Source organism: Apium graveolens, chromosome 3 (assembly GCF_009905375.1).
Source record: "Apium graveolens cultivar Ventura chromosome 3, ASM990537v1, whole genome shotgun sequence".
NCBI classification, from domain to species: domain Eukaryota; kingdom Viridiplantae; phylum Streptophyta; class Magnoliopsida; order Apiales; family Apiaceae; genus Apium; species Apium graveolens.
Genome location: NC_133649.1, coordinates 73284505 through 73356593, shown reverse-complemented (window position 1 = coordinate 73356593; position 72089 = coordinate 73284505). Strand labels below are relative to the sequence as shown.

Below are 72089 nucleotides of genomic sequence, written 5' to 3'. Positions count from 1 at the left end.
GATAATCAAACTTACTTTTGATTATTCAAATAAAGACAATACTTTCGTATAAGTATATCTTTGGTTATTTAATATTCATTTCAAGTATAAGTTTTAAAACTTCTACTTCGATTATATTTAAAAAGATCATCCTTGTGGGAATATTATTTAATTAATAATATTCGAATATTTTCTAATATATCGGGACTGATTTATTTCATTAAATCAGCATTACTCCAAACATTCTTAAAAATATTTTCGAGTCTTCAAAATGATTTTAAAAGTTAGGGCGGATCCCAAAACCCATTTTTATATTTAAGATATTCCTTTCGAATGGGATTTAAATACTCGTTCAAAACCTGAGGGATCCGGCTCTGTGGTGTGTTTTATATTCGCAACAAAGTTGTTGTGTTGACAAAAGAGTTTTTGATTACTTACCCAACACTCGGGAAGTAAAATTCTGGGAACAAGTTAATCCATTAACAGGCATCGCCTGGGAAATATCGGTGAGTTTTCCTTTCCAACTAGATACGACTTATTAGTGGAGCCGTATCAACAAGTTTCTACTTGGGGAAAGGGAGAACGAGCTTTACGTTTCAGGGTCATGGATTTCATCTGAACTAGGAGTGGCGTAAGTGGTCGAGTGGCACCGTCCCAGCCTTATTATATTGGCCCAAATGGCCTGGAAGTTCCGCTAAGACGGTCCATTCCTTAGAAGTCCAGTGTTCGGTTGACAAGTAAATCCGACAGGTTCTCCTCTACATGTAGAAAATGGTGGGGTTGCACTACTACGACTGATCATCGTAAGTGGTCTTCCTGGCGCGGAAAACTCCCGTAATGAGTTCATCATCCAGTTGGATATTTCTGCAACGCTACCCGGAGTATTTCGGTCGAAAGGCTACGAATTGGTGGTTGCCGAAGCATTGACAGGGTTAAGCAATTATAATGGTGTTTCCATCAAATGAAGTATCTCGTTACTTCATTTCATTCAATAATATTTCAAAGATGGGATCTATTCGAGTCTTAACTTGTGGTCTCATCTATGAGATGACCTTTTGAAACCTATAATACTTTGAACAGTGGTAGTTCAAGTAGTTTTATAAAATGGTATAAGTATAGTGAAGTAATTGGTAACTTCATCTTCCTTTAAGCTTATATCCAGTAAGTAATTACCTTACACTCGATAAAGGTTTCCAGTAAGTTATCCATTTAGATACTTGCATTATTGTTTACACTATATATTATCTTGCGAGTTGTAATGCTCACTCTTGCTTCATTTCTTCATCACACAATAACAGTTAGGAAAGATGGCCAGACTCAAGCAGACCCAGCGCAAGCGCGTGGGAAGCGTCCCGCGTCTTTCCGTTGATATCATACCTGCTATAGCTGTAGAGGTAGATCTATTTGTAGATCAGGCATTCTACTTTTGGGAATCAATTATGTATAATTATAACTTGTGGCAGATAATGGCAATTAACTGTAAACTTATCAAGTAATCATTTTGGGTTGTAATAACTTTTAAATTGTGGATTCAAGGACTTGTACTTATTTCAATTTCATCTCTGAGACTATAACGGGTTGTGGTGTGTGTTAGTGTGGGGTCACAGCATGAGGTTATTTATTATTAATTAAGTTAAGTAATATTGTGGAAAGAAAGACCGTGACGACCCGGATCCCCGACCCCGAATCTGGGGGTGTTACAACTATTGATACAGAATTCGTTACCTTTGATGGTTAGAGTGATGGTTTTGTCAGTAGAGTTGTAGATTGCAGTGGTCCACATCTCTTCAGCAACTTCACAGAAAATTGTGGGTGATTCCAGCATGGCGTAATTTAACTTGCAGTTCTTCACAAAGTCCATCATCTTGTGATAGTCTTCTGATTGCTGAATACCCTTATTGACCAAAGCAGTGAAGTTGTTCTTCTCATAAATGAACCCAGTTTGAGACATAATCTTTACTACAGGTGCCATTGTTAGAGAAAGAAAGCTTGAAGAGAGAAAGAGAAGATTTGCTTGAGAGAGAAAGAAATAGAAGCAGTTGAATTAGAGAGTGATAAAAGAAAATAATTGGAATGAAATAAGCTTTTATACTATCTCAAAAACAACGGATAAAAATAATAAAGAAGAATAAATTAACCAATAGAAATTGCCTAAAATAGCCGTTTAAAAAATAAACTGTAAAACTTCCACCCATTATCCGTCGTGTAATGCTTACAAACTGTAAGTATACTCGATGGATAATGTTCAGGGAATTAACGGCTTAGATTTAGACAATTCGACGGATGAGGATAAACTGTTATCCGTCGAGTTTTAAAAGATTCCAGAAAGGTAATTGATTTTTATTGGCAAATAGTATATCGACGGATGACTAAACTCGATGGATAAGGGTCATCCGTCGAGATGCAAATTTTGACTTAGCCAAAATTTCATCCGACTTAAAAATCAGCTAAATTTCTGGCTACTTTTCAACTTGCAAAATAACTCAGATAAATTAAGAGTAATTAAGCATACCTAACTCACATACCAACCTAGAAAAGGTGGATTCATCCAGTGGCTTGGTAAATATATCTGCAAATTGCTTCTCACTTGGAACAAAATATAATTCCACAGTACCATTCATCACATGTTCCCTTATGAAATGGTACTTGATGTCTATGTGCTTTGTTCTTGAGTGTTGTACTGGATTTTCAGTGATGGCAATTACACTTGTGTTATCACAGAAAATAGGAATCCTCTCAACTTGCAAACCATAGTCTAGCAATTGATTTTTCATCCATAAAATCTGTGCACAGCAACTGCCAACAGCAATATATTCAGCTTCAGCTGTAGAAGTAGAAACTGAATTTTGCTTTTTACTGAACCAGGACACAAGCTTGTTTCCTAGAAATTGACAGGTTCCTGTTGTGCACTTTCTATCAATTCTACAACCTGCATAATCTGTATCTGAATAACCAGTTAGATCAAAGTCAGAATCTCTAGGGTACCAAATGCCAAGTTTTGGTGTTCCCTTGAGATATCTGAAAATTCTTTTAATAGCTATCAAGTGAGATTCTCTAGGATCAGCCTGAAATCTAGCACATAAACAAGTAGCAAACATTATATCTGGCCTACTAGCTGTTAAGTACAGAAGTGAGCCAACCATGCCCCTATAACTTGAAATATCCACAGACTTTTCAGTAGTGTTTAATTCAAGCTTAGTTGCTGTGGCCATGGGAGTTTTTGCAGATGTGCAATCCATTAGATCAAACTTTTTAAGAGATCAAAAATATATTTAGTTTGACTAATGAATATTCCATCACTAACTTGCTTAACTTGTAAACCAAGAAAGTAAGTCAGTTCTCCCATCATGCTCATTTCATACTTACTTTGCATCAATTTGGCAAACTTTTTGCAAAGTTTCTCATCTGTAGACCAAAAATAATATCATCTACATAAATTTGAACAAGTATGCTAGAGTCATTAACATTTCTGAAAAATAAAGTTTTATCTACAGTAACTCTTGTGAAGTGATTTTCCAAAAGGAACTTTGATAAAGTGTCATACCAAGCTCTAGGTGCTTGCTTCAGTCCATAAAGTGCTTTCAGAAGATAATAGACATATTCTGGAAAATTTGGATCTTCAAAGCCAGGAGGTTGACTGACATATACTTCTTCTTCCAAATCTCCATTCAGAAAGGCACTTTTGATATCCATTTGATAGACCTTGATATTGGCATGGGCTGCATAGGCTAAGAAGATTCTGATGGCTTCAAGTCTTGCAATAGGAGCAAAAGTTTCATCAAAGTCTATTCCTTCTTGCTGACAATAGCCCTTAGCAACCAATCTAGCTTTATTCCTGATTACTATGCCATTTTCATCCATCTTGTTTCTGAATACCCACTTGGTGTCTATTGGATTCTTTCCTTTAGGCTTGGGTACCAGCTTCCATACTTTATTCCTTTCAAATTGGTTTAGCTCCTCCTGCATAGCTAAAATCCAATCAGGGTCTAACAAAGCTTCTTCTACCTTCTTTGGTTCTTCCTTTGACAGAAAGCTGATGTATAGACATTCTTCCTGAGTTGCTCTTCTTGTTTGAACTCTAGAAGACACATCACCAATAATAAGCTCAAAAGGGTGATCTTTTGTCCATTTCCTTTGTTGGGGTAGATTAGCTCAAGATGAAGAGGCCTCATGATTGTCTTGATGTGTGATTGAGTTTTGATTGCTAGAAACTCCCCCTGAGTTTGTGGATCTTTGATTTGAGAAAGGAGAATTTTCTGTAGGTAACCTGTCTTGACTTCCTGCTCCTTTTGATAACCCGACGGATGGTGAATTTTGAGTACCGACGGATGAGGCAGGTTGTCTTCCGACGGCTAACACAGATTGCCTTCCGACGGATGAAGCATTATGTCACTCAACGGATGTTGAGTTTTGTGCTTCATTGGTGGTAGATTTATCTGCATTATCCTTAGACACTGTTTCTTGATCACTCTCATCATCACTTTCATCACTAACCATCTCAATATTGTCGAATTTGAGGCTCTCATGGTAATCTTCATCTTCCAGTCCTTCAATCTTTTTATCATCAAACACAACATGTATAGATTCCACAACAATGTTGGTTCTTAGATTGTAGACTCTATATGCTTAACCAACAGCATATCCAACAAAAATTCCTTCATCTGCTTTAGCATCAAACTTCCCATTTTGATCAGTTTGATTTCTCAGGATATAGCATTTGCAGCCAAAGACATGAAGAAAGTTTAGAGTTGGTTTCTTGTTCTTGAACAATTGATAGGGAGTCATGCATCTTGCTTGATTAATCAGAGAAATGTTCTGAGTGTAGCATGCAGTATTTACAGCTTCAGCCCAAAAATATATTGGTAATTTTGATTCTTCAAGCATTGTCCTTGCAGCTTCAATGAGTGATCTGTTCTTCCTTTCCACTACTCCATTCTGTTGTGGAGTCCTTGCTGCTGAGAACTCATGCAGAATCCCATTTTCCTCACAAAATACTCTCATGACAGAATTCTTGAACTCAGTTCCATTGTCACTCCTGATTCTTCTAACTTTGAAATCAGGATGATTGTTGACTTGTCTTATGTGATTGATGATGATTTCACTAGCCTCATCTTTAGACTTTGAGAAATATGTCCAGGAGAACTTTGAGAAATCATCTACAATTACTAGGAAAAATCTTTTCCTTGAGATTGACAATACATTGACTGGTCCAAACAGATCCATGTGAAGCAGTTGTAAAGGCTCTTCAATTGCTGAATCAAGTTTCTTCCTGAATGATGCTTTGATCTGCTTCCCTTTTTGGCAGGCATCACATAGTCCATCCTTTGTAAACTCCACTAGAGGAATGCCTCTTACTAGTTCTTTCTTTATCAGCTCATTCATGGTCTTGAAGTTTAAATGGGATAGCTTCTCGTGCCATAGCCAACTTTTATCTTGACTTGCTTTATTGAGAAGATAAGTTACAGATTCAGCTTTAGTTGAGTTGAAGTCAGCTAGGTACACATTTCCTCTTCTCACACCAGTGAGAACCACTTTGTTGCTTTGATTATTAGTCATAACACAGGCTTCTCTGTTGAAGGTTACTGAATTGTCTTTATCACAAAGCTGGCTGATACTCAACAGATTGTGTTTGAGACCATCCACTAAGGCAACCTCTTCAATGATGACATTATCCTTTGAAATCAATCCATGTCCCACAGTATAACCCTTGCTGTCATCTCCAAAAGTAATACTTGGGCCAACTCTCTCCTTAAACTCTGTGAGCAGGGTAGAATCACCAGTCATGTGTCTTGAACAACCACTATCCAAGTACCAAAGATTCTTTCTGTTTCCCTGCACACATCAAAATCAAATCAAGTTAATTTTAGTACCCAAGTTTCCTTGGGTCCTGCCTTGTTAGCTTTCTTCTTCTATTTCTTAGGTCTTATCTCATTTGACTTAGGAATTTCAGATTCTTCCTTAGTCAATTGGGTTGTACCTTTGAAACCACTTAATGCAACAGAATTGTCATGCATATTATGGCTAACATGAAATGGCATGCTTGGTGCAAACATGTTATTCCAGTAAGGCATGCTAAATGGCATTTGAGGCATACTGTATGCAGCATAATATGGATTAGGTGCAAATAGCATATTAGCAAACTGTGCATTCATATTCTGTGTAGGCATAGCATTAACAGGCATGGGAGGCATGACATTCATGTTTAGAAATTGAGACTGAACAGACATGGGAGTAGGCATGGCAGATTTGCAATTAACAGAAAAATGATTTACACTACCACACTTGACATAGATTTTTCTAGGAGCATATTTATCAGGTGTGTAGTTATTGTGTTTGTTAATCCCTACTTTACCATTCCTATTATTTTTCTTTTTAGTCTCTGTTTTTACCTCAATTTTCTCAAGTCTGTCACTTAACTGTTTGACAGTCATGTGACCAACATTAGCCTTTTTCCCTTTCTTAGCTTGACTTGACTCTCCTGAAACAAAGTTCTTCGAAACAGACCCATACTTCTCATTTAGCTTAGATAGTTTGGCTTTGCTAATGGGCTTGCTTACAGCCGACGGATGAGGATTTTCATCATTCGACGGATAACACTTTTTGTTATCCGACGGATAGTCCTCATCATCCGTCGAGTCTACATCTGTTAGCAGACCATCTACCAAATTGGGTTCTAGTTTCTCTTTGTTCTTTTTCCAGGCTTCATCACAAAAAGACTCAATTCCTTGAACTTTGGTGATTTGAGCATGGACATCCCTGGATGTTTTCCATGCTTTAATCACCTCTTGTTCACGCTCGAGCTGCTTCTTTAAAATCTCTTCCTTTTTCAAGGACTCAGTTAATTCCTCCTTAGCAATCTTACACTCAATTCTTAATTTCTCAAAATCAATGAACTGAGACTCAAGCACATTATTCCTCTCACTTAAAACAAGTTGTATTCTTTGATTTTAGCATTTTCTTTAGTAAGAGACTTAAGTGTAACACACAAATGATATAATTCTGTAGACATGTCATTTATGACATCATTACACTCAGCTTTAGATAAATGTGCAAGGTTTGTAGTAATTACCTGCTTGCTTGAGGAACTTGTCTCTGTTTCATCAGACTTGGCCATTAGGGCTAGATTGACATAGCTGACATCCTCATCTTCATCCAAACCATCTGCTGCCCAGTCATTCTCTTGTGTAATAAAAGCCCATTCCTTTTGTTTGAGTAGATCAAAGTATTTTTGCTTATAATCCACAGACTCAAACCTTTTCTTACTGGAATCTGACTTTCTACACTCATTTGCAAAATGCCCTGCCAAGCCACATTTGAAACATTTGAATTTTGACTTATCCACCATGTTTCTATTTGGCTTGGCTGCTCCAAAGTTCTTTTTGAACTTGAGCTTGGCAAATCTCCTGGAAAGAAATGCTAGGTGCTCATCAATGTCCTCCATGTCATCTTGGCTCAATGAATCTTCACTTTCTGTTGCAAGCCCCTTGCCCTTATTCTCACAGACCTTTGAAGTTGATTCTACAGCTTCCATCTTTACTTCCTTCTCCTTTCCAAATCAGCAACTAGTGCAATGGATCCTCCTTTCTTCTTTCCTCTCTCCATCCTTTCATCCTGCTCTATCTCAAGCTCATAGGTCTTCAGGATGCCATACAGTCTCTCCAAAGTAAACTCCTTATAATCTTGTGAGTTTCTCAATGAGACTGTCATTGGTTTCCATTCATTTGGAAGAGATCTGAGAAATTTCAGATTAGAGTCTTTAGTCTGATAGACTCTTCCATGCAACTTAAGAGCATTTAGTAGTTTTTGAAATCTACTAAAAATGTCAGTGAGTGACTCACTTTCCTCATTGTGAAAATGCTCATATTGCTGAATCAAGAGCTGCATTTTATTTTCTCTAACTTGCTCAGTGTCATCACAGATTATCTGTATAGTATCCCAGACTTCCTTGGCAGTTTTGCAGTTTATAATATTGTCAAACATGTCTGCATCAACTCCATTGAACAGAATGTTCATGGCCTTTTTATCCTTCCTGACTTGTTCAATGTCAGGATTAGACCATTCATGCCTTGGCTTGGGAACAGATGGCTCGTTTCCTGTTGCAGCTCTCATTGGAACATGAGGACTTCTTTCTATGCAGTCCATATAGGCCTCATCTTGAGAAAACATATGAAGATGTATCTTTACCTTCCAATGATGGTAATTATCTTTATCTAGAAAAGGAATCTTGACTCCAACGTCTTTCTTGTTCATCTTACTGAATTGTTTTGATCTTTAAACTCTTTGTAGATTAAGAGCTTGCTCTGATACCAATTGTTAGTCCCTTAACAATATAGAAAGAATTATAGAAGGGGGGTTGAATGGAATTCTTGAACCTTTTTCTCGAAAATAAGAATGTTCAACTCGAATATAGATATAATGTTTTGATTAGCACAATGCGGAATAGAAACTTAATTGAATCAAAACATAATTAAAAATAAGAGTCTTTAAAAACTTTCTGGTGGATTTAAACAATTCCACCAGAGATATATATTATATATCGAGAGGACTCTGTGTGCAAGAATGCTCACAGCTGCTTACAAATTGAACTACTGAGAATACAGGGAAATGCTAATAATTCTGCTTACAAAGATTTCTCTATTTTGTGTATCTCAGCTCACTTTTTCTATTTGCTACATTCTTTGTTTATATATCACCAAGATTACAAAGTCAAAAAGACTGAACAAATATAAAAACTATCAGTCTTAAGCTTTGCTGCTTTTCGTCCTCTATTACCCGGTTAATGGGCTTCCACAGTAGATTTGTATACATCTCGACGGCTGTGCTCAGCTTTCACTGTTCAACTGCTGTTTGAATTCTTTATTAGTTGAGTACATGATCATACGTCGGGTTGTTGATCATCCGTCGGGTTGTTGATCATCCGTCGGTTGCTTTGTAGGTTATCCTTCGGGTAGCAATCAAGCATATGACTTCATTTCACTTATACAGAATTACAAGACATTATTTATGTACAATTAATCAACCTATTCTGCATATCTACTTAAGGTCAACATGACTTATATGCTACTACAGATTCTATACAAAGGTGCATACATAACTGTGCTACAGACTTATTATTACATAAGCTACTCACTCGATGGATAATAAGTTAACATCCGTCGGGACTATAATGAGTTATCCGTCGGGACTATAATTCTTATCTGTCGCGTGCTACATTATTTCACTAAGTAAAATCCATTTAGATGTTTTATTTATGAAATCATCAAGTACACAACATATACACAACAGATAGTGCTCCTGAACATACATAGACGAGTTGGACTCCAGTGACAAGTCCGGTCGTTATCGTGTGCCAAACAAACTCTCATCCTGGGAGGGAAGCTGTATGTTTGCTTGATATGCCTGAATTCCTTCTTCTTGAGTTTACTAGAGTGGCTAAAAGCATCAAGGTGCACTAGACGGGAATTTCTCGACCAATTTTTGGAACATATTTGACGAACTAAAACCTGCCGAATAAGGTTTCAAAGACATAGAGAAGTTGAGAAGCAGAAAGGGTGACCTGCTAAAGCGGGTCACAACTCAGGTTGGTTCGCATTTGTAGGTTATTTACAGGTTAAATGCCAACAGATGACTAAAACTACTCAAGGAAAGTTGAAAAAGCGTCTAAATAATGAGTAAAAGCTCTGTCAGAGCAGAAAGCCGGAGAGAAATAGTTGAATTCACGGAGACAGTCCCGAGTACGCTTAATTAAAGCCAAAATCAAGGGTTAAACTCTTATTAGAATTAACAACGCTAATATCCCTAATTAAGAAAATGAATTAGGAAACTTGGAAATGAACTTCCAAGAAAACTGATTTATAATAATTGATGGCTTTCCGGCCGTGATCGCCTAGACGACGACCGCTCGTCGAAGAATGGACTCGGCAGAGTAAGCTAATATTTGAGGGTTTTTCAGTCGTGATCGCCTAGACGGCGACCACTCGTGGAAGAGTGAATTCGGCATAGTAAGCTTATATTTGAATGCTTTTTAGCCGTGATCGCCTAGACGACGACCACTCGTGGAAGAGTGAACTCGGAAGAGTGAACTCGGAAGAGTAAGATTATATTTGAAAGCTTTTCAACTGTGATCTCCTGGACGGAGACCGCTCGTCGAAGAGTGAACTCAGAAGAGTAAGATTATATTTGAAGGCTTTTCAGTCGTGATCGCCTAGACGGCGACCACTCGTGGAAGAGTAAACTCGGAAGAGTAAGATTATATTTGAAGGTTTTTCAGCCGTGATCGCCTAGACGGTGACCACTCGTGGAAGAGTGGACTCGGAAGAGTGAAATTACATTTGAAGGCTTTTAAGCCGAAGAAGGGACAACCACCCAACAAAAACATAGGGAGTTTTTGAAAAAATTTAGCCGAGAAAGCCACGATCACACCCCCAGCCGAGTTGGGGGGCATAAAGAACCCCCTATGCCCGAGTGGAAGTGGCTGAGTGGCCTCCAGGGGAGGCCCTCGACCACTGTCGCCTAGACGGTGACGAAAAAAGAAAAGAAAACGGGGGGGGGGGGTTCAAAAATTTCAACCAAGGGGACATGATGACCACCTCTTGGCCGAGTGAAGGTGGCCGAGCTCGACCACCGTCGCCTAGACGGAGACCAAAAATTTTAAAAAAAATCCAAAAATTTAACTTTTTTAAACTTTTTCAGATTCGCTAATTAAGCTCCGATTAGGGCATTTTAGCCCCTGTTAGGGCCAATTAGTGTATATTACACGTAATTAATCTGAATTAAGGGGAATTGGTGACTCGTGTAATTGAATTAGCCCCGATTAGGGCAGATTAACCTAGTCACTTACATGATTAATATGAATTAAGGTTGATTAGTGTCTTATGCATACTAATTGGGGTACTAATTAGTCCTGATTAAGACAAATTAGCCCCAATTAGGGCAGAATAGCCACAATTAAGGTCAATTAATGCATCCTAGCTTAATATGAGGCTCTTTTTAGCCTAATTAACGACTTATACATAAAAATTAGCCCTGATTAGGGTCGATTAGCCCCAATTAGGGCATGTTAACAGCTTTCACCCTGTAATTAACCTTGACGAAGGTTAAGGGGTGATAAACGCTCGCTTTTTAGTCTCGACTAGGACCGTTCAGTGTTAAACACTATCCAATTAGCCCGTGTAAAGGCCTTAAGTGTGTATACCCGCACTATATAAGTCGTTGTAAATGTGTAGGTCGCTCCACACTTTACGATAAAACGGCGATACCCATGAATGGCCGATACCCATGAATGGCCGATGCCCATGAAGGGATGATACCCGAGTTGGGCCGAAAGTACCCGAGTCGCGAATAGACCATTATAACTTCCCGAAAACTCGCGAAGTTTTCCCGGAAGTTGGGGGAAAATTATATGGATTAAAAGTATTCGTAAAGACACAATTAATGCTAAATTAATTATGTCCTAAAGATAACTGGTCAAGCCCGGGACGCCACTGCCCAAAGTAGGTCGTCATGGTCACGACCCAATATGAGTTTTAATAGTCCCAGCAGACTATGACGGCCACGACCCATAGTGGGCTGTGTAGCCCACGGCCCGAAATTGGCTACGCGATAAGCCCGCCGAGCAGGCATGAGAATGAGGTCCACGAGAACACCTACATCAAATCGAACATGGAAATGAACTCTCCTAGGAAGGATCCAGAATCCACCGTCTAAGAGAGTCCTACTTACCATCTAAGTATGAGACTTGTCCACAAAGTCTATGTTATTCCTAGAGGACTAACAATGAGATTTACAGAAGGGGGGTTGAATGTAAATCTCAAAACTTTTTCAGGTTTTGAGAAGTTTATTAAAGCAGTGTGTTCTAGATGAACAAGTGTATGAATTGCTTTGAGCTAATGCAGACAGATATATATTCAAACACAAAATGTAAAGAACACAACAAACTTTAAAAACTTTTCTGGTGGATTTGTTGTTCCACCAGAGATGGTATATTAGAAAATCTGTGTTCAACAATGTTGATCACAGCTGCATCCTAGTACAAACTAGATGAATTTTCTCTCAAGATATTTCTTAACAGCTCTGGAAAATCTCTCTCTAATTACTAGCTTCTTCTTGGTTTATATATTACCAAGTGTACAAGTGAAAAACAATATAAAATTACAATAGTAAAATAAGTTCTTCACTTGCTTCTTTTCCTGTTCAATCAAGTACTTTGTTGACTATTGCATCTTTGTACTAAAGAAGAACGGCTGCTTTTTCTGTTGATCCTGAAATTCGGCTACCACATCTCAGTTTTCTCTGACAACCCATGTGCCTCTGTTTGTAGGTACAACTACCACTTATCAACGGCTAATTAGCAGAACATCCGTTGAAGCTTTCATCCGTTGATGACTTCATCCGTTGAAGGATGTTATCCGTTGAAGCTTTTAGAGACATTCGTTGAAGCTTAGCTTCTCATCCATTGAAGGTCTTTAAGTCATCCGTTGATACCACTTCATTTATACAAAATTACAAGGCATGAAATATTTACAATTGGCCTTCCTATCTGCATATCATCTAGTAGTCAACATGACTCATAGTTTCTCTCAACTTCTAAGAATTACATTTTAAATACAGAGACTGAAATATGCTACAATACTAGACTTATTTCTAAGTAAAGCTACACCATCAACGGATAGCCAAAGTGGTCTTATCCGTTGAGGCTACAGACACTAAATTTCTACTTAAGTGTTTTGTTAAACATATCATCAAACTAATGCACATATATTCCTAACAATCTCCCCCTATTTATGTCTATAAGAATTGTAGGCATAAATTCAGGGTTAACTTGATGATAACAAAACACTTAACAAATATTTGAATTGAAACTAAGTAGAAATATAAAAGTGCTGCAAAAGTGTATGTACTAGGAGGTAATTGAAGATTTACAGTATTTCCAAGGGTGCTCCTCTAGCCTGAGCAAATCATCATTTTCTTCTTTGTTCCCTGGTTTTCTTTCCTAGCCCTTTGTCATTTTCCTCAATTTGGAGTTGGAGTTGTCTGAAGAATTCAGCTTCATCTTCATCACTGATATCCAACTTAGATTGCATTTCCTTGAGAGTTTCATTGCTGGCAATCTTGAGTTGGTCTTCAAGTCTGAAAAATCTTCTGACTCCTTTGTCATCTCTAAATTCCATCAACCAATGAGGTGATTTATGAATTTTAGTTCCCCTTTATTGTATGAGTAAGGTTCTGGGCAAAGCATTTGGTTCCCTCCAAGTCTTCCTTATGTTGGCAATCTTGTTGAGAATTTCAGTCTTGGCTGTTCTGGTAAAGACAGAATCCTTTTTGATGGCTGAAAAGACTCTGATCAAGGTAGAGTAGCCTTCATTTAGAATCCTGTAGAGAGGCCATGTTCTTTCCCCAGCTCCCTTATATCTGAACACCAATCTCTCTGGTAGCTGTCTGTAGGCAGCTATTCCCCTTACTTCCTCCAGCTCATCCAGATAGAGATTAATGTCTGAAGCTTCTTTTATGTCACAGATGTGAACATAATCATCTTTAGAAATGGGTGGCTTAGGGTTAGGTTTTTGTTTTTGAGTGAATTTCTTAGAGGTTAGGGGAGGTGTAGATTTAGATTTTCTTTTCTGTTTCTTTGGTAGTGGTAGAGTGGTTAAAAAGGTAGGCAATGTGATGTTGTCCCAATCAATAGGTTCCTCTTTTGGAATGATTGGTTCACCATGGATATTTATAGAGGGATCAGCAACAAAAGGTTCAGGTATGGAAGGTAGTGGTTTAGATATAGATTTGGTATCTTCAGGGTTATCTTCACTCCTTCTGTGTGCCTTGGCCTTTCTTCTGTTTCCCTTCTGCCATTCCTCTCTTTCTTCCATATTTTCACCAAATATGCTCCCAAGAACCTCATCTAAGTTAGCAATCTTTTCTTCACCCCTGACTTCAATTCCTTTCATTTCTTCAACTTGGCTTGACTTTAGCTGTTTTTCAAGCTTTGCTTGTGCTCTTTTGTCAGCCTTGAGTTTTATAGCTTCTTTCTTCAACCTTCTGGTTTCTTCCCTTTTAGCCTTTAGAAATTTTGGATGTCCTTGCATCACACAGATACTCTTTCCCTCTCTATAGATAAAGGCCATGTTCATTCTCTCACCCTTGTCCTTGGTCTCCTTCTTCTTTATGATGCTTGCACTTAGTACTTTGTCTCCATCAGGTTTTGGAAGAGGAAAGTCTACTTCCTTTATCTGAGCAAAGTCTAGGGGATTCTTTGTGGAGTCCATACTGGATCTAGTGTTAGGCTTTAGAACCATAGGTTTTAAATTCTTGAAAGAAGTCTCTCCAACCTTATTTCTCCCTACTGGCTTGAGCTCCATGTTGATTGGTTCAATCTTTGTGCTAAATTTCACAGATGTTGATTTATTTTGTGTAGAACCAAACACCAATTGCAACCTTTCATCAATTCTCCTCCATTGTTCTTTCATTTGTATTTCAGCTGCTGCTAGCTGAATCAAATCAATTCCATCAGGTTTTCCCTTGATTTGAATGATTGGAGAGGTAGTGATGGCAGGAACTAGCACTTTAGATATCTGAATCTTTGTAGAGGGCTCTCCTTCCCCTTCCCTTTTATTCTCCCCCTTTTTGTTATCATCAAGGAGAGGGGTCAAGCCTTGTGCTTTTGCCAGCTGCATTAGGAGATTGGTTTGAGATTGTTGGTTGAGAAGAAGGGTGGCCACAGAATCTTCAATTCCTTGAACTCTGTCTTCCAACTTGACCAGCCTTTGTTCAGTAACTGATTCCTTTTTCAATCTCGAAACCAAGTCCTGCAAAGTACCATAGGGCATGACTGAATCCAATTTTTCTGAAGTGAAGGATTTCAAGTCAGCAATATCTTTCCTGAGATCATCCATACTCAAATTTTGCTTTACTTGCTGCAACTTTATGAGATGCAGTGAGTCCAGGTGAGCTTGGAGGATAGCCTTGATATTTGCATTTGAAGTGTTCTGAATGGCCTTTTGAATAGTGATGATTTGTTTGACCAAGTGGACATTGAATTCACCTGTTCTATGCTCCTTAGTCAAGGCCCATTCAGGTAGATTAGGAATGGAACTAGGGTCTACATCTCCCCCTATGTTCATGCTTCCATCAGAAGAAATAGAGTCATCATCATCAGAATTTACTCCAAATTCTTCAGATGGCTCACCAGCTGTAGAAGGCATCCTGTTAATAGCAGCTTTATCCCTTTGAAGAGATTCTGTTGAGTGCACTAGATGTAGTGTCCTTTCTGCCTCCTCATTGCCCTGAGCAGCCAACATTTGATAGGCTGTCACAGGATGAGTAAAAGTGTCAGCATCCAAGGAAATGTTATCAATTACAGCTTTGTAATGTTGCTGAAATTGTCTTTCCTTTTCAGCATCATCCACAATCATTGACTCATGAGCAATGGCTGGTTCCACCCTTGTATCAACTGTACCTGCTTTTCTCTCTTTTTCTCTATGTTCTTGCATCAGGGGCTCCCCCTGGCTCACACATCTCACTCCCTCACCTTCACCTTCTAAGGTGGTACTCCACTCACTGACTTTTGCCATGCTGGAAGAAATAGCATGCATTTTTGTGCTCTCAATCTCTCCTTTTGCCTGGGAGCAACCCAGCCTCTCACTCAAATTTTCAGTCCCTGCCCTCAATCCTAAAAGTGATTGCACAGTATTCATGTCTTCTACACTTGGAATCATTTCAGTTATTTGTGTAGAGACTATCAACGGATGTGGAATATCCGTTGAAGGTGAAACTGTTGTTATCAACGGATAACTGCTGTTAAGCTTATCCGTTGAAGAGCAACCACTTGTCAACGGATGAGTGATATCCGTTGAAGAAGGAAAAGAAGATGAAATTGAAAGTGATATAACTGTTGAATCTGTATAGATTGATTTGATATGTGTTGATACAGATCCTTCAATTATATCTGAAAGAATTTGCGGGTGATCCAACAAATCATCTAAAAGATGATGATCACCTGTATTTGAGTGGGGCTCCTCCCTGAGTTGTAAAGAGGGAGAATCAGGAATTGATGGGAATAACATATCCACATCCAGAGATGGTGAAGAAGTATTTGGTGATTATGTGTAGTTATTGTGAGAGAATGGGGCTGTGACTCCACATTTATTGGAGTCACATCAAACTGAGTTTGAGAAGGCACAGAGACAGATGGATGTATCTGTGCAGTGTGTGCACCCTGTATAGAAGATTGGGTTCTAGCCTTCTTTCTTCTAATAAAAGCTTTTGTAGGTGAGTGTTTGGCTTTAGTGTCCCTCCCTCTTTTGTTCTGTGTTCCTGGTTGGGAACTCTTTTCAATAGTAACATCCTTTTGGGAGGATGCTACTAGGGATGTGCTAGAAACCTTTTCAACCACCACAGCTTTTTGAGAAACTGGGGCTTGGCTAGCTTGGGAAGCACTCAACTCTCCTTCCTTATCCTGGGGGTTTCTTTGATGTTCACCCCTCCCCTCACCACTCACACCCTGTTCACTTCCCTCAGGGTTAATGGTTGTTGTTACAACTGTTGTCTTTTGAGAAACAACAGAGGTGGTTTTCTTTGTCTTGGATTTTGAAAGTTTAGATTTGGTGACCTTGGTAGAAATCTGTTGGGGCATTGACACAGATTTCATGGCCACACTAGAAGATAAAGAAATAGAGGGGTTGGAAGAAGTAGGAGTTGTAGAAGCAATTACCTCACCTACCTGGGGTGCATTCATGATTGGTAAATATACCAATTGCACACTGCTGTTGAGATCCATTCTCAATAAGTCTGCAAGAACTCTTTTCTCTTGTGCCCAGCACTTGAGTTTATTATTCTCATTGATAATGACTAAATTTTCAGCAACATGGTTAGCCAATAACATAAAGAATCTAGCATAATAGATGTTATTAGGTCTATTAGCTTTGTTACCTAATCTAGTACCTAATTCTAGCATCACATAGTTGCTAAAGTTAAAGTACCTATCAGAAACAAGCATATAGAACATATTAACAAGAGATGAAGTTATGGCATCAAAATTACTAATTTTCCCAGAGAAAACCTTTATGAAGGCATCCCCAAGAAAACTCCATTCTTTCCTAAGGCCTTTTCGTCTAATACCCCCTAAATTAGCAGAGTTAAGAGAGTAACCTATGGAATCTAACATGCTGGATACATCACTATCAGTGTGTGGTGTCATGGCATTGTTCTCAGGTAATTTAAAACATGCTTGTAAGTCATCACAGTTAATACAGTGATTTTTACCTTTGAGAGTGAAGGAGATAGTCATATCCATGGAGTTGAACTCAGCAGTTGTCCAAATCTCCTCAACTACTTCACAGAAAATCGTTGGGGCTTCCAGCATTGCATAGCTAAGTTTACATTTTTTGATGAAGTCCATCATTTTGTGATAATCTGAGTGGGCTTCATTCTTTTCTACCAGAGCTATGAAATTGTTCTTCTCGTAGATGAACCCAGATTGAGACATAATCTTCACGACTGGTGCCATTGTTGTGAGTAGAAATTGCAGAGAATAACTTGAAGGTTTTACAGAGAGAAAATGGTAAATGCTTGAAATTATAAGAAAGCGTAAAGTAATAATGAACAATCAGAAGGGCTTATATGCTTTCAAAGAAAAAGTAATAAATAAAGGATTAATCAATAAATAGGTGTTAGTGAATTTCAGCCGTTTAAGAATAAACTGTAAGTATTCTAATAACTACCTTTAAAACCAATACATACAGATGTATGTATGGTATCAACGGTTAAGAAAATAGAATCAACGGCTGTGGAACACCTCAAACGTCTGATGTGACATTTCAACGGATAATGTAAATTGTCATCCGTTGAAAGGTACTTCAGCTTTATCCGTTGACGGATAAAAGTTCCAGAGATATACTTGTCTTTCAACGGATAATGAATATCCGTTGATAGAGCAATTTTGACTTTCAACGGATAGGGAACATCCGTTGATGGAATAAACTTTGTTAAAAGTCAAATTTGTTCTAGCAACTAATATATTTCAGGCTTCACATCAAATTGCAAAGAAGACATGAATTTTAAGAGTAATTAAGCATACCTAGCTCACTTACCAATCTTGTGAATGTTGATTCATCAAGTGGCTTGGTAAATATGTCAGCAATTTGTTGTTCACTTGGAACAAAATGTAGTTCCACTGTACCATTCATGACATGCTCCCTGATGAAGTGGTACTTAATATCAATGTGCTTGGTCCTTGAGTGCTGCACAGGATTCTCTGTTATGGCTATGGCACTTGTGTTGTCACAAAAGATAGGTATTCTATCAACATGAAGTCCATAATCAAGGAGTTGATTCCTCATCCATAACATTTGAGAACAGCAACTTCCAGCAGCAATGTATTCAGCCTCAGCTGTAGAAGTAGAGACTGAATTTTGCTTTTTGCTAAACCATGATACAAGCTTATTTCCCAGGAATTGGCAGGAGCCTGTTGTACTTTTCCTGTCTATTTTGCAACCTGCATAGTCTGCATCTGAATAACCAATTAGATCAAAGCCAGATTCTCTAGGATACCAAATTCCTAAATTTGGTGTACCCTTGAGATATCTGAAAATTCTCTTGATAGCAATTAAGTGAGACTCCCTAGGATCAGCTTGAAATCTAGCACACAGACATGTAGCAAACATTATATCTGGTCTGCTAGCAGTTAAATATAAAAGTGAACCAACCATGCCTCTATAACTTGTAATGTCCACAGACCTTTCAGTCTTATTTAATTCAAGTTTGGTGGCAGTGGCCATGGGAGTTTTTGCAGATGAACATTCCATTAAGTCAAACTTCTTTAAAAGATCATGAATATATTTAGTTTGACTAATGAAAATTCCATTACTAACTTGTTTAATTTGTAAACCAAGAAAATAGGTTAGTTCTCCCATTAGGCTCATTTCATAATTACTTTGCATTAGCTTAGCAAACTTTTTACAAAGTTTATTATCTTTAGAACCAAATATTATGTCATCTACATAAATTTGAACAAGTATACTAGAGCCATTAACATTTCTAAAGAAGAGAGTTTTATCAACAGTACCTCTAGTGAAGTGATTCTCCAAAAGAAATTTTGATAATGTTTCATACCAGGCTCTAGGTGCTTGCTTCAGTCCATAGAGTGCTTTCAACAGATAATACACATAGTCTGGAAAATTTGGATCTTCAAATCCTGGAGGTTGACTTACATAGACTTCTTCCTCTAATTTCCCATTTAGAAATGCACTCTTGACATCCATTTGATAGACTTTGAAATTGGCATGGGCTGCATAGGCTAGAAAGATTCTGATAGCTTCAAGTCTTGCAACAGGAGCATATGTCTCATCAAAATCTATTCCCTCTTGCTGAGAATAGCCTTTAGCAACCAATCTGGCTTTATTCCTTATGATAATGCCATTTTCATCCATCTTATTTCTGAATACCCATTTTGTATCAATAGGACTCTTGTTCTTTGGTTTGGGTACCAGCTTCCAAACTTGGTTTCTCTCAAATTGGTTTAGCTCTTCCTGCATAGCTAATATCCAATCTGGATCCAATAAGGCTTCTTCCACTTTCTTAGGTTCCTCCTGAGATAGAAAACTACTATACTGACATTCATCTTGAGTAGCTCTTCTTGTTTGCACTTTAGATGATGCATCACCAATGATCAGTTCAAAGGGATGATTCTTGGTCCATTTCCTTTGAGGTGGAAGATGAGCTCTAGATGAGGTGATCTCAGTATTGTCATGATGTGAGATAGAGTTTTGATTAGTTGAAACTCCCCCTGAGTTGTTGGTCCTTTGCAGGGAACTTGGAGTTCCATCAATTAATGATGTAAATTGATTATCAGTTGATGAGCTATGATCAACGGATGCTTCATTAAGTACTTCAACGGATGATGCACAATGTCTTTCAACGGATGCTGAATTTTGTGCATTATCCAGGAGCAAATTTTGTATTCCTTTTGAAGTGTCGTCTCCATCAATCTCTTCTTCACTATCATCACAATATATTTCAATATTGTCAAATTTGAGTCTCTCATAATGTTCCTCATCTGTTAGTCCATCAATCTTTTTATCATCAAACACAACATGCACAGATTCCATAACAATGTTGGTTCTTAGATTGTAGACCCTATAAGATTTTCCAGCTGAATAACCAACAAATATTCCTTCATCAGCCTTTGCATCAAACTTCCCTTTATGGTCAGATTGATTCCTCAGTATAAAACATTTACATCCAAAGACATGAAGAAAGTTTAGAGTTGGTTTTCTTTTCTTGAACAACTGATAAGGAGTCATGCCTTTAGCTTGATTGATCAAAGAAATATTTTGAGTGAAACAGGCACAATTAACAGCTTCAGCCCAAAAATATGTTGGTAACTTTGATTCTTCAAGCATTGTTCTGGCAGCCTCAATTAAAGATCTGTTCTTTCTTTCAACTACCCCATTTTGCTGAGGTGTTCTTGGAGCTGAGAACTCATGCATGATTCCATTTTCTTCACAGAACAGCCTTAATGTCAAATTCTTGAACTCAGTTCCATTGTCACTCCTGATGTTTCTTACCTTCAAGTCAGGATGATTATTGACTTGCCTGATGTGATTGATAATGATTTCACTTGCTTCATCCTTTGATCCAAGAAAACAGACCCATGAGAACTTTGAGAAATCATCTACAATCACTAAGCAATATCTTTTTCTTGCTATTGACAATACATTGACTGGTCCAAACAAATCCATATGTAGCAGCTGTAATGGTTCATCAATTGTTGTTTCAAGCTTCTTCTGAAATGATGCTTTCCTTTGTTTGCCTTTCTGACAAGCATCACACAGACCATCCCTTGAGAATTCAACAAGAGGAATTCCTCTTACTAAGTCCTTTTTGACTAGATCATTCATTGTCTTGAAATTCAAATGGGATAGCTTCTTGTGCCATAGCCAACTCTCAACTGAACTTGCTTTGCTGAAGAGACAAGTAATAGATTCTGCATCTGTAGAGTTGAAGTCAGCTAAGTACACATTTCCTTTTCTAACTCCAGTTAGAACCACTTTGTTGTCTTTCTTACTAGTGACAACACAGGCTTCAGAATTGAAGGAAACTGTATTCCCTCTATCACATAGTTGACTGATACTCAGTAAGTTGTGCTTGAGACCATCAACTAATGCAACTTCTTCAATGATGACATTCCTTATTGAAATCAAGCCATATCCCATAGTAAACCCTTTGCTGTCATCTCCAAAGGTTATGCTGGGGCCAGCTCTCTCTTTAAACTCTGTGAGCAGGGAGAAATCTCCAGTCATGTGTCTTGAACAGCCACTGTCCAAGTACCATAGATTTCTTCTATTTTCCTGCACACCACAAAATCAATCAATTTGATTTTGGTACCCAAGTTTCCTTGGGTCCATTCTTGTTAGCCTTTCTCCTAGACTTCATTCCTCCTGCATCTTTAGACTTAGGTGAGTTTGAGTCAACCTTGGTCTTAGATGTGGTTGGTTGAGGTGTAGGGTTAGTCACAACATTATCCAGCACATTTATAGAATTATTAGGCATGGATTGTGCATACATGTTATTCCACATTGGCATATTGTATGGCAATTGAGGCATACTGAATGCAGCAAGATAAGGATTGTTAAAATATGGCATGTTTGCAAAATGTGCATAAGGATTTTGTTGAGACATAACAGGCATAGCATGTAGAGGTGATACAGACATGTTAGGCATGGAAGAGGGTACAGTTATGGGAGATTTCTTAATAGATTTACAATTAGCAGATAGATGATTAACACTACTACAATACACACAGCTTTTTCTAGGAGCATACTTATCAGGTGTGTAATTGTTATGTTTGTTAACTCCTACCTTCCCATTTCTGTTGGATTTCCTTTTGGATTCCTTTTTATCCTCAACCATCTTGAGCCTATTGTTTAACTGTTCTAAGGTCATGTGCCCTACATTCACCTTTCTGACATCTTTGGATGTGCTTGCTTCTTCTTTGACAAAGTTCTTTGAAGTTGAACCAAACTTTTTGTTGAGTTTCTTTAGATTTTCTCTTTTAGAAACATCTGCCTGTTTTAATTGAGGAACCTTCAACGGATGTTCCTTTTCTTCCTTCAACGGATAACTTTCATCATCCGTTGATTCCACATCCGTTGACAGTCCATCAATTAATTCCAGTTTCTTTTTATTTTTATCCCAGGCAGTTTCACAGAATGATTCAATTCCTTGGACTTTGGCAATTTGAGCACTTACATCCCTAGATATTTTCCAGGCTTTAATCACCTCTTGCTCTTTCTCTAATTGATTGGAAAGTATTTCTACTTTCTTAACAGATTCAGCTAGTTCATTCTCAACAGATATACAATGCAATTTGGTTTTCTCTAGGTCAATCAACTTATTTTCTAACACAGTATTTCTATTGCTTAAAAACAGATTGTTCTCTTTGATCCTACTATTTTCTTTAGCAAGAGATTTAAGAGACACACGCAAATGATACAATTCAGTAGACATGTCATTGAAAGCATCATTGCACTCTTCTTTAGTAAGCTGTGTTAAATCAGTAGTGATTACCTGATTGCTTGATGAACTAACTTCGTTTTCTTCAGAATCAGCCATGAGAGCAAGGTTGACATAATCCACATCTTCATCCTCTTCATCTCCATCAGCTGCCCAGTCCTTTTCTTGAGTAATGAAAGCCCTTTCCTTCTGTTTGAGCAGATCAAAATATTTCTTTTTGTAATCTACTTGTTCAAATTTCTTCTTTTCAGAGGTTGGCTTTCTGCACTCACTTGCAAAGTGTCCACTTATACCACAATTAAAACACTTGAACTTGGATTTGTCCACCATGTTCTTATAGGGTTTAGTGGCTCTAGTGTTTTTCCTGAACTTCATCTTTGCAAATCTCCTGGACAGAAATGCAAGATGCTCATCAATACCATCAGAGTCATCTTGACTGGAGTTGTCTTCATTTTCAGCAACTTGCCCTTTACCCTTGTCTGATTCTGGATTTCTTACACCATCTTTGGAGCTTGATGTAGATCTCACAGTTTCTTTTCTGCATTCTTTCTCATTTTCAGCTACCAATGCAACTGAACCTCCTTTCTTTCTCCCCCTCTCCAATACCTCATCCTGTTCCAACTCTAGTTCATAAGTCTTCAAGATTCCATATAATCTTTCAAGAGTAAAGTCCTTATAATCCTGAGAGTTTCTTAAGGAAACAGTCATGGGTTTCCATTCCTTTGGTAAGGATCTCAAAAATTTAAGATTTGAATCCTTCACCTGGTACACTCTACCATACAGCTTCAGTCCATTCAACAGCTTTTGGAATCTATTGAATGTGTCATTTAAAGATTCATTCTCTTCAAAATGAAAGTACTCATACTGTTGAATGAGAAGCTGCATTTTGTTCTCTTTTACTTGTTCTGTACCTTCACACAGCAGCTGAACTGTGTCCCAAACCTCTTTGGCAGTTGAACAATTTATCACATTATCAAACATATCCTTGTCAAGACCATTAAACAAAATGTTCATAGCCTTCTTATCCTTGTGGACTTCTTCTGTGTCTTCCATTGTCCATTCTGCTCTAGGTTTTGGAATGGATTGACCAACAGCAATTGTGGCCGTAGCAACTGTGGCTACTTTGTGGGGAATGTGAGGACCATTCTCAATGCAGTTTACATAACCTTCATCTTGGGAGAGTAGATGAAGGTGCATTTTCACCTTCCAGTGGTGATAACTGTCTTTGTCAAGAACTGGGATCTTTACTCCAATATCCTTCTTACTCATCTTTGTTAGATTCCAAGATCTTTAAACTCTTTGTGTGTCAAGAGCTTGCTCTGATACCAATTGTTATTCCTAGAGGACTAACAATGAGATTTACAGAAGGGGGGTTGAATGTAAATCTCAAAACTTTTTCAGGTTTTGAGAAGTTTATTAAAGCAGTGTGTTCTAGATGAACAAGTATATGAATTGCTTTGAGCTAATGCAGACAGATATATATTCAAACACAAAATGTAAAGAACACAACAAACTTTAAAAACTTTTCTGGTGGATTTGTTGTTCCACCAGAGATGGTATATTAGAAAATCTGTGTTCAACAATGTTGATCACAGCTGCATCCTAGTACAAACTAGATGAATTTTCTCTCAAGATATTTCTTAACAGCTCTGGAAAATCTCTCTCTAATTACTAGCTTCTTCTTGGTTTATATATTACCAAGTGTACAAGTGAAAAACAATATAAAATTACAATAGTAAAATAAGTTCTTCACTTGCTTCTTTTCCTGTTCAATCAAGTACTTTGTTGACTATTGCATCTTTGTACTAAAGAAGAACGGCTGCTTTTTCTGTTGATCCTGAAATTCGGCTACCACATCTCAGTTTTCTCTGACAACCCATGTGCCTCTGTTTGTAGGTACAACTACCACTTATCAACGGCTAATTAGCAGAACATCCGTTGAAGCTTTCATCCGTTGATGACTTCATCCGTTGAAGGATGTTATCCGTTGAAGCTTTTAGAGACATCCGTTGAAGCTTAGCTTCTCATCCATTGAAGGTCTTTAAGTCATCCGTTGATACCACTTCATTTATACAAAATTACAAGGCATGAAATATTTACAATTGGCCTTCCTATCTGCATATCATCTAGTAGTCAACATGACTCATAGTTTCTCTCAACTTCTAAGAATTACATTTTAAATACAGAGACTGAAATATGCTACAATACTAGACTTATTTCTAAGTAAAGCTACACCATCAACGGATAGCCAAAGTGGTCTTATCCGTTGAGGCTACAAACACTAAATTTCTACTTAAGTGTTTTGTTAAACATATCATCAAACTAATGCACATATATTCCTAACAGTCTACCTACCCTAGTCTAACCCTAGACTCAACATCTATATAAAGGGGCTCTACCCCTCAACCTAGAACTATATTTTTGGCTTGATTCTATACTACACAGAGATACGTAGGTATCTTACAAGGACCGATAGTCCCGAACGCGAGAGCAACCATTAAAATTTAAAGCTCACAAACCCTAGCGTTAATTACTAATGCACTCTAGTTTTTATTCCACAATATTTTTAGTTTTTGGCACATAATTTCAGGTACTTCGTTTTTTCTTTTTGAAAAAAATATATAAATGAAATTTTAATTTATGAAAAAAAATCACAACTTAAAACATCTTTATATTAAAGATGAATATTAAAAGTTTTGTTGGTAATCGCTTGACACTTAATCCACAATAGTTAGATAATTCATATTAAATTAATGTTAGTTGTTAGAGATAATCCTAAAAATTATTAAAAATGAAACATTAAAAATTTTGTTGGTATATTGATCACCGAATCCACAATCATTAGATATTTAATATCAAATTGACGTTAACCGTCAGATATTTAAAAATATATTATTACAAAGACGTAATATTTAAATTCTACCACCAATGTACTAAAAAAACAGGTTTTTTCATAATTTACTCATACGCACGAAATAAGTATAAACTTTAATGAGTTGAACTTTTTTTTTTATCATAGGGAACCCGCAGCTGCTACCCTTCGGGTGCGCACTGGGTAAACCCCACGGGCTCACGCAATAACCTGCAAACCACGTGAACCAAGGTAAACCGCATTTCAATAACCTGCAAACCACGTGAATCAAGGTAAACCGCATTTAAGCGACAAGTTCTGGCCCATGAGGCATAATCATAAATTCTCCTCCCGGGGGATTTGAACCTGTGACCAAAAGAATAGTTATCCCCTCTTTAACCAACTAAGTCAACCCTTGCGGGCAAGTTGAACTTATTTTTTCATTGATAAAATTAGTTTTAATGTTAATCACACCAACTTCATCAATAAAAATAAATTAAATTAATAAAAGTTTGTATTTATTGTGTGCTAACAGACACAACTAAAAATTATTGTGTTGTTAAAAAAATGTACTGTTAGGTAAAATAAGTATTGGGAAAATCGGATCATTGTTTGGTAGTATCTTTAGTATACATATATTTTGATGTGAAAAATTATAAAAAAAAATGTTTTTGGTGAGTTTCGATAGGGAAATTAGTATCTGATTCCTATAAAACTGAAAAGAAGTTTTTTCAAAAAAACATGAGGACCTTATTTTCTATAATAACAACTTTTACATCAAAACACTTTTTAAAAATGCTACTTGTGAATTTTAAAACAGTTGTTTAACATTTCACCGAAAAGCTGACCAACCGGACCGCCCCTTAGTTATGTTACAAAAGTGAAGGGTGAAAAGGAGTAAATTTTAAAAATAGATCAGGAAAATAAAATAAAAGAAAATGAAATCTATAAATCCTCACTATATTTCATCAACTATCTTCTTCAATCTTCGTCAGTTGTCGAAACCCTAGAAATGTACATGTAAATTCACTCCCAATTGCACAGATTCAGTGAATTCACAACTATACATACTCACCTATACACACATATGATTGTATGTATATATGCATATAGATCATCTCTACAAACAATGTAGAAATGGCTCAGCACAGACAATCTGGATTCGATAGGGCTTCGGCTCGCAACGGCGGATTCGATCAGGTCTCCATCGGAATTCGTTCCGGAAACCAACAGCACAAGCAATCGCGGCTACATCACCGGCGATTTAGAGGTCGGAAGATCTCAATTGGTGCCCTAGCTTTGACTCTTGTTCTTGCTTTCGTTGTTACTGTTTTGGCTTTTCTTTATCTCTCTGCTGATAGAGGTTTGTTCATTTTCTCGGTTTCTCGATTTTTCGGATTCGTTGATTTAGATTTGTTTGATTAGATTTGGTTGATTTTGTGTATAGTAAGCTTGTTATGTATGTCTGTTTAGTTATGAATACTTGTTTGTGAACTTGGCGGGTTTTTAGTTAATAATTAGAAACTGAAGAGGGATAATTGGATGACTCGAGTAGTTCCGTTTTATAGTTGCTGCTTTTTGATGTTGTGTTTCGTTAGTAATTAAAGTGACTGGAAGAAGGCGTTGCATTCATTATAACCGAACAAAGCATTAGTATCTAAATTTTCTGCTTAGTTAGCTTTTTATTATAGAAATTAAGTGTTATAGCTGCAAGTATTAACTGTTGTGGGGAGTTAATTGTGTTTTCTGAAAATTTTTAAATTACTCGTACTTCTAAGTAGAGATCTGAAGAAATGATGTGAGAAATCATTTAGTTAGTGATTGTGTTAGGCCACGTCCGTGAGTTGTAATTGTTATGGGAACTTGTTGTTGAACTTGTCTTGAGTAACTTGAACAAAAGGAACAACTAGAAAAACTGTTATTAAACTTGTACCTTAATTCCTTACTATTTTGCAGTATTTGAAAGTAGTCGATGCTTTTTGGAATACTAGAAATAGAAAGTGATAATTGATTTTATCAAAGAGAGGTTATGCCTTCAAAAAAAAACTTGTTGGTTTTATATCTGGCTCAAGCTTCTGCACTAGGTATATAGCTTCATATTCTAGCCAAGTCACTAGATAAGAGTTTCTAATTGATTGTGCCCTTCTCTATGAGTTTCTAATTGATATTTTTGTGTAGCAGTGTGTGAATTATGTGTGCAGCTCGTATATTTGCTTAAGAGTATCTAAATGCTATATTGTATTGTTATGACGAGGAACTCAAACCACAATTAAGGAAGATATCTATCATCATAAATTTTAATGTATTTATATGGAAAGATTTGATTTTGGGTTATTGTATGAATGTAAGAAAATAAGGATGTGTGTGATAGTGTTTTAGCTAAAAAAATGTAATTGGTTAATGGTTAGTTACTAATAGTTATAGTATTATTATTTTTATTTTATTAAATAGACTTGCCCTTGATATTTGATAATTTTGGAAAGAGGTGTCAGTTGTCGAAACTAAAAAAGTTAACATGTTTCAGTTGAAAAAGGTAGTTGATGTTTAAGTTGTTAAAGGTAATATATTAATAAATGATTGAAAACCAAAACGAAAACCAAAACTTTTAATGTTTTGGTTATTATATAAGTGTATATAGATATAAGAGAATAAAGTATTGTTGTTCCCCGGAAATCAAGAAAGTTGATGGAATTGAATTCTATAATAATGAATTTCTTTTTATAATTATGGATTGCTATACTTTATATCTTCTTCCTTCCGCAGATAGGAAACATAGGGGCAACCAATTTTATGCTGTTCAAATAGCCTAGTTTCATCTTTTTAAATTGTATTAATTGCATGATTCTTCTTTATCCTGTCCTGTATCATGTTACTTAAGAGTGTGTGTCATCTAAATATAAGAATGACCTAATATACCATCAGTAAACATGAAATTGTTGTTGCTAAAATTTTATGGACTGACCCAGCTATTTACTTGCTGGCGCAGGAATAAATGATTATACTGTTCCAGATGATGGTCTGGTAAATGATACAGATTTCCTTACAAATGTGACACGGACGGACAGGCTGAAGGTTCTAAAATTTGGTCAGGGTTCAGTAGCTCATGGCCGGGATTCACGGTATTGGGACAAAGACGATAGAAGAAGGGATGAAGACTATAATGAGGAGGCAGTGGAGCATTCTACTGTAGGTGCTCAGGATAGGTCCACAGGTAATGTTCGTAAAGAGATGAACAGTGACAAGAAGTCTTCATTTGCTGAACTGCACAAGGTTACTGATCATAAAGGCATTGGTTTATATAATGAAGCTGGGCGTAATGAACTAAAAATGTACGAAGCTGAATATGAAGCTTCTTTGAAGAGTGTCAAGGGATCAAAAACTGAAGGCAAGAATACAAATCAGCTATCAGATGATGCAGCTAATGGTATCCACACTGAGGAAGTGGATGCTGATGATGAGTATGATGACGGTATTGATCTACATGATTCAAGATCTGATGATTATGAATATAATGATCATGGACAGGGGGATAATATTAAAGTACCAATATCTCATGGCGTCAATCTTAGAGGGTCTTCCAGTTCTGTAGATTCTGAAAACAAAAGGCAGATGATAGAAAAGGATGTCGAGGAGTCTTCATCCGAAGTATCGGAAGAAGATTCTTCCTTAAGCTCTCTACAGTCGGATAAACTTAAGGTTAGTTCTAGGCATGTCAGTGTTGTTGGCAGTCAATATTCAAAAAAATCTAGTTCTGAAAAGCGGTCAGCTTCCAAGAAGAAGACAAAGCGGCACAAATTTTCAGGTACGTTTCTGCCCCATCTTTGCGAGTCATCTGGAACAATCTTTAATTTTTTAGTTGTACAATTATGCCATGATAATTACCAAAATAATATTTTTTAGAATAAATCAGATTCTTCCTGTTTCAGATGTCAAACTCTCTTGACCTCATTAATAAGAGAGGAAATAAATAAAGTCTGGAAGAAATTAATGTAAATACCTGTGATAATATTTTTATCAGGTTCGTGTGAGATGAAGATTTCAAATTCTACTTCACAACTGGTAGAGCCATTAGAAAGTAGAAAATTCTCCCGATTTGCATTGCAATATCGAGAAACTGAAGAGAATATTAGCGGAGAACAGTCATGGGAACCCAGATTTGCTGGGCACCAGAGTTTAGAAGAAAGGGAGGAATCTTATCTCGCACATGATCAGAAGATAAATTGTGGATTTGTGAGAGGTCCAATGGGATCTCCAAGTACTGGATTTGATTTGGGAGAAGATGATTCAAAATACCTCAGTAGTTGCCATATTGCAGTCTCCTCGTGCATCTTTGGAAATTCAGATCGTTTGAGAGTACCAACAGGCAGAACGGTAAGGACACTAGTCTTACTGAATTTTGTTTGTCTTTTTTTGGTCCATGTTCCCTTTGTTCCCTTTTATCTCCCTTTTTTCCCCAAAGTGGACTGGCCTATATGTAGACTACATGCGCAGAGTCCTTCGCAATGCTTGATGTATGCGGTTATCATAATAGATATTTTTATATGAAATTGATCATTGAGATGGTTAGTACCTTATAGCCTTTGTTCGCTTTTCATTATTTGTAATTTTACCACTACAAGTTTGTCCTCTCAACTATTCACTTGAGGATAAATTAATAAGAGCTGGTAATATAATATATAGTTGTACATTCAGTTGGCCGAGTTCATATGTAGTAAATAGTAATACATTTGCCACGCTTTATGCATTCTGTTACTTTGCTTCCAGGAATGTTATCTTCTTTCTGGTTTTTTATACTTGGATTTAAAAGTTCATTTTTCTGCTTACAAACTATTTAATTTCCATCAATACAGGTCTCTACTTTGTCAAGGAAAAATGTTTGCTTTGTTATGTTTATGGATGAAATTACTCTGCGCACACTTTCTTCAGAAGGGCACAGGCCAGACACCATGGGGTTTATTGGTTTATGGAAGATTGTAATGGTGAAGAATCTACCTTACAGTGATATGCGTAGAGTTGGAAAGATACCAAAATTTCTGTCACATCGTCTTTTTCCGTCTGCAAGGTAAGAAACAACTAGTAAAATGATTAATTTGTTGCATGATCTCCTTTGTTTACACCTTGTTAATTGATTCCACTCTATGATGAAAACAATATATTACATAGATTGAGAAGCAGACTAAATCAGTGTTATCCTCAACAATCATCTTGCCATCTCTCAGTATTAATAAGCATCACGAGTTGGACCTATTCTGAGCAATTCTAACATCTAGACTCCAGAATTTACATGTTGTAGTTAAGTTGCATTCAAGGTTATCACGGCGCCAAGTCGACCCTCGACACCCGAGTACCTTCGTGAAGACTAGTCGATAAGTCGCCCGACTAGTCGTAAAAAGTCGACAAAATGTTCATTATACATAAAATTACTTGATTTAATATAATATAATAGAACATGTTAATTTTATAATTTAAATCAAAAGTAATAGAATAGTTAGTTCAAAATATGCACGGTGCACCGCAATTATTGTTATGAAGACCCCAAGTCGGGTTATGAGACTCTTGGGCGACCTTCACGTCAACTAGTCGACAACAAGCCGGGCTTCGAGACTCTCGGCGCCTGAGTACCTTCGCATTGACTAGTCGTCTTGTTGATAACAATGTTTGCATTTGTTCACTAGTTTAAACCTTACATTAGCCCTTTGTGGATGAAATGTCATCACAAATTTATGATGGGACAATGTTGTGCTTACTCTAGTAGGTTCAGTTGCGTTAAATATGACTGGTGAATAATTTTTTAATATTTATTCATAGTAACATGTGGAGATGAGGATATCTCTCATACTTATGGTGGAGAAGAAAGAAAAGAAATGAACAAGAAAATACTGTGCGAGAGTGGGTGTGGAATGCCCAGACTAAAATTTACAAGAATCCATCGACCAGACCTCAAAATCCACGGGATATCCTTTCACTAGAAACTTCAGTAAACTAGGCCTGAAATTAAAGTAAGAGTATAACAACTGAGCAACTGAACGTGATGAAAAAAATGCTTCGTGGTACTGGTCTGTGCCGGCAGATTGCAGGTTTACTGTATAGAAAGGTTTCTCCGACATTATAGCTTAGCCCTATAGACTTCATTAATTCTTAATTTTTGTATTCCAGTTCCATCACATAGGCACATTAGTCAAATTGATGATAGTGTAGACTGTATTATTTATATATAATGATTGAATTGATTATGTTCTGAACCAATATTCGGGAGTTTAAAACTCTGTTCAATAAATTTTAGTTTCTGATAACATAACCTATTCAGCAGTCAGCACTGCCGTTAATAGATCTAGTAACCGGCCATCGCATCACTCGGGTTGAAAGGGGGGGGGACATAGCTGGTATCTTTACAATGGTAATTATATATTATTGTAATGAATTACTACGATTCTATTGATTAACAGCAATGATAACACATAAGCTGCAAAATATAGTTAACTCCTCTGAATTACAGTAGTCAACTCTCTCGATCAAGCAACAACAATGAAAGGAAAAACGAGGATAAATAATGGACTTTCGAGAGGCCCAATTCTCTCCCAATAAAAATAAAGACAGTACTAACTTCTTCATGCCCTAATATTCCCCTATGTGCTGTATATATTCTCCCCTTTGCTCCCTCTCCGTTATTACGTATATATTCTTAAATATTTGCTGCAATGCCTTTCTTACCCCTTGACACGTGCCTGTAATAAACGTGCTTAACACTAGACTCTACTGGGTGCATAACAATACCCCGCTCCCAGAGACTCACCTTGTCCTCAAGGTGAAACCATGGAAAACGATGGTCAATGAAACTCATATCCTCCCAAGTAGTTTTAAGAGGGGGCAATCCTTTCCGGTGCATTAGAACCTTTATGTGATCTTGACCATTGTGCTGAGTACGACAGAAACTTAACAATGTTGCTGGTTCCATTGGTAGCTCCATCTCTGAAGTGAGTTGGGGGAGGGGAATTGTACAAGAAACTGGAACCCGACCCACATGTTGTTTGAGTTGTGACACGTGAAAAATCGGACGTATTTTACTCTCAGGTAGCAATTCTAGTTTGTAAGTAACGGTTCCAATTATCTGGATAATCTGAAATAATGATAAGCCATGCCACTTAATTGAAACCTCCGAGTCAGCCTCCAAACCTTGTTGTACTTGATGTACATCCACCAACGCTTCTACTCTTGCAACTAATTCCAACCGAGGTGCTACTTGGTCTGGCATCATAACATGGGCTGCACTTTTCAGCTCAGAAATGTGGAACACGTGATATATCTTACTCTCCGCCAGAAGTAGCATACAATACGCCACCTGTCCAATGCGCTGAGGTATCTCGAATGGCATATAAAACTTGGCTGATAACTTGTCACATGGCCTATATGCCACCGACCATAGACGATACTGTTGGAACTTTACATACACCTTCTCGTCCACTTGAAACTCCTCATCCCTCCGCCTGTTATTTGCATTAGCTTTCATAATATAATCAAAATAAAATAGTTGCGCATACCAAATGATCACTAGTTCCGACATCATTAACACACCATTACAATTAAGAGTTAACTTATTGACTGATGTGCAAAGAAGCTCAACCACCGCCTTTGACCCCTCACTACCCACACCATATTTACTATCCCAGTCAATTAAATTATCCTTAATTTCAATAGCAGCCTCAAGGATTCGCGCTTGTTGATTGAGCTGATGCGTTTGAATCAAGGTATCGTTTATTATTGCTGAACGAGATGATGGTACATTAACAAGGATGTTGGTGGGCGGATGATTACCATCAAATCCAACCGGCCAATTTAGAGTCTTAATCTCATAATCCAGTTTCTGCAAGCTTGCTTTTATAATAAGATCCAACAAATATAGCAGCCGTCAGCATCCCTTCTCCCACAAATCCAGCTTGAGCAGGCTCATGGCCACTTCCACCTCCTGATATAAAAAACTTATTTTCATTGGTTTTACTTGAAATGTCAGAATGTAATAAAACCTTCACCTCTGGAAAGCCATCAAAGTACTGTAATCCATGATAACTTTCCACAAGACCCTCAATAAACTCAGTCATTACAATCTCAGGATTATTGATTAGTTTTTTAGCTTGGAATGCTATTGGAAAATGAACCAGTTTGGTGGTTGTACCTGCACTTACCTGACATCTCCCTAAAAGTACCAAAAATATCCCCTTTACTGTCTCAGCCCTTGCTGTTCTAATTGCCAGAAAGTACAATTCCACCAACATCCAATCAACTTTAGTAATCCCCTTGTTAACTACCATACATTTCAATTCCATCCCATCTTCTTCAAACCTCCCTATCTCTAACCATGCCTTCATAGCCAACACACTCAAACTCGGGTGATTATCACTATCTCCCTCGCAATCTCTCAAATCCCTAACACACTTCAGAACACATTCAAAATTATCCGCCTGCAAATGTAATGCAGCTATGAAACTCGAAGTCTTCGATTTTGATTTCTTTAAACCTAATGATGCATCGGACCTCTTCACGAACAACTTTAACGCATATATGTTTTCACTACTTTCTTCCAAAACCTCAATCTTCCCATACTCATCCTCGTGTAGCTTAAAATAACACGGTCTTTCACCTACACCATCACAAGCCACTAAATTTCTTTGAAGCTTATTTTCAAACAGTTTACATCCTCTTCTCTTAACATATGCAATTACCAGCATAAATAATATTATTGTCCTGACAACCACATCCTCAACCACATCCTTAACAGGCCGTTCATTAATCTCTATTGATTGCTCTATCCCTTTGAAAGGCTGAAATACCTCTAGTTTAGAATCTTTAACGAAATCAGACATCTTATTTCCATCATATTTAACTTCATACCTTTCCTTATAACTCCCTTTTCTGCGATTCTTACCATGTTCGTCTTCTTGAATCTTGTAAAACGAAACCTTATCATACTCCTTTTTATGTAGCTTAAACACCTTAATCATATCATACTTGACAAATTGTTGAAAATATATTTTTAAATCCTTTTCGCACGTCTCAGCAGACAAAACAATAGCAGACGATAATAGAGCTTTATCTACTTGCACTCTCTCGGAACTATTATCAAACATTTTGAGGGCAGACTTTACAGATTGTACCGTTTGTGACTTGTTTGAATACTCACACTTTTCATTCACATGTTTCTCTACTCTATTCAAATTATCCAGTTTATCAACTCCCAAAATTTGAGTAGGAGCATGAAAAGATTGACTTACCTGATTTGTGGACAACTCCCTTGAAATTGAATCCTCTTCACCATCTTTATCAACCTTCCTAACCATCTCTAAAAGCGAATGATGCATCGCTTTCACTGCTCTATCTATTGCCTTCGACACCATTTCCGAAATTGATTCCTCCATCGCCATAATCTTCTCTTCAATCGGATATAGTTGTTGTGTTGGCATCGACGGTCCCATCGGAACGAAGTGCTCTGATACCACTTGTAATGAATTACTACGATTCTATTGATTAACAGCAATGATAACACATAAGCTGCAAAATATAGTTAACTCCTCTGAATTACAGTAGTCAACTCTCTCGATCAAGCAACAACAATGAAAGGAAAAACGAGGATAAATAATGGACTTTCGAGAGGCCCAATTCTCTCCCAATAAAATAAAGACAGTACTAACTTCTTCATGCCCTAATATTCCCCTATGTGCTGTATATATTCTCCCCTTTGCTCCCTCTCCGTTATTACGCATATATCCTTAAATATTTGCTGCAATGCCTTTCTTACCCCTTGACACGTGCCTGTAATAAACGTGCTTAACACTAGACTCTACTGGGTGCATAACAATTATTCAATCTACAGAAGAGATTTGGTTGTGTCATGTGTGAACTTCAAATTTTGGGATCGGTGTTTGTTAGGGCTGTACTTCTTTCCAAATTATTAGAGAATTTTGAAAATTGAAAGACATACAAAAGAGAGCTTTCTCTGGAATCCCTAGAATCGAGTATTTCTGGTTTTCGTTTGAAACCACCTTGAGACAGAGGGGTGACAATGTTAAAATAATCTTTGAAGCCCTTTTCATCCCTCTTACTTATTTGGAGTACAGAATTGTGGGGTTCTGGGTACACCAAGGATCATTGTTATTATTTTTTGTAAAGACCAAATAACTCTGTTGATTCTGGGGGAATCTCCGCTGTCCAAATTATGAGAATGAGTTTGAAAAAATAAATGAACTAGGACACTACTTGTGAGAATGAGTTTGAAAAAATAAATGAACTATAACAACTTAAGAAGTGAAGCTGATACAATAGTTTAGTTTGAGGCATCACTAGGATAGGCAGAAACCTGTATGCTGGTCATTGAATTAATCGATGAAGCCACCTTGAAGGCTTGAACAAACAAGTCGGTCTCAACTTTTAAGAAAATGACACATAAGCAGTTTGTGTACATGAGGATGAAAATCCCTCGTAACCTTTAGCAATTCAAAAGCTTTGGCTTGTATCTAGCCATATCTCCGTATAGCCACGTCCAGATTGGCCCTTATATTCACATCCAAATTGACCCTTTCTGTCGGAGCAAGTTTTTTGTCATAACTGGTTATTTGGAACACAACATTTATCTGGGTTTTCTGCCTTTCTATTCTTGCTATGTACATATAATGCACATAAATCTATGCATTTGCTATATTACCATGCCTGAGCATGATGATGCGTGCTATTCCGTCTGTTTTTTTTTTCAACTAGTCATGAATAAGACCATATAGCATGTGTGGATTAAAATTGGAACCAAAATTAAGGGAATACTTTTGTTTTTATTTGTCATTGTGTAATTGCTAAGAAGCAAGGATACGGGTGCGGGGATGCGGGTGCGTAGTGCGGGGATACATGGATTCGGTAAATAAAATAATATGAGGATTCGGGTGCGACATATATTTATTATAAATATATATTTGATGTTATAAATGATGAAATCTATTAACAAAACTAATAGTTTTATGCAAATTGTATCAAATACATGATATAAGCATCTATAAAACAAGAATTTAAACTAAAATTACTTATATATGTAGTATAAGTATTTTAGTTGAGAATTTTTAAGAACATTGAACATCGGAGTGTTCCCGAGAATCTGAGTATCCGATACGGGGGTGCGTGAGGATACGGGGATGTGTCATTGTGTAATTGGAACCAAATTGCGTTATTCATTTTGTAATTTTATTCCGACACAGTAATTTATGTGTAAAGTTGTAGCATATTAAATGTGGCTGGCTTGTTGCTTATTGACAGATTTGCATACATCTAATGATTGTATTTTGGAATCTTCTTAGGTATTCAATTTGGTTGGATAGCAAATTACGTCTCCAACTTGATCCTATGCTCATTTTGGAATACTTTTTATGGCGTAAAGGGCATGAATATGCCATCTCAAATCACTATGATCGCCACTGTGTGTGGGAAGAAGTGGCCCAAAATAAGAAGCTTAACAAGTTCAATCATACTATCATAGACGAACAGTTTGCATTTTACCAGGCTGATGGGCTGAAAAGATTCAATTCATCAGATCCAGACAAACTTCTCCCTAGCAGTGAGCTTCTTCCTGCACATTTCTCATTATTGTGTTGAATCCTTTCACTTTTTTGCTGCAATTTGCAGACCATGACATCGTCTTCATTGCTTATAAGTTATATCACATAATTACAACTACATTTCAGATGTTCCTGAAGGGTCTTTCATTGTAAGGGCGCACACACCGATGTCAAACTTGTTCTCCTGTCTTTGGTTTAATGAAGTTGAGCGGTTTACTCCTCGTGATCAGTTAAGTTTTGCATACACATATCAGAAGCTGAGAAGGACGAATCCTAGCAAACCTTTCTATCTTAACATGTTCAAGGTTTGGATTTCTGAAAATCAAATTCTCTTGTTAGTGATGAATAAATTAGATTAAGTTTTTAGTTAACAATGAATGCATTTCAGGACTGTGAGAGGCGGAGAATAGCAAAACTCTTCCGTCACAGATCAGAAGAGAGCAAATATATTGCTGGACAAGCTACAGAGTAGATTATGCATTTTGTGTTGTGCAGTTAGCTTGTCCATTTCGTTACAGTTTATACTTGGCCACACTCATACAGGTTGTTTCGAGAAGATATCTTCTCCAAAGATGTCACATAGCGCGCTGTTTGTAGAAATTGATGTTGTATATTACCATTCTACATGAAGATATCCTGGGAAATGTATATTTCTCTTAGCAGGGACTCGATCGAGCTAAGATCACTTGCCTGCTTCCATACTTTCCGCTTCATGATTATAGTATCAATTCAATATTTCATTTATTACCTTTGTTAGAAGGCAAGGAAGAGGCACCCCAGTCCCACCACACCATTGCTGTTTGGTTCATATCCCATTTTTTGATTTCCATTCTGTTCTTTGATAAATTTACGGTGGGATATTCCAAACCTGTACTGTACAAGTGTAATTGTTGTTGTATAACATTCATCAAGTCCCAACTATTACATTTTCTGTTAGTTGGGCGGTGAAATGTGATTTTGAGATTCTGTTTCTTGACAGATAATTAAGAATATATACGTAACTTCGTTGAATATGATCACCACTGTTCTGGACCTCGCTAAAACTTGTGCAAGTTGCTTGTGTTTTTGGCTTAAACCAATCCAGACCAAACCAAAATTAAATATACTGCATCAATAAATTAAAAGTATTTAATCAAAATGAACAAAGTTGTTTTGCTTGGGTTATCGAGTTTAAAAATATACTGCCCACATAAGTAGTAATTGAAATTTGTATGGTACATTCTAAACTCTAAAGTAAAGCGCAGCAGCCATTTTCCAGATTTGTTTTTGTTACATACTTGCATTCATTGGAGTGAGCGTATTTCAGTAGTTAAATACAGTCCTATAAATTTAGGGGTGTTTTTTTTAAATCCTACTGTATCTACTATTAGGCTATTAGCCATACCTAAAAAGGGTATTTCTTGTAGCCACAAAATAAATATATTTTAATCTTTAAAAACAATATTAAAATCAATGATAGATTTTTAATTAAATGAATAGTAACATTTTGTGTATTGCTTACCCACAATTCCAATTTATTTTTACAATTTTGAACAAAACCAAGTATTTCCATTAAAATAAATACGAATAATTTGTTCAAAAAAAAAGTTTTTAAAAATTACAAGCCTAACAATTTTGTAATTAATAATAAAAAAGAAATAAAGAAATAAAGATAAGAAAAAAGCCACATCTTGTGATTATCGTCTGTGGCCAAGTCAGTCAAGTGGTTAAATCCCAGGTGAGCATTCCACTTCTTTCCCTTATCCCCTGTATGTATGTATATGTTTGTTTGTATATATTTACGAGTGTGTATGTATCATACACTGACTTGGGATTTTCTTGATTCTCTAATTTAGAGTTGCTGGTGGAAGTATAAGTTCTTGATTCTTGTACAATAAATTTAACTTTTTTAAGCTTATTATATGATAACATGTTACATGTGTACATAATATTATAACTCTGATGCTAATTTAACAGTGTTGTTGTAATGTGCTCAATTTTTAAATGAAAACCAACAACTCATTCACTACTGTTACTTATTGATAATCCAATTGTTCAAGTGATTTATAGTATTATTAGCTGTGAATTCGTATTTTTTTTAAATGGGGATTATGGTGTTTTGAGTTTTGAGGCTAAGATAGTTTTAAGTGTAATTCGCACAACCCTGTATGTATATGAATGCTTGCGAGGTAAGGAGTGTAATACACTGACTAAGGCTTTCCTTGACTCTGATTCTACAGTTTGAGCTTGGCATTGCTGTTGGAAGTATGTTCTTAGTTGTTATACGACAAATTCAGTTTTTTTTGAGCTGATTAAACCAAGATATGTCTTTGTTACCATGTTCACGGATCTCTTATCCTAATCATCATGCCCTGCAACTTTACACTACCTTCTCTCCGTTTCGTAACCACAAACCCCAATTTTTGCTACTCCGAAGTTCTAGAATAACCGTATGTCTATTGAGGACATCTTGCCACCGTCATTTGTCCCCGTGTTTGGTCGTTGCTAAGTCTCAAGAGCAACACATTTTTTCCAAATTGCTCAAAGATTTACTTCATATAGTTGGAGCTTCCGTAATTTTGTTATTAGGTCTTGGCATTTGCACTCGCTCAGCTTCTGCTTGTACTCAAATTCCGCCCAACTACATAGCCTGTCCTAAAGAGACTTCTCAACAGCAAACAACCGAAGGTATCATAAATTTCTATATGCATTTTTGTTATAGGATAGGACAGTCAAGTGAAGTGCTTGTTGGTCTTATTTTGTGGTATTTTTTGAACACAGTGAATGATGATGTTAAAAATTCACAAATTGTATTTGAAGATGAAGAAACGCGTGCAGCATTTGAAAGTTGGAAATCTAAAACATACTCCCTGACTGTTCCTCTGAGAATTATTGCTCTGCGTAGCTCTGTACCTCCTTTGTGGATCAAGGTCTATACAATATTTTGCTTCGCATTTATAGAACTATAGTTTTTATTTCTCAATCCTCATAATGCATGTATCACTCTCAATGCCCGGCCTTTAATTTTAATATAATATTTGTTGTTTGAAAATGCACATATGTTAAGTAAGTTTATGCTTGAAAGTTATTTATCTTGTCTCTTCAAAGAAAAGGTTGCACTAAGTAAAATCGAAATGTAATAAGGGGTAGAGTTTAATAGCATGAGAAACATTGCTTTACATATTTGACCAATGCATCAGCTTGTTAGAAGAAATAAACTACATTATACATTTTTGACATTGTCCAGCAAAATCTGGTAAAACCAGAAAGTAGCATTATGAGAGCCTGTATTTTCTTCATTATTGTTACCAATTGGAGCTTTATGTGAAGTATTGAAATTCATGTCTGTTGACACAGAATTTTATGCAAGCCCAAGGAAAGAGGACAAAACTGCGTATGGAATTTCGTGGAAGTATTAGGGATATATTTTCTGAACTTTCTATGGGATTTAGCAAGAGAGATGTTGCTAGCAGATCTGCTCTAACAGCTGACATTGTTGCATTAGGAGATACCTGGCTTAGTTTTGCTATTAACAAGGCTCTAATTGAACCTATACAAAGGGTTGAAGACCAAGAGTGGTTTTCTGGCTTAAGTGACAAATGGAAGGTAAGAGTATTATTTAGTTGTAATACTCCCTCAATCCCTTTTACTTGTCACTTTGACTTTTTTCTCTTAAATTAAGGTGCATAAAAAAGATACCTCCATTAATTGTTTTTTAATATTTCTTTTTAAAAGTTTACTATTTATATTTTTTTATTCAAAATATAATTGGTACAAGTATTTTTTTTGTCACCTTGGTGAACGTGCAAAAAGTCAAAGTGACAAGTAAGAGGGTATGCGTCATGCATGGAGTGTCAAATATGCTCTTGTGGAAAAATTTATATACTTATCAAGTTAACGAAGTCTAGCTCTAGTTATACACTTCGACTGCTCTCATCTTTTAATAGGAAGGCCCAAGGATCACTTCTCTTTTGGCTCTAATAAAGTGGATATTATCTTTTAAAGGTATTTCGCTAACTTTTGGGCCTAGTGGGTTCAGCTCAGATTCGACCGTTCTGTACCATATGTATTGTCAACTTAGATTTACCATGCCAAAGCTGTCATTTTAGTATGCTCATTGCTCGCAGTTTGATATGTTTAAGGGCTATTTGAGAATTTTTTTTAAAAAGGCTCTGCAGAGCAGTAGCCAATATTGGGCTTTTTGAAGTAATACGTCACATGCGTCCTATTTTTTTCCCCAGCCGTTGGTTTTTTTTATAACGCTAGCATTTTTCACATGGTAAAGTGTTAATTAGTATATGTTAAAGAAGCTGACTTTATGTCATGTCATCGAAAATCGATTAAAAATTCAAGCACCATATAATTTGAGCGTATATTACCAAAAAATCTTGAATAAATTTTTGCAAGCTACAGACGTGTGTCGGGGCTTTTCCAAAGGAAGAACTAAACTTGGATTATATTATTGATACTCTCCTGTCTCCTGAAGACTGCTTGTAATTATATCTTAAAAGTCACTTAGCCATGCCCCAAATTTAATTTCTATTTTCAGTTTTCCCAACATCTGATGATGTTAGTTAATTTAAAAATTGAGATATCTATAGTTTTAATTATCTGACGAGAAAGACTAAATTATTGCGCAGAACTCTTTATAATCTTCTAACTTTCTTCATCGTAGTAATGTAACCTAACATTTTAATGTCTCAAATGATCTCAGGTATACTTACGCAGGAACAGTGAGGGAAAATTAGACGTTGAAGGCAAAATTTGGGCTGCTCCTTATCGGTGGGGAAGCATGGTAATTGCTTTTAAGAAAAGCAAATTCCAGAAGAATAATTTGGCTCCTATTGAGGTATTTTATTTTATAGTATATGTCGACCAAAATTTTTCTCACCTTGTGCCAATAGTCAATAGCTTACTTATATTTTAGCGGCCAGCTGATTTCTACTGGCTTTGATCTGCAACCAAAATCTATTTTAAGTTTAGTTGCACACAGCAAACTCAAGCAGTATGTACACTAGGCTCAGGTAGACCAGAGAAGAATTATACTGTTTTTTTATTTTTTCGTGGCCAGCTAATTTCTACTGGCTTTGCTTTCGCTCTGCAACCCAAATCTGTTATAAGTTTAGCTGCACGCAGCAAACTCAAGCAGTATGTACACTAGGCTCGGGTAAAGAATTACATTATTTTTATTTAAGTAAAGTCTTTTCTTGTAATAGATGTGTATCATGAAAACAAAAACGAATATGTATTGTCGTGATGTAAAGTTGAAAAGAAAAATAGACGTACAGCATAAATTTGTGACAAATGACAAAATAATCCTTATGGTAGATCTGTCTACAGTTAATACTTGGTCAAAATAAATATGAGGGATTAAATTTAAGCAGAGAAACTTCCTCTAGTAAAGAAATAGTGTGAATTGCTTTTAAGCATGAAGACTATTATGAAAATTAAAAAGGTAGTGATTATATAGTGAAATCAATTAAGATAAAATTGGAAAAAATTGAATGCTGGAAGGAAACTAGTAGGGTGTAGGGATAATAAATTGAGTAAAATATCTAATTATTTAGAGTTTGAAAATTTGTCTCATGTATTATTCATATATGATTTGTTCTACAATATTTGGGATAAAAAATTTAGTTTCTATTTTAAATCTTCGCGTGACATATGGGATTCTGTCAAAAATAAACCCGGAAATGGGTCGTGTACGTGTACAATCATTCCGTGTACTTTCGTGTTTTCGTGTCAAAATTTTAAAATCGAACCCGACCCGGATTTGTACCCGTGTACCATTTAGTTGACACTAACCGGAACTAATATATTCGTGCCTACCTGTTTTATACACGGAAGTACACGAATTATATGCGAAAAAATATCGTTTGTTAGAAAATGCACTAGTTAATTAAATAATATAGGATAGTAAATATCTGTTGTCAAATATAATACTCCGTATATTTAGTATTTATATAATTTATATAGAAATAGAATAGGTTAGCCGTATTTGTTATTTAGTGTAAAATAAGATATATAATTTTATTATAAATATTATATATAAATAAGATATATAAATTCTATTATAATATATGGATGAATGAAACAGAATTTTACAAGAATTATTTAATTCAAACATGCAGGACTGGGCTGATCTCTGGAGGCCTGAGCTTTCAGGGAAGATTTCTATGGTTGATTCTCCCAGAGAAGTCATTGGTTCTGTACTGAAATATATGGGGGCATCTTATAATACGAGTAACTTTGATACTGAAGTTGTTGGGGGGAGAAATGCAGTCTTGCAGAATCTTTCACTTCTTGAAAACCAGGTATGACTATTAACAGGCATGTTACATCAGTAATAGAAAGGGCATAGGGCTCATAACCATCACACATCTGAGTTGTTATTAACATATTCTACGTACGGCATCTCATACCTTTTTATAGGTTCGACTATTTGACAGTGTGCATTATCTAAAAGCTTTTGAAGTAGGCGACGTGTGGGTGACTGTTGGATGGAGTTCTGACATTATTCCTGCTGCCAAACGCATGTCAGACGTTACAGTTATTGTTCCAAAGTCTGGAGCTAGTCTATGGGCAGATGTTTGGGTAATACCCTAATTTTTGCATATTGTCAAAGATAATATGCCTAATTTGTTTGTCATTGATTGATACGAAAAAGTGGGAAAATTGTAAGAATTTCAAAGCACTATTACACGGTCACTCTAGAAAGTAATGTAAAGCGGAAATAATCCATTCTGGAGTAGGGGTTAGTATGTGTTGTTACAGTGGTCGTTCTCTTAATTATTTACCTGGTTTGCCTTGTCAGTTTTATGGGTTAGGTGGACCACTCACTTGATAACTTATTAATTTCAGACGTATCTGCATATGCCAGAGTTTACCATGGCCTCTCACCTGCCCAAACCCTTTCAATACAGAACTTATTACCATATAATCTCTCATGTATGTTCTATGATTATTTACAATGCAAACAAAACAAGTATAGTACGTCATTTAGTCCAAGGTTGAGATGCTTTGTTTCAGCATGTGCAATTTTTTGTGATCACCAACACACAATGTGTTACGTTTGTGCTGAAGATAAGCATTACATTCCAACTATTAGTTAGTATCATTCCTGATGGTGCCACTTTCTTAAAGACCAGTTGTTTCCCTATTATCAAAGAAGAATTAGGCAGGAGTCTTTTGGGTGGTTAGTGTCCCCCTGGCCCCTTGTGACTGCCTGATCCACTTTTTATCAATTGATGACGAAATATCAAATAAGATCCTATATAAATGAATTGAAGAAAGAAATTACAGTATACTTTGTCTTTTTAGGAATCTCTACAATTATGTTGTAATAAACAGTTACTATTTGTTTGTATAATTTATAACCTAAAGAGCAAATCTTGCAGGCAATACCTGCTGCATCTGAAATTAAAAATGACAAAATTGGAGGACGAGTAAGAGGGCCATCTCCCTTGGTACATCAATGGCTAGAGTTCTGTTTGCAATCTGAACGAGCATTGCCTTTCAAGGAGGAGGTAGTACCAGGTGCGTCACCATCTGCCCTTGAAGATATGCCAGTTGATGCCATTGTGGAGCTACAGAAGAATAAGCCAAAGCTCGACACCAACCTAATTGGCGGAGTACCTCCAACAGAGATTTTGAAGAGGTGTGAATTCTTGGAGCCGTTATCGGATGCTACATTATCTGAGTATCAGTGGCTGATAAATCATATGCAGAAAACTAATCACAGCTTGATCGAAAAAATCCAGCAGTACACTACTGGTATGTTTCAGATATTTAAGCAGAAGTCAGGTTCTAGTACTGTGTGAAAGCTTAAAGGCCTGAGTGGAATTCTAGGATCTTATGTTCAGTGCTGTGGCGAACCAAGATCTCTGTCAACCAAAGTTAGCTTCATACAGTGTCTACTGCAGAAGCAGAAGATATATTTGCCCTTATTAACGGGCTGAAGAGTATAGTTTACCTTAATGTCTCTTAACTTTGGCCAGTCTTGAAATAGAAAATTGTGTATATACTCATCAAAACCCATTATAACGATTTGGAGTCTCACATCAATTTGTGCTGAAAGAAAGTGGACAAGAAGTTCAAAGTTGGGCTGGCTTGATGGATGTAAACAGCTTGAAGAACTCACACTTGGTAGATAGTTGGTTGTAGCCTGCATGGCAGATAGAATCTGTAGTCATTCTTTACGCAAACAAATGAAATGCTAGTTTTATGACTTTGGCTGGCATTAAAATGATGTATTTTGAAACATTTACATGTATGCCTCAGATCACCTTCAAATATATATTCTATAAATTTTGCTCAAAGCCTCAAACTAAAAGTGAGATTTATCTTTACTTCAAAAAAAAAGTGAGATTTATCTTAAGATAGGCAACTAACTAACGGCCCTTCTTTCACCATGAATCCTCAATATATAGAGTAATTTGCATATTGTGTATCTGAACTTTCCAGTTTATACACTTTGCGTACCTGAAGTTCCATATCTAGCAAAAAACATGCCAAACTTTACAGAATCTAGCAAAAAGCATACTTCCGTTAGAAGCATTTAACACCTTGAGGGTATGTGTGTAATTCCAGTAACATGTATGTGTATTAATTAGTTTCATATTAACATTCATCTCTCTCAATTTTAATTGAGGATTTTATAATGAAATATTTGTACTTATATTTTTGTGACATTAAAGGATATATATTAATAGTGTCATATTTAAAATAATTATTATAAAATATAAATTCTAACTAATAATAATAATTAATAAAAATTCGAGTCTTATATAACAAAAAAAATGATATAAGAGTTTAGACATTTCAAAGCGGTATATTCAACTTTTTCTAAAATGTAATATTTCAATAAAAATATTTTTCAATAAATTTTTTATCGACATAAGACACTAATTTTATTAATTTATTGTAGTTTTTAAAGTCAAATTATATTATCAATTCTAAAGGACAACATCATGTACAAATTAAACAAGATATTTTTTACTTTTAAGTTGCAAAAATGTGATTTTTTTTTGCAAAACTAAGATTTTGCTATTATATTTAACCAAATGCAAACTTAAATGCAAATTGAAACTAACTTCAATTTTCAAAGAACTTAAATAAAGTTGTATCTCTGAATACCATTTTTTCCAAGTTTATTTTGCAAATATTTTTAAAAAATAGTAAGATGGTAAAAAGAACTTAAAATATACTTCTTCCTTCCCCTCATTTCTTTACATTCAGGAAAAAGTGTGTGATACGTATTTTAAGGTGAATATAAATATAGTTTCACAATTTATTTTTGTTACGATTTTTATGATTTTAAATAAAAATTGAATATTTAAATTAATATCTAGAAATTCTTGTTTTAAAAAAATATATGAAATATGCACTTAAGTCAATTGTTGAACACTCTTTACTTTAATATAAAGAAATGAGAGAGACAGATTAATATTTGGGAATATCTCTTAAACTATTGCTTTTGTTTAAAATTTAGGCACATGTGGAGGAAAAACTTGAGAAGGTTTTAAAAATAAACAGAGAAAAATGGTGTTAACTAGAAAAACATTGAAGAATCATAGATTTACATAAATTAAATTTCAAAGATAAGCTTGTGTTATTGCTTTAAACCTCTCATAATCATCATCACTTAAACATGGCCACTTAAACATGGCCTAGTAACATAATAGAACATGTAACATGGTTTTAAAATTATTTATGTTGTTATTAGTTTTCTTTTTATTTTTAATCTTAATTTAAATGCACATAATTATATATAATTTATTTTTTTAAAATAAAAGTTAAAACATGTTTCAATGAAAAATTACCGCGTATAATTTCATAAATGTTGATTTTTAAGAAAAAAATTCATGTCATTCTAGGCAGAAATAAAAAATAGCAAACAATTAGAACTATGAACATAGTGCAACTACCATATTACCCCTGCCGCTAAACTCATTTCACAAAGTAAATTAACGGTGTCAGTTGTAAAGTAACGGAAGTATGCTTTTTGCTGTTTTTTGCAAACTTCAGCATGCTTTTAGCTAGATATCAAATTTTGGGTACACAAAGTGCATATTTCCGAAACTTCAGGTACACAAACCGCAAATTACTCTAAATATATACCAACTAGTTCTTGTCATATTTCTTCACCCCCTAGTGCTGTTTCTGCAGTTCACTAGATTCAACGGCTGCCAATTCTCCTCATAAATCTTTCAATCCCAGGTACCAAATATCCTTATATTTAATTTCTCTTACATCAGTTTTTTGATTCTTCTGAAATTCACTTGATATATGCTTCAGCCCTGCTATTTTTTTTTTTTTTTTTTATAATTTTAATGATGGTTTGAAACTAGTGATAGTTGTAATATGGTATATCAGTTACATATCGATCTGGGTTCTTTCCTTTTTTGTTTTACACATCTATTTCTTTTTTGGGCAATCTTGCTGTTTATGTGTTATCAGTTACTGAACATTAGAATGAACATTAGTATTAGTTTCATGAGTATCTGAAAACTGGATACTTACTTAGCAAAAAAATAAACTGGATACTTTGAATTTCACACTAGAATTCTGGTTTTTCATTCTGTATGAGCTCAGGACAACTGCCATTTTTTTTCTATTTCACGCAAGGGGATGCTAATATGTAATTTTATAACTACTTATGTTAAAAATCTTGATTAGTTATGTATTAAGAGTAGTTTAATTTTTTAATAGTTTTCTTTATTTACTTTTGAACTTTGTTATTACAGAGATTATTATTATCGAGAAAAAGGATTGAAAGTATGTTAGTTAAATAATGAAATGTTGGGTCGAAATTGACCAAATCAGCAATCTGCAGGGAAACATATGGTAAGACAATTATACCATTCTAGGTACCAACTCCCAAAACCTTAGTGTATTAATAAAATCCCCTAAAAATCTTATACTTCTTAGTTTTTACATCAATTTCTCACTCCCATTTTAATCCCACCAAGGGGAACAATCCCAATCTCACCAAGGAAAAACAAACAAATAAAGGTGTATACAATGTGAGAATATTATTGCTGAATTCCAAGACCTTTCCTGGACCCTCATACCATGTTTGTTGACCAGCTCTACCAAAATCTTAGACAAGTAATAGAAGCCACCAAATGGGTCATATAGTTTGAAGTTTTGAATCACCAAGATATTTATTGGGCTACCAAGTTCACTTGTGGTATGTTATTATACCCGGAACCTATCTTGATGCCTAAAAATTGAATCGGTTTGATATACTCTTTCCCCAAATTCTATCAAATAAATGAACTTGCATGAATTCCAGATACGAAATGGATGTAGTAAAAAGATTCTCCTCCCCCCCCCCCCCCCCGCCAATACAGTAATTTAACTCTTGTTTGCGTAGTCACGGAAGTGGATCAAATATATGAATATGTTATATATCTACTTAGTCGTGACAAATGTGGGGTATTTCTATTAAAGGCCATACTGTGTAGACCCAAGTTAAGCATATTAGATTTAATATGCGGAGATGGCTTGTCTAAAAAAGCAACTAATCAAATTACTTCTATGTTATTCTTAGAAGGGCCATGAATTGCTTCTTGCTCACCTGCGCATCTGCAGGCAGGGATTAGATATGTTACTTGCATAAAACTGTAAAACTTAATGAATTATCCTTGAAATATGTATATTTGGTTGTGGGAAACATTATTAGATGTTTAGAGGTACTGGTACTGTGGTACATGGGTTTACAATAGGGTCATGTCAACAAATACCAACTTCAGCTACTTCCTATATAGAACATGTTTGTGTCTAGATAGTAGATATGCAGATTTAAATGATGAAGATGAGAAGAAGACAGCGCCTCGATTTAGATGAAAATGAAAATTGTTGAGGGTTTAATGTTAAACTGATAGCGGTGATGTTAAGTTAATATATTACGTGTGTTAGGCTTATAAAATGGGGTTTTCTGTATACTACTCTGTTGTACTAATTCTGATAATATGTAACATATTGTATTTAATATGGTTTTATTAGCTGATAAGACATGCATATATAAATATTATAAAATCTTTAACATTCAAATAATTCGCTTATAAGGTATGGATTTAATCTATATTATCTATTTATAAAAAAATGTCGTGTCTCGCCAACTTTTAGAAATCTCTAGTCCAACACTTGGATCCATGTCATGTCTGACACTTGGTACCCAAATCTGAGAAACACTATCAGTGACAACAATGATTATTAAAAAGTAGGTCATCCTGCACCTACGTAGCTGCACACCACTTTTTTTTGTTAAGTAGACTTCTATATCATCCTTAATATTCTGCTTTAATTTATTAACATTTAATTCTCTAATTGGAGTTTATAATTTTTATCTGTTATTGATGAAATTTAAATCTCTGATCACCTAGTCAGTTTTACCTCTTAACTCCTTTTTCCACTCTTAGATTTCCAGGGATGCTAGGACATTTACTAGCCCCATCCTTGTTTATCTTTGATTCTGGAACACATCGCTTTTCGTCTGTAAGTACTGTATATTTCTTTACAGAGATACTTTACAATTGCTATATTGCTGCAAAACGTTTGTTAAAGTTGTGCTAGCATATTAATGAGCTGTCCGAGATGGGATTACTTCTGTGAGTAGATTCCTATGTCATCTCCATCACCTTGTTTTAAACTTTTTCTGTGTATATAGGTTTCTTATTTTCCACGGATGCATTCTTTCATTAATAAAAAATTTATAATCGAACAGTTAATTTTTTTTTAATGCAGCAATTTTTTTCAAATTTGAACACCAAACCTATGACATGTTAAATTTGAGCCAAAGATTAAGTTGTGTAAGGGATAATAGTTCTCATTGATAAACAACTTGATTCAGCACAGAGTTCTGACCAAAATTTGATTGTAAATATGTAAACAAAGAACATTATTACGGTGAACTAAAACTCTGTCTCTGTTGGAACACAAAGTTAATTTTCGAGAAATTAGACCTTCGTAAATTAATTATAAAATGTGCCATCTTGTGTTGAATCGTGTAATAAACAATAGTTATAATTAATTTAACCATGTCGATGTTTGTAGTAGAAAACAAAAAAAAAGTGAACCCACATAAGCAATTTTATCTAGTAAAACAAACTAGACTATAATATCTGCACTAACGTAAAAATTATATATTAGAAAACAGGACTGAAAATTGTTCAAAGTAAACGCCTAGACAGTTAGTTTATTTGGTCATTAACCTTGTGATTTATCATTTTCCTGCATATTGTCTTATATGACCTTGCAACGTCAGTACGTAAAATAACTAGGTTATTTGGTCCCAAGATAATTTTAGTCTTTCAGTTTGAAACTTTATCTTTTCATTCCATTCCTCGTATTGTCTCAGACAGATTTTAAAGTGGCTGCATTGCACATAACATCATCGGATGTAAAGGTCTCTGGTGACTTTCTTCCAAGCCCGATTGGAGTGTCCTGTACCTCCTTGCTTTCATCTAGGAAATGGAAAGTACATTCAACTACAAATACTAATAACTTGTCCTTGGTGGATGAAGAAAGGAAAACATGGGACGCATGTAAGCAAGCTCTTTCTACATTCAATTTTAGTATTGAGGAGGAAGATAAAATTTTGGGAAAAGCATTTGGCCTGGTCCATTCACCATATTGGGGTGAAGATCGCAATAAAGAGGTACCTGAATTTGATTTGGTAAATGGTATCTTAAATTATCTAAGGAGCTTAAACCTTTCGGACGAAGATCTTACAAAGGTGCTCAAAAAGTTCCCAGAAGTTCTTGGATGTAGTCTCGAAGATGAGATAAAAAACAATGTGGCGGTCCTGGAGAAGCAATGGGGAATAAAAGGAAAGTCTTTAAGGAATTTGCTACTACGAAATCCGAAAGTATTGGGTTTTAATATTGACTGCAAGGGAGATTGCATGGCACAATGCACTCGTTGTTGGGTTCGATTCTAGTGGTATATAAATCTATATGTATCTGTTGATCTGTTAAGACTCTGAACAATCTTAACCTAGAACACGAGAAAAGTAAGCAATATGATTTATTGAAATGATAGTAGAACTCTTATAATAGATATATTCTGATGCTACACCAGAATTAAAACCGATGATGCTTCACCATCGCTGCAGAGCTGCTCTGCTACAAAACTTTTTATAAATTTCTCAATCCCTAAACTACAACTAAATGACAGAATAAATACTTTATTTTCTCCAATCTGATCCCCCTAATCATGCAGGGAATCCTTTCCTAAATTATTTCAAATCTTCCCTTTATTGAGTCTGATACTGTCCCCACCAATCAAGATATATAGTTGACCCCTTGATTATGTCTCCACCATATTTCCTTTCTTTTTGCGTCTCTGATAAACTTTTAACTCCTTAATTTTCTTTGCCCTTCTATGGTAAGTAGCTATGATTGGGGGTCTAACAATTCCTCCCTCCTCAAGAGTAGCCTTGTCCCCAAGGCGGAATAGAGGAAACTGCTCCTTGATTGTATTGACATCTTCCCAAGTAGCCTCATCTTGTGACTGACCTTTCCACTGAACTAATATTTGCGGAGTAGACTGATCATCGTGGACTATATCACGGTATGCTAGAACAAATTGTGGTTCTGCTGTAGGAGGAAGCTCGACTTCTAGGCCTGCTGGTAGATGACCAGGTTGAAGACCATGTCCTAAAGCCTTTTTTAATAAAGAGACGTGAAAGACTGGATGCACGCGAGAGCCTTCTGGGAGTTGTAAGCGATATGCAACGGAGCCAATTTTTGCGATGATTTCAAAGGGGCCGTAAAAACGAGCAGATAATTTAGGGTGGATGCGTCTAGCTATAGACTGTTGGCGATATGGCCGAAGCTTTAAATACACCCAATCTCCCACCGCAAAAGAATAATTTCGACGTTTTAAATCAGCTTGCTTCTTCATCCTATGTTGGGCACGTTCCAAGTTGTATTTAAGTTGACGAAGAATCTCATCTCTGTCCTCGAGTTCTTGTGCTACTGCCTCCACAGCTATCTCCCCTTTCAAAAATTTCAAAATCGTTGGTGGAGGTCGGTTATAAACGACCTGGAATGGAGTCATCTTAGTGGCTGATTGGAACGAGGTGTTGTACCAATATTCTGCCCAGTGGACCCAACAACTCCATTGTTTAGGCTGATCGGACGCAAAATAACGAAGATAAGTCTCAACACAACGATTCAATACCTCGGTTTGGCCATCGGTCTCTGGATGGTACGAAGAGCTCATTCTCAACGTTGTACCCTGTAATTTAAAGAATTCGGTCCAAAATTGACTCAAAAAGGTAGGATCACGATCACTTACAATCGATCGAGGCATGCCATGTAAGCGTGCAATCTCTTTGGCATACACTTCAGCAACCTTTTTAGCTGTATACGGGTGCTTCAACAATACAAAATGACCATATTTTGAAAAACGGTCAATTACCACCAATAACGTGTCATAGCCCTGTGATCGCGGCAAACCTGATACAAAATCCAACGAGATATCTTCCCAAACAGCAGTGGGTAATGCAAGGGGCTGAAGCAAACTTGCCGGAGAGGTAGCCTGATATTTATGTTGCTGACAAATAGTACATTCTGCCACATATTTCATAATATCAGCTTTCATGCCATTCCAGAAGAGGTTGCTGGAAATACGTTTGTAAGTACGGAGAAAACCCGAATGTCCTCCTGTGGGAGTTGAGTGAAATTCTTGAATAAATTGACTCACCCACACAGAAGTTGCAGGAATTACCAAACGCCCTTTATAGAGTAGTTGACCATGAGCAAGGGTGTAACCTGATAGTGTAGGTTGATTGCTTTCCAAAGCTTGCACAATCTTAGATAAGTAAGTATCTGATCGAACTGCTGTTGCCAAAGCTGGGGTATCACTCCATTGGGGTCGAGATATGGCAGATAGTTCCATTGCATCAGTTGCTTTCAACGCTAGTTCACTGTCGTCATCCCGACGTGATAAAGCATCAGCGGCATTATTTTCAGTTCCTGGCTTATAGACAATATCAAATGTGTATCCTAACAAACGAGATAGCCATTTTTGCTGATCTGGAGTTGATATACGCTGAGTTAACAAGTGTTTAAGGCTCTTATGATCAGTGCGGATGATGAACTGCCTTCCCAACAAATAAGGTCGCCAATGGTGGACAGCAGACACTAATGCTAACAACTCCTTTTCGTATGTTGACTTGCTAAGTGCTCGATCTGAAATAGCTTTGCTAAAATAGGCTATAGGACGACTATCTTGCATTAAAACTGCTCCTATACCCTTCCCTGAAGCATCACACTCTACCAAGAATGGTTTAGAAAAGTTAGGCATAGCAAGAACTGGACCTGTTACTAACACACGCTTCAACTGTTCAAAAGCTTGATGAGTCTCCGAAGTCCAGTAAAAGGAATCTTTTTTAAGGACATTAGTCAGGGGTCGAGCAATTTTACCATAATCTCGAATGAATTTGCGATAGTAACCTGTGAGACCGAGAAATCCCCTGACAGCCTTAACTGAACGTGGCTCTGGCCATTTCTCCACATCCTTTAACTTACTAGGATCCATCGCGACTCCAGTGGCTGATATTACATGGCCTAAGTATTCCACTTGCTGCTGCCCAAAAGCAGATTTCTTCTTATTAGCAAAAAATTGTTGAGAGCGAAGAATTTCCAACACGATCCTCATATGTTCCATGTGAGATTTCCAATCTCGACTGTAAATCAATATATCATCAAAAAATACCAACACAAATTTTCGTAAATACGGCCTGAATAAATCATTCATTACAGATTGAAATGTAGCGGGACCATTTGTAAGTCCAAAAGGTAGCACCAGAAATTCGTAATGGCCATCATGAGTTCTAAATGCTGTTTTCGGGATGTCTTTGGGCTGAATACGAATTTGATGATACCCTGATTTAAGATCAATCTTTGAAAAATAACTAGCACCTCCCAATTCATCTAATAACTCATTTATAATTGGAATCGGATACTTATCTGGAATAGTGGCGTCATTCAAAGCCCGATAATCCACACAGAATCGCCAACTCCCGTCTTTCTTCTTAACCAAAATAACCGGACTAGAAAAAGGACTGCTGCTTGGTTGAATGATTCCGGCACCCAGCATCTCTTGAACTAAGCGTTCAATTTCATTTTTTTGGCTATGAGCATAACGATAAGGTCGCACGTTAATAGTAGTAACACCCGGCTTCAATGTAATTGCATGTGACCGATCCCTTTGAGGAGGTAAACCCACTGATTCCTGAAAGACCACATCATACTGTTCCAACAACATGTGTAATGATTGTTGTTGGAGTTCCGTCAAATGTTGGATGTTAGAATGTTTTGGTTCCACTGCTGACATAGCCCATAACATGAAGCAAGTATCTGCATCTGCAGTGTTGAGAATAGACTTTAAAGAGACTACAGAAGTAGACATAGATGGATTGCCCTGTAATCTCCGTAAACATCCGTCCGCATCAAATGTCATTGTCATCTTCTGCCAGTTTACTTTAACCTCTCCCAATGTTTCGAGCCAAGCAATGCCAAGAATTAAGTCCACCCCGCCTAATTGGAAGGGATAACAATCTGCTGTGATGTGTAAGTCACCGACACGCATCTTCACAGCTCGACAGACCCCGTTACAAGGCACTGTATGTCCATCACCCAATTTCACACCAAATTCATTCGTTGGAGTCACGGGTAGACCCATGTTTCTTACCAGATCAGCTGAAATAAAATTATGGCTAGCACCGCTATCAATAAGTATCACAATCGGACATTTTTGTACAAATCCCTGCATCTTCATAGTGCTTGGTCGTGTAATGCCTGCTGTAGAGTATAGATGCAACTCCATGGTGTGACATTCCACATGGGAAATTGACGTATGAATGTCATCTTCGTCCACCTTGTCCGCTGGCAGCTCGTCTTCTGGATTCTCAGCCGCAATCATAACTCGGAGATGGGCATTCGGGCAAACATGGCCCGGTGAGAACTGACCTTCACAACTAAAACATTGATTGCGCGCACGTCGGGCTCTCATTTCAGCAGGTGATATGTTCAAATTTCCCCTGTTGCTTCTATAAGGCTGCTGATTAGATGTTGCTGCTGTTGCGGACAATTGTGGCACAGACTTCACTCGTATGTCGCCTTTATGTACTACAGCTGACGTTGGCTTTGTCACCATGTACCCCGCTTTTGGTGGAATTGGATTTGAAGGAAATACAGGTCTGTGACTCTGACTACCGACCTGAGTTGGATTTACTGCTAACTCATCCTCAATATCTCTTGCTAACTCCATAGTGCGAACTAACTCTTGTGGATCGTGTACCCGCAACCTTCTTTTAATGTTCTCCTTCAACCCGTTGATAAAATTTCCCACATATGCTTGTTCAGGAAGACCTGGAATCATACCGGCCACATATTCAAATGCTTGAATATACTCTTCCACCGTAGAGTCTTGACGAAGCTCTGCCAATTTCTCATATGGGTTACCCGCCTTCGAGCCTCCGAATCTTCTCATTAGCTCCGTAGCCAAATCATCCCATTGAATGCCCGGAGACTTGCCTCGCAACCACTTTAACCAATGAACCGCTACTCCTTCCATTGCAATAAATGCCAGTTTGGCCTTATGCTCCGGCTTCGTGTTTTGAACTTCAAAATACTATTCTGCTCTATACACCCAGCCCACCGGGTCATCCCCGTTAAAGTTTGGAAGTTCCACCTTCTTGACGGCAAGCCGGAAGTCATCATATTCCTGATACGATGGTGGTTGTATCAAAGTTGATGACACCCCTTTCTCATGCGGATGTTCTTTAGATGGTGATGTATTTTCACTTAATTGACCACCGGAAACAGTGAGTTTGTCTTGCAGGCTCGCAAGCATCTGATGGATAGAAGATATCTCCGACAGTTTCCCTTCTAGTACCCTGAACTGATTATTACGCTCCAGATGCTCCTTCTGTAACAATTCCTGTAACAACTTGACCTCTTTCTCAACATTGTCCAGTCTTCCTTCCATTCTTGTACCGACCATTTACTACTGCACAAAAGACCTTGATAACCTGAATCTGATACCAATTGTTAAGACTCTGAACAATCTTAACCTAGAACACGAGAAAAGTAAGCAATATGATTTATTGAAATGATAGTAGAACTCTTATAATAGATATATTCTGATGCTACACCAGAATTAAAACCGATGATGCTTCACCATCGCTGCAGAGCTGCTCTGCTACAAAACTTTTTATAAATTTCTCAATCCCTAAACTACAACTAAATGACAGAATAAATACTTTATTTTCTCCAATCTGATCCCCCTAATCATGCAGGGAATCCTTTCCTAAATTATTTCAAATCTTCCCTTTATTGAGTCTGATACTGTCCCCACCAATCAAGATATATAGTTGACCCCTTGATTATGTCTCCACCATATTTCCTTTCTTTTTGCGTCTCTGATAAACTTTTAACTCCTTAATTTTCTTTGCCCTTCTATGGTAAGTAGCTATGATTGGGGGTCTAACATGATCAGTTCAAAATCTATATTCCCCTAGTATAAAAGAAATTCATTGTGTATGTTTAATAGTTTATGTTGATAAGTGTTGAATACTATATTGTATATGATTCAATTTAGTCCTACTCGTACTTGTTGTACCTTAAGGTTTAAGGATAATAAGTTGGTAATTTGACTCATGTTTAGCGGAAGATCCCAGGTTCAAACCTTTCCAACCCCAGTTTAAATCTATTTGGTTGTCAGTTGTGGGTTCTTTTTGTCCACTTGTATGATTAAATAGAATGTCAAATAGTATATGATTCAATATATTAAGCCACCCTTATATAATTCAATTAAGCCATTCTCCTGAGATTTAAAGAGAACTGGTTTCCTAACAAAAAGGTTTTATATGACTCAAAAGTAGTATGCATGTAATTTTGGAACGAGGAGAGTATTTATTATTTATTCAGGAAATGAAATGTAGAACAGTCAATTCAACATAGATACAGAGAGGTATTTGGCCAAAGCCAAATGATGATAGCCTGAAGTCTATCCTCTCACATACAAGAACATAAACATGAACATAGTTATGAATAAGCAGGGAACAGTGATTAGGTAACTAAGGGCACTTGGGCTGGTGACGATGAGTCTTGAGCTTGGCATAGCAGGGACAGACACTTTTGTTGCCATAAGTGCCAGGAGGGACGCAGTGGCATCTGGCACAACAAGTTTTGCATGCTCGATGACACACATTCTTCCTCGACGATTTTCTGCATCTTCTTGCACATGCATAGCTGCAATCTGTTTCAATAATCAAACAAACAGCACACACCCATTCGGATTACAAGATTACTGGTAATGTAAAACAAGTGATTACAAAAGTGTCCACTCACTAATTTTCTTATGCAGATGATATCCCTTCCGAAGAGACGCTTCAATGCCTGCATCATCCATCTGCAACAAGAACAAATCAGTTCACATTGATATCGCCATTCTTATATTAAATGAAGATATTGATTGATTGATGGCGGTACTCATCAACTTTATTTAAAAGAAACCAATGACCACAACTCACTAGCTCAGAAGAATCTTGGTCATCACTTGTTGGAAGTGCTTCAGCAAAAACCTTGTAATGAAAATGCAATAACTGTTAAGCATCATTTGGTAAGACACTATATGGCAATTATAATAAGAAATCAATGCGTTCGTGCGCGAGCATACCTGAAGGAGAAGGAAGACAATGAGGAATAAGGCAAAAAGCTTCATTGAACAATAAAATTATGGCAACTTAATTGATAAGAAAGGAAATAGTTTTGTGTTGGAGAAATGGTTGGATGAGGAGGGTGCCTCTTTATAGCATAAAATTTTCCCTTAATAATAGTAATACAATATTAATTAATTTTGACATTGAGCTGTAATGGACTAGGGCATTGATGGTTCACATGAAAGGATACCAACAAATTCACAGGTTTTGATTGAGTTTGGTGCAAATGCTAGGCTTTTTGTTTACCTTTTTCAAGAGCATCACTTTTGGGTTTTGGAAGCTTCCTTCATATTAGGCCCTTTACATGCTACACAAGGTCACTCACATAGTAATGCCATATAGAGAGAGATACACACACAAAGCTATGTACACTGTATACATTATACATATGGTCCCTTTCACCAGCTGGTGCTCATGCAAAACAATTTTTCTTAAATAGCTTATAAACAAATAGGCAGCTGGATGCGAGGTCCGGTTATAAAATAATACTTCAGATACTAAATTAATATTATAAATTCAAAGTTGAATGATTTATCAATATTAACGCTTTGATACTAGTAAGTACTGAAAGTTGAAATCATCAGTAGTGTTGAGACAGTAGAGAAATGTTATCTTATGCATAATACTAAAGGACCAAACCAAACAGATGTAGACCAAATGTTGTCATACTGTGGTCTTGAGAGGTGCCTAACTATGAAATCTACTGAAGGTTGTGTTTGCCGCCATTGTCAATTGTTATCAAGTTATCCCGTCACAGTTTTAAGCTTTTGAAATTCGAAACTAACATGCTAATACGAGAATGTTGTACACATTCGAGATACGCAAAGGACCTTAAAAACCTGTATATGCCGTGACAGATAATTACGGGCAGTGAATTATTGCATGAAACTGTGTTAAGTATCAGCAACTCCTGTGTACAAACGTATAGACAGACACACATACATATGTACTCACGAGTGTGCAACTGCCCTCCTGCCAGATTCAGTATGCAATCCTACTCTAGCTGTACTAAAATATTTATGTCTTGTCACTTTTATTATCAACTCAACTTGTATGCTAAACCTATACTCGTGCCTTCTAACAAATTTTTAGCTATTCAAAAGACTTCTTTCGATTAATTGATGTGGTTCTATGAGTATACCATTACGTTATATCGGTCGACATCAATCATATCTAGATCTCAACTATTTTCTTTACATTAAATCTTGATTAGGATTTACCGTCATACATGTACATGTCGAGAACAACATGGCTCCGTTTGTTTATTTATGACCCTAATGAAACTATTAGCATATTTTAGAGCTAACAAACGGAATCCAGCCGAGTTCTGCCCAACCAATTTTTTTTTTAAAGAGCCGAGAAAAGTTTAACCGAACGGATAGTGATATTCAAGATTGACTTAATAATTAAATGAGCCGAAAACAAGTTTGCTTACGAACAATCGAGTCGAATCGAATTCAGCTGAGTTCGTACCAAGTCAAGTTATCAACTAGTCTGCCCGCATATATTTTCTTACAAAAACTAGTCAAGCTTAAAATATATTTTATAATTATACAATTTATTGAGATCAAAAACTAGTCTTTATCTTACAATGATATATCCACTTTACACTTGTTTCATTACATCATATATGGCGTATACCAACCCCTTACCTAAAAAATTACCTAATATGTTATCTTAGATATGGAACTTAAGAGCTAATCTAACATTATGTTTTTCGTGTTACCTTAGCAAAAAATATGATGTTACACTAGTTCAAAAGTGTTACAACTTACAAAATACTTGTCAAAATATTACATTAGAGTATTGAAATATAAATATAATATTTTTTAAGATTAAATATTAATTGAAATTCATTTTGCAAGAATTTAAGGTGATATATACGAATTTTACACGCAATAAAATTTAAAATAGTAAATTTTAACTAATATTAAATATAAAAATTTAATATAAACTTTTTAAAGTGTAAATAGTACAAATTCCTGTTATATATGGTATGAGCATTGGTATACAAGTTTTTAAAATAAGAATTACTAAAATGTAAATAAACAGATTTAAATAAGTAAAAAAATACATGAAGGTAAATAAATTTTAAAAAATAATTATTTCAATGCTGTTTATTACAATAATAGAGCACAAATTATATACAAAGGACACTTCAGTTTGGAATTTAGATTTTGAGTTTCCATTCAAAATATCAATTCCATTATATTAGAGTTTCGATATACAATATTAGAGATCTTTTAGCTATGATATAAATTCATACATGATTTTATACATGGTTTTATATGTAATAATTGATCTTTTAGCCGTATTAGCATGCCATGTTAGCATATGAGCCCACATGTGGGCTTACTTGCCATTTCAGCATTCCATGTCACCTAATTCAAAAATTTGAAACCCTCCAAGGTAGCATATCTTAATGTTGCATTAGCCACATATAATATTACAATAAATCTCTATGGTAACATAAAAGTGAATATTAGCATAGGGGAAAAAGAAGTTAGCTTAGGTAACCTAAGTTACTATCAAAATACCTAGGTAACATTTAGGTCATCCTATTGTAATATTTTTTATTTATTTTCGTAGGCTGTTTATGGTATATTGTTTTCTAATATATAGTATTTTATTTTTCAATTAAGAACATATTCAAATTTATTTTAAATTATTGAGACATTTAGAACTTTAGAAATTGTACATTAATTTTTAAATGGCAAAAATCAAAACTTTATTAGGTAATGAGATTTTACTTAAATTTGATTTTTGTAGATTATGAGTTTTATTTAATGGTATTTATGAAAATGTGAAGAATTGGAGACTAAATAGGATCGTAATAAGAATGTTTGATAGTTTTTTTTTAAAAAAATAGGTGTTCAATTTAAAATATAAATAAACTTTCTAAAATATTTAACTTTTAATAAATGAAGAAAAAATGCATTAAAAAATATATAAGTGATTAGTAATAATTTATTATTTATAATAAATTTAAACGTATCTGAGTCGATTGAGGCTCCGTTTGGTATTGCTGTTGCAGACATCTATAATATCTTTTTGCTGAAAAACTGTCAGAAAGTTGTTTGGTAAATTCTAAAAGCTGTTGTCTCGAAAAGCGCTTTTGGTGCTGTTAGCAAAAGAATGTCCCCATGCTTTTGGAAAGAGTTGTTTTCAGCTTTTACAGAAAGTAGCTATCAGTTTCACCATCAAACCTTCTCAAAAATATTATTTATATATATTATATCTCAAAATATGCATAAATTAAAAAAAATTACCAAACAGTCGTTTAATTTTTCTAACAACACTTTTTCCACTAGCACTTTTTCTCACAACACAGCAGTTTTCAACAGCACTCCTAAATAGAGCCTGAGTCGAGTTTGAGTCGATCTCAAACCGATCCTGAGCTAAACGAGCCGAATAAATAAAATGCTCGGCATGTGTACTTATTCAAGATGATTTCCATGTTCAAGATCGATTCATTTTAAAAAAAAATTGAACGAGTTCACTTAAATGAGTCGATCCCAAATTTTATTCACAGGTGACTTGACTTCGTTCACGAGCAGTCCTAGCATATTTATTCAAGTTTGTATTAGATGATGAGGGTAATTTAACACTATTTTGATAAACTGCTTTAAGGAAAAAACTTAATTCCTGAAAATATGCAAAATTTTTATTTCAAATGATATGAATTGCATGCATTATCATTTCAAATTCTCAAATTATGCTTATATTTGAATTGAAATTTTATCATCTGTTATATATATAGATAATGAGAATCGAACCCATGAGAACTATGTACAAATTATCGACATCAACCACTTGAGTTAGAGCCACATTCGTTTGTATCTAGATAACGTCAAATATTGACGTAGACCTTATTTCCTTATATTGGGTGTCTCACCCTATATTTAATTTGATATTAATTTTAATATTTATATAAAATATAATAATTTGAGACTTAAGTAAATTAACTCATTTCAATATGCTAAATTCATACTCGTGCAAAACAACATGAATATATTTAATTTTTTAATTGTATAAATTTTATTTAAAATCAAATTTAAGACAATTGCTATTTCATCCAGTACTTTCTTTATCTTTGCAAGAAGGTTTGTTAAATTTTAATTTTTTGAATAAAACTACAGTTTATTAATCATGTATCGTATATTTCATAATTTTTGATGTCAAACTATTGTGTAATAACTTTTGTCCACATGCTACTTTAATAATTTTATCTTATTTTCAACACATTCATGAACTTTTTCATTGTAAACCAAAATTTCTTGTGTAATATATGACCAAATTTGTGTCATCAACGAATCAAAGCATGATCCTCTAATCATAGCAATTATAAGAATACAGTTTTCTTCGTGATCAGTGAACCATGTAATACTAATTTTAGAGAAGAATGATGCACGATATGTGTAGGCATTAAGTGTACAATATCGATAGACGAATATTCGGTAAACAAATAAACTCGTCAAATGAATACTTTTTTCCAGGTTCCAGTATAGTAAACACAATATACTTATAATCTCAATAAATGAATTATCTCGATAAATGAAAAAAAAATTATGTTCCTGAGTGTATCCATTTATCGAAATTTTACTGTACATATTTGTGATTGTTCTATACCCTTCTTCAACCTTTCAAAAATTCCCAGCACATCTGTAATTCATAAGTCGTTTAATTACCCTCCATTTTCATTACTTTGATAATTTGGTTGATTAATTTTTACCATTAAAACTAATATGTCTTATACACAATCAAATAGTTAGGTTTATCCCAAAGGGAGCTGATATGGGCCGAAAATAAGCCTTAACACATAATTAATATTGTATTAATTAGACCTAATATGGTCCAATGACAAAACCCAATTAATGAGGCCCGAAACCCTAGTCATTTATTAATTTCATAATTAATAAATTGGGTGAATTAAAAACTCATTAAATGTGTTCAATAAAAAAATATAATTTTGTGAAAAGTAGCCTCGAAAACACCTAAACCAATAAGGAATCTGCTTCCTACGTTTTAGGACTCCAATGTTCATTCAAAGACGAAGACTTGCTCACCAAGTCTCCTAACCCTAGTCCAATTCGTGGAAATCTAACATCTATATAAAAGGTCTTACCCCATCATTAATAACTACGTTTTTTGAATTGATTCTTGGAATAGAGCAATGTATGTAGTCATCTTGTGAAGGCAGATTTGAGACGTGAAAGCACGGGAGCAGTCAATCAAGGGCCTTGAGCTCACGAACCCTAGCATTAAATACACCTTAGTTTTTTACCCACAACATTTTGCGTCGTCTTTGGGAAAAATACATCAACCACGGTAACCACACGAAGCGGAAACAACGTTCCGCAAGGAGCATCAGCTGGAACCACTCAAATAATCTCATCCGCCATTGAGATTCCACCTTACTCAACCTACTCTCAAGGGACGGCGAATCCTATCATCTCCCAATTCGGATCTCAGTCAATACCGACTTTAGGAGCGAACCCTCAAAACTCGAATCTGAACGCTTCTTTGGGGCCATAATTTACGGGTTTTGAGATATCAACTGTGGTGCACCATAGGCCAATAAACCCCACCTATGGGATGCCATTGTACTATGAGACTAGAGGAAGTCAGATGCCCCCACTGCCTCAACCGCAACCATGGAATGACCCTAGTTATATTAGAGGTCTGCCACCAATCAATAATGAATGAGATGTCTCTGGACCCTTTACAACTGAGGAGAACAGAGCTCCAATCGACGAGGATGCTCATCATAGGAAGAGACGTTGGGACAAAGAGCCCATTGGAGGCCGGCTGTTAGGTAATGAATCACACAGAGAGGGGGGGGGTTGAATGTGTTTTTGTGTTTTTCTGCTTCTCTTGAAGTGTTTATGGCGATGAACAAAGTAAATAAAAAATCTTGTAGTGAAATATGTTAGTACTGAAATTAAACAGATAGAAATAGTGAACACAAATCTTTCAAAACTCACTTTTATATTAAAATTAAGAATATCTTGCTACAAAATTTCTAGGCTCTTTGTTGATAAAGAGCTTAGCTTCTTCCTTGAGAGAATACAAGATTTCTGATCTAAAAATGTTACTATTAACAAAGCATCCAGTGTTTACTTTATAGAACAGTAAACACTGGTTATTACACAATATGCAGTAGCATGTACTAAACCCTATTTTGAATAATCAAATCTTTCTATTTCTGGCTTAGTGTATCTTTACTAATCTTGCACGCATGTGACTTTACTTTGCCAGTTAATCTTGGCCTTTGATCTTGTACTCTTCATGCTGATTTTGTAGACTTGTCAATCGGATTGATTGGATTGTTTATTGATTGATAATCTTGGATATTTAACTGATATGCACTTTGTACTTTGAGTTTTACCTCGAGATCTCCAGTTTGGTATATTGAGAACTCGACATCTCGATAAGTATATTAGCTTATCGAGATCTCTCATCACTCTATAGTTATTTTGACTTATCGAAGTCTCTGAGTTCTCTATAAGAGAATTTGGCTTGTCGAGATCTCTAAATTTCTGCATGTAGAACTAACTTATCGATATCTTAGAGATCTCTAGTGATATTTGACTTATCAATATCTCTGAGATCTCTAGTGATGATTTGACTTGTCGATATCTCCAATCTTCATGTCTTCAATTCGGCTTGTCGATATCTCTGAGTTCTCTAGTGCAGAAATGACTTGTCGATATCTCCAATCTTCATGTCTTCAATTTGGCTTGTCGATATCTCTGAGTTCTCCAGTAGCTTTTCTTGACTTCTCAATAAGTCATTCTGTAGTTCTCGATTGACTTCTCTATAACACATAATTTGTGACTTGTAGACTTCTTGACTTAAAATATTTTTCACAAAATAGATTTATTCAACTCTAAACTTCTTCATATTTTCTCTAAGGCATGATCTTCATGATCTTCTTCCAGAGCTTATTCTTAGGCTTAAAATTATTTACAGAAAAATACTTCAGTCTAGTCTATTTACATTTTTACAGACTTAAATGTTATAATACAAAATGCAAACTAAGATTACAATACAACTTACTTAGGGTTGTCAATTTGACTTTAGTCTTGTTATTGTACAGGTATGTCTTGCAAAACAATCTCCCCCAATTTGTGAGAAGATTGCTTATCACAAATTCATGTCCTGTTAACAAGACTAAATCCAAGCTTCAATGGAAAATTAGACTAATACATAAAAATTGACAGAAGTACAATATTTATACATTAGGTGATTTTATGAGTTAAACAGACACATATATCAGACAAATATTGTATCTTTTGTTTCTTCTCTAATGAAGTCCTTTAAATAAACAAGAATTTTAAGTTCCTCTATGATAGGTGTCCCTTTTAGAGCTTTCACAAGTTTGAGTTTGTCAGGTTTTGGATAACCACTCAGTAAATCAATCCTAAATTTTGAGAATGTGCCAGTTTTGACATTTAGAAATCTTCCATCCTTCGAAATTCTGCTCATCCCTTTTGCCTTAAGATCTTCAGGTTTGAATGTACATTTCTATTTCCTCTTCATACTTCCTCTTCCTCTCCTCATATTCGGCCTCGTTTCTTGCCCTTCTTTCCTCCTTTACTATCAACCATTCAGCTAAAACAGATCTCCATGCCCTGGTTGCGGTATCCTTATCCCTCAGTAGGCTTATCACTCTCTTGATTTCTGTGGGTGAAAAGGTGTCCATTAAGGTGCAACCGAAGAAATGTGAAGGAATCATCCTCATAGTAGATTCTTACTTCCCTTAGTGTTACAACCCAAACTCTAATTATTTTCCTCAGCTAGTTATTGAAAATAGTCTTCATTTGAGATGCACCAGTTTAGAGGTAGAAAATCACTTTGCTTGTAACAGTTCCAGATGGCCCTCTCAGTAACTTTTTCTTTCTTAGGTTTCCTCCCAACAGACTTGTTGTGAACTTTAAGTGATGGCTTGATAGAAGGTAGGTTTGATATTTTCTTGAGAAATGTTTGGCTTGAGGTGATTGGTACTTTCAGAAAGGTGTTAGCAGTTTGCTTGTACAAGTATTTAGGCCTTGAGGTTTGAGGTGGTTTGGTATTTGAGTTTGTTGGTATTGAAGGTTGAGCTTGGTTAATTTGGATTTTCAAGGTTTATTGTTGTTGTGGTTGTGATCCATCTTCCTTTTTCTCTCTTCTTCTTTCTCCTCCTCTCTTTTTGTTATATTCCTTCTTCTCATCTTGCCTTTTTTTCTTCTCACTAGTTGCTCTAGAAGATTGACTTGGATTTGAGCCAGAAGGAGGTTGTTCACTTGGCTTCTGCTCATCATCATCCTCATCCTTCTTTAAATTGAATTGAATGGGTGGCAACATGGTGTCAGAATTCATTAGGTATCTGTCCAAATTCTTTATCATCTCCACATTATCATGCTTCTTGCTCCTTTTGTACTTTAGATCAGACTGTAAAGTCATGATCAGCCTCATGTTTGATCTGACACAGTTTTTAGGAACAAGGAGATGTTTGCATTGCTTGGTTGTTGGACAGATGTAGACTACCCCTTTGTTTGGATATAGATAGGCTTCAGGAAAAGATGCTATCTGTGCATTTTTGAGCTCATGAAGAAGTTGAGTGTCCTCTTGAATAACTGATTTACTCTTTCAATCATTACATCCAGTTAAGATGCTCTTAAGGTTTTAAGCTTTGGAAGAGACACTTGAAAATATCTGTCCACACCACCATCATTGATATTCACAACAATTCTTTTCTCCAAGAAATTATCAATTTTCACAACTACTGCCCTAATGAAGTTAATTGTTTTGGCCAAAGCTTTCTTGTAGGTCATGTAGTTGTTTTGAAGAGACATTCTTAGTGCTGCAAGAAGTTCACTGAATTCTTGGTCTTGATTTGGTCCTTCTGCAGCTTTTAGAAGTCTTTCTTTTCCAACATCATGAGATACTTGAGCATGTAAAGAGCTTTGACCAACCTGAATAGGCTCTTTAGACTTAGATTTAACATCCCTGGATTGTTGAATCATAGCCTCAATCTCCCCCTTAGTCTTGGTGACAGGCACGAGTAGGGGAGTTGGTAATTCTGGCCTAATTTCTTCAGGTAGTGAGGGCAGTGGTATGTTGAGTTTCCCCATGATGTCCCTCGAAGCAATAGAATTCTGCATTTGGAGATGCTTGTGAGAGTCCACCAGGGTTTTGATATCTTATTGTTGACTCTTTACTAGAGAAGTCAAATCCTGAACTTGGGCATTGAGGGAGGCATTTGAGGTCTCTAGAGAGGAAACCTGTGCCTTGAGGTCTTGAATATCTTGAGTAGAAGAGCTTGAAGTAATGGTTGAGGTAGATGGTCCAAATGAAGCTTGCACATGCTTCTGTATTTCATCAATGACCAAAGGGTAAGGAGTGTATCTTATAGTTTGCATTTGATCCAACTTCCACCTTGTGTCATTAGAATTTTTTATATGATCTTGAACTACCATGTGCAAGGCTATAAAGGAATCCTTCATCTATGGGACACTCTTGTCCACCCCACTTAGATCATACCTTGACATTTATTCTGAAAAGGTTTTGAATTGATTCTTGATCTCCACCTGTGAGGGGATTATCTCATCCATCTTTCTTATCACCATTCCCATGATTATCTTGATGGCCAGTTAATGTGACAGTGAGGGGCTTCCTAAAATTGTGAAAGGCCTTGATTTGTGCTTTGGTCACTTCATTTACTACATCATAGGCTTCCTGTAGAGACAGGCATCTAACATTGCTTTCCAGAATGGTGATATACTCTTCTCTAAACCGTGCCAAGAGTGTGTCCATCTCTATCTTGAATTCTTTATCTAACCAGGCATCATAGTTTGCATCTCTGCCAGCTTCATCTACTATTTTGGCATGTTGATCCTCCACATCATTTTGATAAGATAACATTATTACTTGATAGTCTCGATTGGACATATCTGATGTGAATTATTGTTGAGAGATCTGTGCAAGTCCTGCTAGCTGATCAACCCTGAAATCTTCAAGAGTAGGTTGAGTTGCAACTTCCTGTAGCCAGTTAGAGACTAAATGAGTTTGTTGAGCTTGGGAGGTGGAAGGTTGTTGAGTAGGATCAGAACCACCTGTGAGAGGAGTCACAGTTTGACTCACAGATTTCTCTATATTTATGACAAGTTGTTGTTCTCCACTTGTGGTGGGAACCTCCAATTGAATTGGAGGGGATTTGACTGGGTTACTGTCATGTGCACCAGTCTCAAACACTTGTGCTTCTTGCAAAGAACTGTCATATGAATGTGATATACTTGCCTCCTCTATAACAGGATCATTGGAAATTGTACTCCTAGCATCAATTGCTTATGCAATTTCTGCTAGGGTTTTGAGGGGAGTTGTTCCTGGAACAGGAACCTCCAATTGAGGTGGAGAGGATTTAGATAGCTCCCCCAGGAGTACTACCCTCAAACCTTGCAGTCTGTGAAGACTGATTTGCACATGAAGGTGCATTTATGACTTCCATGGGGTCTTCAGTAAAAACTGATGAATCTCCCATGGTTTTGATGGTGTCATCAAGGTCTACCCCAGCTAGTAGCCTCTCACCATCTAAATTAAGTGTCTGGGTGGTGAGTAAGGTTTCTTGAACCAAGGCACTTGATTGAGTTTGCACTTGAGGTATGGATTCAAGTGCTGTATGTGAAGAAGAAATTTGACAGATTAAGAGTTGTTGGTCAGTAGTGAGTGTTGGCAGCTCCCCCTGAATGGATAAGGGAGCTTCAAGGGATATGCTCTCCTTGTGTGTGCCATCCTTAGTTTTTCCTTCCATACACTTATATTTGATGAAGTGATGGTTGTGCAGACTCTTTATAAGGTGCATTTGGGAGAATGCTCTTTTCGATAGAGACGCCCTGTTGAAAGGATGCCCTTAGAGTCTGTTCAAGTGCCCTGTTTACAACTACATCCTTTTGAGAGGATGCAGAGGTGTCTAGAGTGGTCAACTCAGTTTGCTTAGCCTTCTTTGGTTTTCTGACCAAGGGTGACTCAGTTGATGTTTGTTCCTCACCACTCTCATTCAATACAGTAAGGGTTATCTCCTTTCTCTTCTTTTTACTCACTTTACCCTTTTGAGAGGATGAAGTGGTTGGTTTCCTAGCTGCTAATGGTTTTGAAGAAGTGGGCTCAACATGGGTAGGTTCCTGTGGGTGTACATGTGTTTGTGCTTCCACAGGATCAGGAACCATTGTTGCACTAGTTGGAACTACATTGGTTCTCATGTCAGGCATATGGTAAGGATAGGAGTTAAATCTTTCAATCATGAAAGGTGTTAACCTTAAGTCCCACATATACCTTATTTTTAGTAGTAAGTGATCCAAATAGAATTTTGGATACTTGCTTACAGTTGCCTATTAATGACCTATCTACACCTTCAAGCATATGTATATCATTTATTTTATGATTTAAAGCAGACATAATGAATCTAGGAAGGAAAATTTCTTTACCTCTTGAAGTGAATGGCATGATGATCCTGGTGCTCAGTTCCTCCAGAATGTAGTGTCCTACATTAATCTGTTTGTTATGATCCATTGAGTAGACCAGCTTCTGGAAAACACTAGAAATGTTGTCAAATCCTGATTTCCTGCATGTGAAAGCTCTTATCACAGAATCAAACAGAAAAGACCACTCCCTTCTCAGATTTTTCTTGTTCAAGCTGGCCAAGTTAATCTTCTCAGATTAGTTGATGAAGTCCAAGAATTCATACATCTCATCCTGAATTGGGATCCCTACTATCTTGTCAGTTGAATGTTCAAGGCCATATTCATATCAGCTTCAGTAATCTCAACCTGTTGTCCTTTGATTTGACAGTTAACAACCAGGCTTGAGGATTGGTCTCCATGCACAACTGTCCTAGCTACAGTTTTGTTCCAGAAATCACCCAATACATCCAGATAAAGAACTGGGTTGGCTGTAATAGCTCCAACAAAGTAGGTTTCAGATAAGAAATTGACAAAGCTTTTGAAAGCTTCAGGAGCTTGATTAGCATCTAAGAATGCAAGGAAGTTAGCCTCCTTTGGGATGAAGAGTACAATAATGTTTGTTGCCATTGGTATGATTATGAAGATTAATTGGTAAAAGAAATTAGAGATAAAAGATTTGAAACAAGATAGAAATCGGTTTTGAATTGAAAAAGCTAGGTCACTTAGAGTTCTCGAAGGCGTAAGTATATGTGTTCGAGATGTCTGGGTATTTATAATAAAAATAAATGACTTGTCGAGAACTCAAAAATAGACGTTTGGGATTTGTCTATCGAGAAGTCATTTCGAAAAGTGAAAAACATATCGATAAGTTATTTTGTTTATTCATGTAGAGAACTAAAAATAAACCTATCGAGATGTCTACAAAATACCCAGTTTGCCCAAAATGGACTGAAAATGTTTCTAATTTTTATTTGAATAAATCAAAATAAAATCAGAATAATCTTGCCAAAAGTATTTTATCAAAATAATTTATTAGATTAAATTATTTCAATTCTGAATTATAAGTCTAAAACTATACTTGTAGAGAACTCTATGAGTCATCACTTATAGAGAACTCTACAATGACTTATCGAGAAGTCATAATAAAGCTTATCGAGAAGTCACTCGAGAAGTCAGTAAATTGACTTATCGAGAACTCACTCGAGAAGTCTTAAAATGACTTATCGATAAGTCAATTAGACTTATCGAGAACTCAGTTTTCTATATACTTTTGATCACTTTGATTCTGCCTTGTGCTAATTTTTACATATTGAAAAATCAACAATCAGACAATTTACTTAGAATTTATAAAATTCCAAGTTAAAAGTTTGAATTTTGTAAATAAATATGCTGAGATTTCTGGAATATTTATAATTCATATTCCAGTTAATTTCTAACTAAATCAAATTAACACATTAGCTGAGTTCTTGCCTTAGGATGAAGAATTTAACATACCAATTTCACCCTCAAGTGTGGTAAAAGTTGCTTCATCCAAAGGTTTAGTAAAAATGTCAGCTAATTTTTTTTGTTGGAACAAAAATAAGCTCAGTGGTACCATTTGTAGCATGTTCTCTAATAAAATGGTACTTTACAATGTGCTTTGTTTTGGAATGATTAACTGGATTAGCCACAATAGATATAGCACTAGTATTATCACACATAATTGGTATTTTGTGTAACACTAGGCCATAGTCCATTAGCTGATTTTTAATCCAAAGCACTTGAGCACAACAACTTCCAGCAGCTATGTATTCTGCTTCAGCTATGGAAGTTGACACAGATTATTGTTTCTTGCTATACCAGGATAGAAGTCTTTGTCCAAGAAACTGACAGCTTCCACTAGTACTCTTTCTGTCAGCCCTGCATCCAGCAAAATCTGCATCTGTATATCCAACAGCTTCAAAACCAGTTCTCTTAGGATACCATAATCCCAAGTTAGGAGTTCCCTTCAAGTATCTGAAAATCCTCTTCACAGCCATCAAATGTGATTCTTTTGGATTGGCTTGAAAGCTTGCACACAGATATATTGCAAACATGATGTCTGGTCTACTTGCAGTTAAGTAAATCAATGATTTAATCATTCCTCTATAACTTGAAATATCTACACTCTTACCCTTTTTATCTTCATCCAACTTTGTTGCTATAGACATAAGTAGTAGAAGCAGGTGAACAATCAACCATACCAAACTTTTTCAATAAATCTTTAACATACTTAGTTTAGCTGATAAAGATCCCATCACTTCTTTGACTGACTTGAATTCCAAGAAAGTAACTTAATTTCCCCATCATACTCATTTCATATTCACTCTGCATAAGCTTAGAGAATTTTTGGCAAATCTTTTAATTAGTAGAACCAAAGATAATATCATCCACATAGATCTGTACTAGGATCATATCATCACCATGCTTCTTGTAGAAGAGAGTCTTGTCTATGGTACCTCTAGTAAAACCATGTTTAATTAAGAATTTTGACAATATATCATACCAAGCTCTAGGTGCCTGCTTTAGTCCATATAGAGCTTTGAGTAGCTTGTACACAAAATCTGGAAATTCTGGATCTTCAAAGCCAGGTGGCTGTTGCACATAAACCTCTTCTTCCAACTCACCATTAAGGAATGCACTCTTCACATCCATTTGATATACCTTGAAATTTGAATGTGCAGCAAATGCTAGAAAAATCCTTATTACTTAAAGTCTTGCAACTGGAGCAAAAGTTTCATCATAATCAATTCCTTCTTCCTGTGAATAGCCTTTTGCAACCAACCTTGCCTTGTTTTTGGTAACTATACCATTTTCATCCATCTTGTTCCTGAACACCCATTTTATTCCAATTACACTCACGTTCTTGGTGCAGGATCTAACTCCCAAACTTTACTTCTTTCAAACTGATTAAGCTCTTCTTGCATGGCAGCTTTCCAATCGGGATCCATTAGAGCTTCTTCAGTTTTTTTAGGCTCTACTTGAGA

At 36.1% G+C, this 72089-nt stretch overlaps 4 protein-coding genes across 4 annotated transcripts; 3 read left to right on the top strand and 1 right to left on the bottom strand.

Annotated features, from left to right (window-relative positions):
- The first annotated feature begins 26262 nt into the window (after positions 1–26262).
- On the top strand, positions 26263–37943 carry LOC141712433 (uncharacterized). Its single transcript, XM_074515368.1, has 7 exons — positions 26263–26699; positions 28323–29138; positions 29355–29707; positions 30187–30398; positions 36667–36923; positions 37051–37229; positions 37313–37943. The coding sequence occupies exons 1-7, from the start codon at positions 26474–26476 to the stop codon at positions 37394–37396; spliced, it is 2127 nt and encodes a 708-aa protein (XP_074371469.1). The 5' UTR covers positions 26263–26473; the 3' UTR covers positions 37397–37943.
- Positions 37944–38692: 749 nt separating this feature from the next.
- Positions 38693–45221, top strand: LOC141712432 (uncharacterized). Its single transcript, XM_074515367.1, has 7 exons — positions 38693–39591; positions 39685–39833; positions 40261–40509; positions 41618–41752; positions 43035–43217; positions 43336–43497; positions 44301–45221. The coding sequence occupies exons 1-7, from the start codon at positions 39228–39230 to the stop codon at positions 44721–44723; spliced, it is 1665 nt and encodes a 554-aa protein (XP_074371468.1). The 5' UTR covers positions 38693–39227; the 3' UTR covers positions 44724–45221.
- Positions 45222–47082: 1861 nt separating this feature from the next.
- On the top strand, positions 47083–50942 carry LOC141712431 (uncharacterized). The gene is made up of 3 exons (XM_074515366.1): positions 47083–47121; positions 49329–49404; positions 50267–50942. Exons 2-3 carry the CDS (start codon positions 49339–49341, stop codon positions 50846–50848), a joined length of 648 nt encoding a protein of 215 aa, XP_074371467.1. The 5' UTR covers positions 47083–47121; positions 49329–49338; the 3' UTR covers positions 50849–50942.
- Positions 50943–56814: 5872 nt separating this feature from the next.
- LOC141712430 (gibberellin-regulated protein 9-like) lies at positions 56815–57754 on the bottom strand. The gene is made up of 4 exons (XM_074515365.1): positions 57601–57754; positions 57455–57505; positions 57273–57333; positions 56815–57180 (listed from the first exon to the last, which is right to left on the bottom strand). The coding sequence occupies exons 1-4, from the start codon at positions 57643–57645 to the stop codon at positions 56999–57001; spliced, it is 339 nt and encodes a 112-aa protein (XP_074371466.1). The 5' UTR covers positions 57646–57754; the 3' UTR covers positions 56815–56998.
- Between the last annotated feature and the right edge of the window lie 14335 nt (positions 57755–72089).

Coding starts and splice junctions, on each gene's coding strand:
- LOC141712431 (XM_074515366.1), top strand. CDS start 49,339: ATGCTAGGACATTTACTAGCCCCATCCTTGTTTATCTTTGATTCTGGA. Junction 49,405..50,266: donor GAACACATCGCTTTTCGTCT/GTAAGTACTGTA, acceptor GTATTGTCTCAG/ACAGATTTTAAAGTGGCTGC.
- LOC141712432 (XM_074515367.1), top strand. CDS start 39,228: ATGTCTTTGTTACCATGTTCACGGATCTCTTATCCTAATCATCATGCC. Junction 39,592..39,684: donor TCAACAGCAAACAACCGAAG/GTATCATAAATT, acceptor TTTTGAACACAG/TGAATGATGATGTTAAAAAT. Junction 43,498..44,300: donor GTCTATGGGCAGATGTTTGG/GTAATACCCTAA, acceptor CAAATCTTGCAG/GCAATACCTGCTGCATCTGA.
- LOC141712430 (XM_074515365.1), bottom strand. CDS start 57,645: ATGAAGCTTTTTGCCTTATTCCTCATTGTCTTCCTTCTCCTTCAG. Junction 57,506..57,600: donor TTGTCTTCCTTCTCCTTCAG/GTATGCTCGCGC, acceptor TTTCATTACAAG/GTTTTTGCTGAAGCACTTCC. Junction 57,334..57,454: donor ACCAAGATTCTTCTGAGCTA/GTGAGTTGTGGT, acceptor TTCTTGTTGCAG/ATGGATGATGCAGGCATTGA.
- LOC141712433 (XM_074515368.1), top strand. CDS start 26,474: ATGGCTCAGCACAGACAATCTGGATTCGATAGGGCTTCGGCTCGCAAC. Junction 26,700..28,322: donor TTATCTCTCTGCTGATAGAG/GTTTGTTCATTT, acceptor TTGCTGGCGCAG/GAATAAATGATTATACTGTT. Junction 30,399..36,666: donor CGTCTTTTTCCGTCTGCAAG/GTAAGAAACAAC, acceptor GAATCTTCTTAG/GTATTCAATTTGGTTGGATA.